At 44.3% G+C, this 68,116-nt stretch overlaps 2 protein-coding genes across 2 annotated transcripts; both read right to left on the bottom strand.

Annotated features, from left to right (window-relative positions):
* Positions 1 to 31,177: 31,177 nt before the first annotated feature.
* Positions 31,178 to 49,306, bottom strand: LOC146350600 (pulmonary surfactant-associated protein A-like). Its single transcript, XM_084845270.1, has 6 exons — positions 48,953 to 49,306; positions 48,415 to 48,436; positions 45,346 to 45,440; positions 44,003 to 44,092; positions 38,514 to 38,591; positions 31,178 to 31,728 (listed from the first exon to the last, which is right to left on the bottom strand). The coding sequence occupies exons 3-6, from the start codon at positions 45,425 to 45,427 to the stop codon at positions 31,352 to 31,354; spliced, it is 627 nt and encodes a 208-aa protein (XP_084701396.1). The 5' UTR covers positions 45,428 to 45,440; positions 48,415 to 48,436; positions 48,953 to 49,306; the 3' UTR covers positions 31,178 to 31,351.
* An 8,908-nt stretch (positions 49,307 to 58,214) lies between these two features.
* Positions 58,215 to 63,940, bottom strand: LOC146350599 (pulmonary surfactant-associated protein A-like). Its single transcript, XM_084841864.1, has 5 exons — positions 63,924 to 63,940; positions 63,367 to 63,551; positions 61,300 to 61,419; positions 60,151 to 60,228; positions 58,215 to 59,035 (listed from the first exon to the last, which is right to left on the bottom strand). Exons 2-5 carry the CDS (start codon positions 63,539 to 63,541, stop codon positions 58,659 to 58,661), a joined length of 750 nt encoding a protein of 249 aa, XP_084697990.1. The 5' UTR covers positions 63,542 to 63,551; positions 63,924 to 63,940; the 3' UTR covers positions 58,215 to 58,658.
* Positions 63,941 to 68,116: the final 4,176 nt, after the last annotated feature.

The raw sequence follows: 68,116 nt of genomic DNA, 5'->3' as shown, positions 1-68,116 counted from the left end.
ACAGAGACCCACATTTTAAAATGTGCACCTGGTGTCCAATCATCACTTTCCCATAAAGGGCCTCACCCACCAACCCATCCTGCCTCCACCATTCACCCCAATACCTTTGTGGCACCCGTGTAGTGCCCCTCATGGGCACCTGTGGTGTGACATGCTGGAGGAAGGATGAGTGATGGAGATGACGGAAGCTAAGGATCTCTTAGCAGAGAATTTTTAGCACCCTCAACAGTTTCCAGGGTTCTTTGTGGGAAAGATGTGGCAGTTTAACTGCTACAAATAAAACCAACACAAGTTTGTAGTGTAGATGCACCTGCAGGGCCCCATCAACTGTACAAGCATGTTGGTTCCAGGCTACTTTAGCTGTCATACAATCCCCCCAAGAAACCTAGGAATGGTAGTTTGGTGGGCTACTGAGTGTTCTCCATTACAGATCCTGAGTCCCTCTCCCCGCACACACCTACAGTTTTCTCTCAGGCTTCCCTAGAGAGAAGTCTAGGTTGAACTCCTGAGGCCACTTATGTGGGAGCAAGCCCTGTTAACACAGTGGGGCTTCATGAGTAAACATGCTTAGGATTGCACTGTGAGATTGCAGTCCTATACATGCTTACCTGGGAGTAAGGTTCATTGAATCCAGTGAGGCATACTTCTGACGAGATATGCATAGGGTTGTGCTGTAAATCTGTAGCGTGAACATGGTCCCTGTGTTTTGTCTTAGTGGGCGTGCGCCCATACCAATACATTAGTCACATTTTATTTCCCTTCTATTTTGTTTTTAGTCTTTTGCTGGTCTGAAGTAATGTTTTTCCATGCCTATGAGGATCCTGCTTGGAGGAAGTCAAAGGACAATGGCACTGTGACTAAAACAGTGGTATCCGTTAAGTGGGGATTTCAAACAGTGCAGCTTTCCTCGCTGTACCTGACAAGCTTCATCTGGTCAAATTCCCTCATCCATTAATATAATATAACAGCACAACAGGGGTATAGAATAGATCTTTGGTGGGGGGCCAAATTGCCCCTACCAGGTCCTCTGCAGACCAGATGATGTCAGTAGGCATGGCATTCCCCACCCCCTGCTCATTCCTCTGTGCTGAGGAGGGTCACAGCGCTCCATCCCTCTCTCAACACAGAGAAAGTGGCTTTGCTGGTGATGGGAGGAGCAGCCAGCACTGTCCGAGTCCACATGCTGCTTGCCGCCCTCCCCAGGCCCCTCTCCCCCTCCCCGTCAGAGGTGGTGCGAGGCGTGCGAAGGAAGACTTGGCTGGCCACTCTTCCCAGTGGCTGCCGAGTCCCTCGCTGCCCGCGTTCTCACTGTTGCCACTGATCGGAGATGACAACGGGGTTCCTCCAGGGGCTGGTGTCTGGACACCAAGCCCTGCCCCCTGGGGGAGCCCAAAGAGGCCAGCTTAGGCCCGGAAGGTCTGCATCCCTGCCCTCCTCATTATGTGCCATCACCAACCCCCGCCCCCACCCCACCCCAGGAAACATGCTCAAGTTGTTCATTTCTCTAAGTAAATGCTGTATTTGCACAACTGTATGTGCCCATACCTCTTTGAGCGGGTTTTACGCCATGTGTTGAATAAAATGGTGCATGGGGGCAGGGTGGGGGAGGAGGATTCTTCTTGATTAGCGAATCATGAGATGGGTTGAGAGGTAGCAGCTCCAAAAACTGGTGCATGGGAAAGCTGAACCTGACAGAATCGTGCTAACAGTGATACCTGGTTTAAGGAATTACTTCCGTATTCTCCGAAAGTTTAGATTGCCTGCACTTTTGGGTTGTTGTTTTTTTTGCAAACTGCAGAGGTGGGTGGTGCCTTAAAAAAGGAGAGTCCATTCCTCTTGTTAAGCCATTCCCAAGTACCTTCCCTTGGTTCCACCTACGCAAAGCTTCTCGCATCTGCCCTAGTTATATAGCCCTGCTATCAGCCACTATAGCTAGAGGGAACATTCATGGTCAAAGGCAGTATACCTGGATGCTAGGGCCAAACAACAGAGGAGAGCTGCTGCTCTTATGCCCTACTTTTAAGCTTCCCAGAAGTACTTGGCTGACCATGGTTGGAAACAGAAAGCTGTGCTAAGATGGAGACAAGTGATTTGTCCACAAAGTTGCCAGATCACAACGGGAATACAAAGCATTTGGGGGGGGGGGGTCTGAATCCCCAAACATTTGTTGGAGCATAACAATGCCCATTTTACAGAAGACAAATTAGTAACTTGCCCAGGATCCTGAACTGAATACAAGACAGGTGTGGTCTGAGTCCCAAACATCAACCTGCTCCTAATCGTTCCTGTTTCAACAAATGTCTTCAAAGTATTCAAATCTTACCCAGACCTTCAACATTAATTTTCCAACCAGATCCACAAATCTATTCCCCTTGAATGAATTTATCTGATTAATTCCCCATCTACATCCTGCCGAGCAATTCCGCTTTCCAAAAATGCATCCTCCCCTAGATTCCCTCAACACTTAATCATCTCCTCTGCTTCCCCCCCCCACAAAAAATAGGGGATTTTTTACCATCAGCTTTGTCTCCTTTCACTACAGATGTTTTGGACTACAACTTCCAGCATCCCCATGCTTGCTGGAGGGCACTAGGTTTGGGGAGGTGGCACTACAGTCTTCCTTAAACTCATGTAGCCTGATTCTGTCCCACTCCCAATCCCATTTTTAAATTCCATTCAGGAGAAGCTTTCCCGGCTCCAACTCCAAGTGGGAGCACAGAGGCCCAAATTTTAAAATGAGCAGTTGCTGTTTAGGGATGAACAAGAGTTTGTTTCTGTTTGCAAATCATGTAAGCATGTCCCGTTTGCAAACACAAGCAGGGGCATTTTTTTTCTGACAAATGTTTGCAAGTTCCCGAATTTGCAGTTGTGTTTGGAAAATTGTTAGCGGCGGTATTGCAACCGAAACTCTCCCCATGACCTGAGTTTGATCCCAGCGGAAGCCAGGTCTCGGGTAGCCGGCTCAGGTCAACTCAGCCCTCCATCCTTCCGAGGTCGGTAAAATGAGTACCCAGCTTGCTGGAGGAAAGGTAGTCACGACTGGGGAAGGCAATAGCAAACCACCCCACTACAGTCTGCCATGAAAACGCCAGCGCAAGCAGCGTCCCTCCAGGGATCAGTAATGACCTGGTGCTTGCACAGGAGGAACCTTTCCTTTCCTTTCTCACTTTAGTCAATGAGGGAAAACTTTCATACTTTCCCTGTTCGAACAAGCTGAAAAATGGGTTGAAAACAGAAAAAGAGGGCAAGCCAAAACAAACTTCAAAGTGATTTTCTGAGAATTTAAATGAACTCGAAAATTGCTGGTTCTCCCATCCCTACTGTTCTCCACTCAGCAGCCTCCTGCCAATGCCCACCAACCCAGATTGCCTCCACCACTCACCCCAATACCTTTCTGGCACCTTTGTAGCTCCCAACACATGGGCACCTATGGTGTGAAGTGCTGGAAGAAGGGCGAGGGATGGAGGCAGGTGGGCAACAATTGGGAGGCTGCTGATTGGGCAGCAGCTGTCTGTTTTAAAATGTGCACCTCTGCTCTCTCTCCTGGAGGTGGAGCCCAGACAACAGAAGCTTTAGGATCAGCCTCCGTGTCTGTGTAAGAAAAGGGGAGTGCTCTTCTGAACCGAAATAAGGCAGGATGATATGTGCACTGAAAAAGGAGCTGCAGTTGGCAAACAAGAATTTTTGCTATGAGAGGATTCCCATCCAGGAGAAAACAGCCTCAGACTCAGTACAAGCTGAATGCAAAAGTACAGCTCTACCCAGGAGTAGCGTGTGGGAGATTCATCAAGAAAAGGGCAGCGAATTCAGAGCTGGGCCCAAATGTTGCATGTTAAATAGAACATACTGTTCTTTCCTGTGAAGTGAAGCGATGTCCTTCTCTCAAATGTTCTGTGCAGCTTAATAGCTGAAGAGGTGTTTGCGTAATGTGATCCGATGGCTGGTGGCTACTGTAAGCCCCTGGAAATTGTGTCACACATCTTCTGCCAGGCGCTGGGGGGGGGGCAGGGGGATGGGGGGGAGAAAGAGCTAAAGGAAAGAGTTTTGCAGTTCAATTCTGCCTAAGCCTTGAGAACTCTCCCATCTTTGCAGTTCCAAAAGTAAATAAAAATATGCAACAAATTGACCTCCTTTTTGGGGGTTGGAATGTTTTGACCATGTCAAACCGGCACATCGCACTGACAGCCAGTTTGGACAAAGCCTTCTTTTCAAATAGGTTCTATATAATTGATTTGTGTTGCTGTTCTTCCCTTTGGAAGCCACCAAGCATATCGAAAATTAAACACATGATGTTTGCCAGACCACATGTGAAGCAAAAGATCTACTGTGTGTGTATTGTGCGTTGATTTGTCTTATGCTTATGTTCGCATCAGGCAGATACTGATAAGATCAGTTTTGTCCTTGTGTTCCTTTCTCAACGTTAGACAGGTGGAGGCTGTGTGGAGTCATTGGCAAATACAGTCTCAGAACCTGCCCCTCATGTATTTTGTGTTCTGACTTGAGTGGGTGGATTGAACCAACAGCAGCTCTGCCCGCATCTTGTTGCTCGCAGAGGAGGCTGTGTGAATATAGCTTTTGTGCACAGTGACAAATACGCTACTCAGTATTGTTTCTGCCCCTTCATGGATCACTGCCTTGTTGTGGCAAAGGGGCTTGCGTAACTCAATGAAGCCATAAGCTGTGCCGTGCAGGGCCACCCAAGATGGACAGGTCATGGCAGAGAGTTCTGACAAAATGTGGTCCACTGGAGAAGGAAATGGCAACCCACTCCAGTATTCTTGCCAAGAAAACCCCATGGAACGTATCACAAGGCTAAATGAAGGCAAAAGGAGAAGGGGACAGCAGAGGATGAGATGGCTAGATAGCATCACCGATGCAATGAATATGAACTTGAGCACACTCCGGGAGAGAGAGGAGGACAGGAAGGCCTGGTGTGCTATGGTCCATGGGGTCACGAAGACACGAAGAGTCGGACATGACTTAACGACTGAACAACAACAACAACAATTGTTTCTGCAACACATTTAGGTTGACATGCATGCTTTCATAAAAGTCCTGTGAAGGAAGCCACTGTTAAGATAGCAATGCCAGCTGCCAGGTGGTAAGTCCTGGGCAGAGTTTGGACTCCTGGAGGAGAAGGCTATCAGTGGCTACTAGTCTTGCTGGCTATGTGCTACCTCCAGTACCAGAGGCAGTGAGCCTATGTACACCAGTTGCTAGGGAACATGGGTGGGAGGGTGCCATTGTACTCATGTCTTGCTTGTGGGTTTCCCATTGACAGCTGGGAGAACAGCTGTGTGAACAGAATGCTGGACTAGATGGACCCTTGGTATGATCCGGCATGGCTCTTCTTATGTTCTTATGGACTTTATTATTGTTCAACACCTAAAAACACCTGACATTTCTAAGCACCATACAGAGATTTAATCCACAGGCTCACTCTAATTGGGAAGAAAGAGGAACGCGAGCATTAGAGAAGCTGCACTTCACCCTGCAGCTACTCCAGGTCTCTTGGATTTAAGTTCTACTCTCTCTCTACACACTGTCCCACACATAGAGAAGGATAAGGGGCAGTTCTTGCTCTGCAAAGTGGATGCTCCTTGGTTTATCCCTCTCCTGATTGCCAGTGTTCCCAGTGATCTTTCCTTTCTCGGGCAGGTTCCCTTCTGCTGATCCCAAAGCGTCTGTGGCTGGCCAAACGCTCCCCTCCCAGTTGAGTAAGGACCACCTGGTTCATTCAAAACTCCAGCACTTTCCAAATTACTGCACAGGTTAACTGTTGTGTCATGTTGTTGATTTTTAAAAAACAAACAAAAAAACCTCTGGTGTGTTAAGGTGGCAGCTAAGAGCTACCAATCTGCCCATCGCTCCTGCGGCTAAGACATGCCACCATTCTAGTAATCTGATCTTCTTTCTAGCTCAGTCAGTCTATCACCTCTGAACACCATCCGTGCAGTCTCAGCTGTGGGCAGTCTGCACTGTGGCTGGAGGTCTCTACTTTAATTAATAATAATAATGATGATGACGACAACGACGACGCAGACACAAAAAGGCTTGAGTTGACCGTGCTTCCATAGCTGGGGTTGGATCCAGTTTCAGTCATACTTAGAGCAACAGACCCACTGAAATCAATGGAACTAAAGTGGCACCCACTATGTGGAATAATCTTCCCTCTGGGATTAGAACTTTTAATTTTCAGTGGATGTGGAAGATCCATCTGTTTACACAAGCCTTTCCTGTGTAATGTAGCCTACCATCCTATGCAGATACAATACATTCTATGTATTTTTAAAGTTTTTATGATTTGTGTAGATTGCTTTTAAGTTCTTAGATGTAAACAGCTTATAAATACTCATAAATCAACCACCCATGACTAGCTTACATCCCATTGGCTTCAATGGTTCTTTTCTAAGTATGACTAAGTTTGGATCTGACCCCTGGTCAGTATGACCAGAGCCTTTGGGGGTGTTTTGTTTTGCTTGTAATCTCATTCCAAACATGATCTAATAGCAATTTGAACACTAATGCATTCTGTATTGGGATTAGGTAACTAGAGGCCCTGGTCCAAAACCAGTTTCCTAAGTCCCTTTCCATCTAGTTCCTGGCATAGGCCCAATCCCAAGGGTCCCTACGTGCTACTATTTATCTCAGCCACGTTCCCCCAAGGCTCCCCTTCTCCTGCAGTGCGTACAGCAACTGGAGCTCTGTCAAGCGTTTTTGTTTCATGCACCTCAGCCTCTCTCTCCCATGCACAAATTAAGATGCCAGGAAAAGGCGGGAGCAGCAAAGGTGGCAAAGGAAGGGCAAATTCAAGCCTCTGCTGCTCAGCCGGGGGGGACAGAGGGCTGAGCCCTTTGCCTGTGACTCAGCTTGACAGGGAGCAGGCGGGCGTCAAGGGTAGGCATGGTTGGGCACCAGCCGAGGGCCCACTCCCCCAGCAGGGACCCACTGACAAAAGCCCCTGGAACTGCTCCTCCTCCACCACCATTTCAACCTGCCTGTTCACCTGCCTCTCACTCTGGCCCAGACAACGGTGGTGCTGAGGAGGAGGAGCAGGAGATGCCACGGCCTCCTTGCTCCCTGGCTCTCTGCCTGACAAGCAAGCAAGAGGCAGCAATGAAGAGAAAGATGGTGAGGAGCAACAGCAGCTGGGGACAATGGCAGTGAGAAGGTGGACTTGCTGAAGGAGGGGGCCCATTGAGGGGGTCTTGCCCAAGGGCCTTCCAAAACCTGGAGCTGGCACTGCGAGGGAGTGGGCGAAGCCAACGTTGGTGGCTCAGCAGCCCTTGCTCAGCTCAAAATATGCACCCTGTTGTTTTTGTAAAGAAAATAGTTGCTGACTGGGGCTGTCTAATCACAATGATCCCTGTAAAATTTAAATTAGTGTCAGTTCTCTGCTGTAAGCTGAAACCAGCTTGTCTGATCTGCAAGGCATGAGCTTTCCACTAACCTGTTTTCCAAATTCAATTTAACAGTGTGAGAACATCTGACTTTATTTTATTTTTTTAGCAAAGTGAACAATCCCATCACATTTGATATCAGACTTTACAGAGAATTTCCAAGAGATAAACTTAACTGAAGAGAAACTGACAAATATTAAATAAATAAACAAAGAAAATAAGATTGGCTGTTATTTAACAATCTTCATTCAGCTTACACATATCGAGTCATATTCCACATGTACATTTGTACAACAGCAGTACAACATTTGATTCAGCTTTAGCATCTTAGTATTAATAAGCTATATATGATATAGCTGGCCTGTTGCCTTTGCTTGAATGCTTTTTTCTTAATACTGATTGTAAGCGACATATGCTGAGGAACAAGGTGCATTGAGTGTAGTTGAAAGGAACCATCATTCATGACTTTCCACTTGCTTCTCTTTGGTATCCCTTCATTCAGTAAACTTAAATCTTCACAAGCAGCAAGTGGAGCAAAGAAGGGAGGATAGACATTGGGTATCAAGTGGTGTTCTAGCCACAATCTTGACTATCGTTATCCATAGTTTCATGTATATCAGTTGAGACAAAGCCTCGGCATTTAAAATGGAACCTCTCAAGCAGCCGCAGAGGGGCAGGATCACAAAGCCACCCGTAATGTGGCAGGCTACACTGCTCCGTCCAAAGAGATCTGTGATAAGGTGGTCATTCTCCAGATCAGCACAATAGCAGGAGGGAGGAACATGAGAAAGCTCATGATGACCATTGCGGCAAAAATCACCAAGGCAATGGCCCACGGCGCCAGGATCATCTCCACCATGGCTTGCTTTCAGCTTGGTTTTCCTCCCTCAAAAATGAATCTATAAAAAGAACAACTCACACGAGTTTCTAAGACATCACCAGCAGCAACACCTGTGAACACATACAGAGACCAAGAAATTATTATTATGATTATTTTAAGTCTGATCTGAACATTGTTTTCAAAACATTGCCAGTTCATCTATGGCAACGGCTGTTGAACCTCTTTCAGTCTGAAGGCCCAATTTCATTTGGGAGAAGCTCTTGGAGGCCACATTCCAGTAGTGGGCAGGGCTGAAGGCAAAAGGGTGGGGCCAAAAATATAAACAAAAACAACAACAACCAGCATCTTGTAGCTTAAAGCCATTACTGCCAGTAGCTAAGCCTTAGCAGAGGCCTTTCAACCTTTTAGAATGGGGAAAAACTGTACAAAGGCTGGGGAACCACCAAATGATCAGTGACCATAGGAAAAGGCATGGAGCCAGGGGAAGGTGGTGTGGCCAGACTGGGATCCCGAGGACTGAATTTGGCACCTGGACCTGAGGTTTTGCACCCCTGCTTTAGGGCAAGGGTGCACAACCTGGGCTGCCCCTAAGGCCTTAACTGTAATCCCCCATCTGTCCTGACTGACCCGCCACTGCATTCCACACCGCCATAGACTTCCTGCCAAATATACCAGTGTTACCAGTGATCCAGATTGCTCTTTCCAGTGAGGCGACAAGGATCTGTATAGGGATCACTAGGGGAGGAAGTGGGAAGAAGATTCCCCAATCCCTCCCCAGCAATCCTCATACAGATCGCTCTTTCCTCATTGCTGCTAGCTGCAAGGAAAGAGCAATCTGCATCAGGATCACTGGGATGTATGTATGTGTGTGCAGCCCCCAAGCCAGCATCACATGCGGCTCTCAGGCCTGAAAAGGTTGTGCACCCTTGATTTAGGGCTAACAGCCCTAGTATATAAATACAAAGGACAGCATGTCCTTTGAAGGAGGATGAGAAAATGTTAAGGATAGAGGCACAATGATCAAATCCAAAGAGAGCTATAGTGGAAAAATTCTGGACTGCTAAGTTCTTCTGTTGTTAAAACCAAGGGTAGTATTCAATGTTAGTCCTACATAGATTAGACCCATTGAAATGAAATGGGACTTAAGTTAGTCACAACTAACTTAAGTCTCATTGTTTCAATGGGTCTATTCTATGTAGGACTAACACTGGATACTACTCCAAGGGCTCATATGACAGAGTGAAAAGAAAAAATGAGAAAGCTAAATAAAGCAGACCATAAATCTTTTGTCAAGCAAGATTGCTGTGAACTTTCAGAAATGCAGTGTTTCTGAAATCCCTGGTTAGCTAAGAAAGAATGACAGGGGTTTTTGGTAGTGTCGCAAGCAGGGTAATTCAAATGCATTCTCAGATTTTAAAGTGGGCTGTTATTTTGCCACAAGACAAAGAGCAAGGGAATCATTTTCCTAAATGACAAATTATGAATCTTGCACTGGGCAAAGGAGACTTAAGAATGATCATTTCCACCTTGTCAATGACTCTTGCATAGAACATTTTTGCAGCACTGCATGTCTGCAGTCCCCAAACACAGATCCCGATTGCCCTTACATAAATCGACATGAAGATCTGCTCCTTGGCACATCCTGTTCTTGGAACCCCACTTCCCTATTGTAGCGTTTCACCTATTGAGTTGTGTTCCCATGGGCTGATTGTGCAACAAGGCTATTCTTGAGAAGGAAAGAGTTCCTTTTTGGTGATCAGTTTACACCCCAAGGCATAAATGCAAACAATACCTTAGTAAGTTTGTAGCCAGGCACCCATTCACTTGCTCTGGAATGCTGCCAACCAAGCTGGGTTGCCTTTTCCGTCCCACACCACGAACTGTGTAACTTTCATCACATGAGAGAGTTTTTTTTCCTGTGTCTCAATTGAGATTTTCAGGAAATGGAATTCTGTATCCATGTTCTGGGCTATTCTGTGCTCCCTGGGAATACAGTTGACTCTGCTTTCAGGCCTCCATTCTACTAGAGGCATTGGGGCCACTGAAGTTAAAATCTGTACGCACACCACATACTGGGGCTGTGCCAAATGTTCACCCATTAGTTTTTCAGAATGGAAGTCATGTTGTTGAGGGGGGGATATTTTCCACAAACTAGGGGTGTGTGTTGTGTTTCAGGGAATGTTGACCTTTATTCCTGGCACTGTTTGTGCCATTGTTTCCTTGACCTGCTTCTGCTTCAGCACCATCCCTTCCCCACCCCCGGGTCTTATTCTTCCTGAAAACAGTCACACAGCCAATCCCAGCCAATTGGTAATTGTGTGGTGAATGGGACGATGTCACAACAATACATAGCCAATTAGAGTTGGCCACATACTGCTGTCACTGTGGGGAGAGCCGCCTTACAGGAACACAAGTGGGACCTGCAACAACACGCTGCAGTGTGAAGTGCTCTTGTTCAGGATGCCAGCCAGCCAAGTCCTTTTCCAGGATATTCTATTCCATTCCCCCCCTTTCCCAGCTTCCCCTCCATAACAATCGGCATTCCGTGGGGACCAAGCATGCTCAGTCCTCATTGAGCTGCTTTTGGATCTCTCTGTCCCCCTAGCTTTTTCCTCCTAAAGTGGTTTTGTATTTCTGCAAACCCTGGGGTTCCCCAAGCCTTCCAATACATGATGGATAGCTACATAGGAATCCACTCTCACAGAATGAGTTCAGTGTTGGGATATAGGATTGTTCTCGTTATCAGTGAGTGAACACAAATATCTTCTTTTAATGCAATACCCTCAAAAATTGCCAAAAGGAGCAGGCACTTTGTTATGCTGCCAAATTTGTTTATGAAAAGTTTTTCCCTTTCAGACAAGCCTTATATATAGTATCTTAGTATAGGCAATACTTCCATGCCTCCCTTCCTCCATTATTGCAGCACAGCTGACCCAAGGGATGTGTGTAACAAAATGAAGACAATAGGTCTAAATGCAGGATGGGAATGGAATTTGGATTCCCTCCTGCCCCCTGCTGCCACCACCACCACCACCACCATTGTGAACAGAGGGCAGGCTCCGTGAAATGTTCTGCACATGAAAACTGAAGCCTTTCCCCATGAACCAGTTTTCTTTTTAAAAGGGCAATTATGTCCTATGAACCTATCATGTTGTCCAGTTTTCAAACATCCTCAGACTTGGCCTATTTTTGAAGCCTCTAAAGGTGAGCCTCTAAAGGTGAGCCTCTAAATGATTCATTTTGCTACTGACTAAGAGCCTTGGGCTGACTGGGGACAAACATCTACCAGGGATCATCTTGTAGATGTCGAGCATACCTTTGATGAAAGGATGATTATATATAAATATGTGTTTGTGTGTATTTTATAACAGTCATAAAGAAGTGTGGCTTGCAGAATCAATTTTAGCAAATGAGCTTCGTAGAATCACTCACTGGGACATCCTTATGAGCAAATCAAACAGGTAATCTTAAACAACACCTGAAAAGTTGGGGTTAAGAGCCAACCATGTGAAAAACACAACACAGCATCTCCAAAGAAGGAGGTACAAAGCATGTTATTGTTTGTTCTTACTGATTTCAGAGCAAACCAGCGTTTCAGTTCCTTATTATGTTTCTTGTTAAGATTGATATGTATATATACATTGCTGGTTTTGCTAGAGTGTAATCACGTTACCCTTGAATAATTCCAGGAGAAATAATGCTCAAATGACAAACCATGGGTAGAAAAAGGGCAATACATCCATTATTTCACTGCTGAAAATTGTCGTCCCCCCTTGCCCCCACAGTGGCTTTTCAGTTAGAGCCAAAGACATGACATGGAAGATCTGTGAATGGATCACCCAATATCTTTTTCCTGTGGTTCTCAACAACTGCTGGGGCAGGGGTGAAACTGGATCAGGGCCATGGTGCTGGGAGGGGGGGTTAAGTCTGTTTTTTCCCTGCCTTAAATTGCCCTCTGCTATTAGCTGCAGAGGAAGAAAAGGATAGGCACCCTACAGATCTCACTTGTCATTTCTAGTTTGGCCCTAAGAAGAATGGCAGTTGGAGTCTCTCTCTCTCTCTCTCTCTCTCTCTCTCTCTCTCTCTCACACACACACACACACACAAAGCTATGGTAGCTCTTTCAATCATATTTCCCCCCCAAAAAAAATCCATGTTGCTATAATACTTTTATTAGGCTAACCAAAAGATCACAATAAAATTGTGCAAGCTTTCGAGATCCCCAGATGTCTTCAAGAGGTAAGGGTGCAATCCTATGCATGTTTAGGCAGAAAAATATCCTACAGCTCTAGACATTCCCCAGCCAGCCATGCTGGCTGGGGCATCCTGAGAATTGTAGGACTTTTCCCCATCTAAACATCCATAGGATTGTGCCCCAAGTCATTCTAAAAGTCAGGGGCTGGGGAATGGGGAGGGAAGGCAACTAGATGGTAAAGTCACATTGTCTGCAAGTTCAAACTAGCCCCAAGGTGTAGTGTGGGAGGGGGAGTCTGCAGGTCATGTGATGGCTACAGGAACATCCTTCTGCCCCTGGTTATGCTGGGAAGAAGGAGTTGGGGGGGTATTGGATTCTCCAGTCTGGGGAATATAAAGTCTAGCTATTCTCAGAAGTGTTTCCCATCCTGGTCGAAGCACACAGGCCCTTTCATTACAGATGTTTGTATATTTGCTTGGGAGTAATCTATGAAACCAGAGATACTTCCATGTGAGCAAAGAGACAGAACTGAGCTACCCAAGTGCTGAGTTTGCATAGGCCGTGTCCACTGTTAAGATTACTGATGATTTGCAAGGGAACCTGCAAATGTAAATGCACACTTCGTTGTATGTACATTTGAAAGGAAATAAAGTATTCCTTTGGCAGATCTGGTTGGCTAGCAAGGCTAGTTTACAGAGAGTATTTATTCATTTCTTTTGCAAGGTGCCCATCAGGACACTGTTATCTGGCCATTATCATTTCAATTATAAATCATTTCATTTGCTCCAAATATTTTTCTTGGAACGGCCATTCACCTTAGAAAGAAAGAAAAGTAAAGAAAAGAAATGGTATACAGAAACCCAGACAAACAGAAATAGAGATTGAATAGCCAAGCTTACTCATGTTTTAAGATATTCATCAATAATTATGCATTAGGATTTGGTTTGTTGCTTCTTTTGCAGCTAGATTCTAATGGAAATCATTTACTGCCTGTACAGAGTACACTTGTATCTGTGCTGATCATCAGAAGGAGGTAAACCTGGGCTGCCTGGCCATGATTTGGTTTCTTTCTGCCATCTGCTTCATCTCTCTCTCTCTCCCCTCTCTCCCCATTCTAACATGTTCAGAAAGAATTTGCAAACTGATGGACTAAAATTGTCCCAGATTTAAATGTGTGTCTGTGCTTGCATTTGCTCTTCTAATGAACGTATCCAACTGCACTCCTCACTCCACCTTTTGAGCCAAATGTAAATAGGTAAGGAGGATCAGACCACCAAATCCATCTAGTCCAGCTTCAGTTTCCAATAGCAGCCAAGTGGTGTGTCCCTAGGAAGAAGCAGGCTTCTATGCTGTTTATCCCCAGCATCTGGTATACTGCCTTGGCACATGGGGACTCCATTTAAAGGTATTGCCTTTTATTGCCAGTATTGCCACTGCAGTATTGCCATTGCAAAGTAGCAGGCGCAGGGCTCCTGCACCTTTAATGGTTGTGCAGAAGAGGGAATTTCAGCAGGTAAGGCTTGTCATGCAAGTTACACCTGCTGAAAATGCCTTCTTCTGCATAACTATTAAAGGTGCAGGAGCCCCATCCTCTTTTTTCACCTGGCCATCCTATAAGATAAGCCAGGCCCCAAGTTGTAGGTGCCTCAAATATGCTTGTATGCAGTGACTCAATACTACTGCTACTACTACAGTGACAGTACCCAGGTGGTAAAAAGGTCAGCCATAGGCTCCCTTAATTTAAAGGTTCTGCAGAAGAGAGAATTTCAGCAGACACAGTTTTTCTCATTCCTGAGGCCCTTCTCCGGGTCACATGAGGCGAGGTGGGTAGCTACAAAAGAGAGGGGGTTTTCAGCGGTGGTTCATCTGTGGAATGCCCTCTCCAAAGAGGCTCACCTGGCACCTACATTATGGTCTTTTTGGTGCCAGGTGAAGACCTTTTTATTTCCCACATATTTTAGGAATGGTTTTTAATGCTTTTAGATCTTTGTACTGTTTTATCCCTGCTGGTGGTTTTATTTTTGTTTTTATTATGTGCTGCTGCTGGTTGTAATTTGCTTGTAGCTGATTTGTTTTATTATTGTTCTATTGTTGCCTGTATTATATATTTTGAATTTGTACACCACCTAGAGAACCTAAGGTTACTGGGTGGCTTAAAAATGTAACAAACAAATGAATAAATACATAAATACATTGCAACCTCAGTACCTGCCCAACCCTTTTTCTATCCACTTAGTAAACATAAAAGAGTGATGCTCTGTATTACATCTGGTCACCCTAGTAAAGATTAATCTTAAATATAAACCATCCCTCTGATTACTCCTTTGTAAGAATTTGTAATTATAACAAAAATAAAAACAGAGACCTATATCCTCTCAGAGAAAAAGCATACAAGTGAGAAATTGTGTTTGTGTAACCAGAGGCGCTTGAAAAACATTTTTATGCTTCTCCATCAACTGCTTTCCCTTAATTTTCCCTCTCTGTCCTCTTGTGCAGATGGTCACAAAACAAACACAGCTGTACGTGGTGGGCAGGAAGGGTGAAATTGTGGCTACTGGCCTGCTCCCATATGTGCCAACTACAGATCAGATGATACAGTCGCCATGACCAGGTACGTTCACACAATTAAACAACCCATGGTTTGTTAAAGCACAGCAGAAGCAGGCAAACAGTCAGGAGCTCCCATGCTTGCTCACTCCTGCTCGCTTGTAAACAACCTGACTATTCACCTGCTTCTGATGCGCTAAATGGTTGTTCTCCATGATATCAGGGCCTGGAACTCTGAGTTCTTGAGAGAGAAACAACCCAGAGTTGTAACTCATGTTTAATTCTTGGATTATTACTCTGGGTTGTTTCTCCTTCAACAACCCAGAGTTCTGTGTTTGGACATCACAAAGAGCAACCGTGGGCTGGGGACTCCCAGGGTTGTTGAGCACACCAGAAGCGGGACAGCAGGTGGGAGCCAGCATGCTTGCTCACTTCTGCTCATTCCCAAACAACCCACAGGTAATAAACCATGGGTTGTTTAATTGTGCAGACTGAGTCAGTGTGTCTTCCTTTCCAGAAGACAGTCTTCTGTTTGAAGGGCTGTCAGAGGATGGTCCTCTATTTGAAGGCACCCTCTGGCTGGCTGGGGATGATGGGAGTTATAGTCCAAGCTGCCTGGAAGGCACCTGGTTGGGGAAGGCTGGTCTAAATTTGCCTGGCACCAAAAGGATATCAACGTAGGTGCCAGGTGAGCCATTCTAGTGAAGGCATTCCAAAAGCAAGGGGTCACCACTGAAAAGGCTCTCTCCACAGTCACTACCTGCCAAATCTCAGGAGGTGGGGGACCCAGAGCAGATCCTCAGATTATGATCTCAGCAAATGGGCAGACTGGTAAGGAAGAGACAGTCCAGCAGACATCTGGCTCCTAAGCCATATAGAGCTTTAAAGGTTAACAGGCTAGGCTAGCAGCTATATTTTGAACAAGCTCCAGTTTCCAAACTTTCTTGAAAGGTGGTCCTATGTACAGTGCATTGCAATAGTCCAGCCTGGAGGTTAGCAAAGCATAGATCATCATGGCCAGGCTCTCTGTCCACTACTTGAGAGTACTTGAGCCGCTGGAGACAAAGATGGATCTATGGGCACTTTCAGACTGTGTAGCTGGAGCCTTCAGGTGGAATCCAACCCCAACCAAACAGGTCAATCACCTCCTCCCTGATCAGGCCAACCACTGCGGAAGAATACCTTCACCTTTTCATGATTGCTCTTCTATTTATTGACCCTCTTCCTCTAAATTGCTGCTCCCAGATATCAGTTCCACACTTCCTCCACCACTTCTGGGCTCAGATGTAAAAGAAAGGCAGAGCTGGATGTCATCAGCATACAGATGACACCTGACTCCAAATCCTTGGATGACCTCTCAGTGGATTCATGTAGATGTTAAATAATACATCCTTATAGCCTCTTTTAAACGCGCGCACACACACACACACACACACACACACACACACGGGCTTATACAGAGCTTTCTAAATTTTCAAAGTGCTTCACATACATAATCTTGCTAATCCTTACAGTGACTAGGGATGTATAAATTTTGTTAAATCTGTTCCATCTATGTTTCGTAGATTGTCAGGCATCTTTCGTTCTGTTGCTCGCTCATTGACAGAATTGGTTTTTTTTTTTAACCATTTTGTTCTACTTCCACATTAGCATGAATTTGCATTAGCGCAAGTGTGTATTAGCGGTAATGTGTAGGGCTGTGCATGGGCTGTGCATTACTTTCAATGGGTTCAAATCTCCAGGGCCAGATGAACTGCATCCTAGAGTAATAAAGGAACTGGCAGAAGAACTCTCAGAACCACTGTCTATTCTCTTTGAGAAATCATGGAGGATGGGTGAAGTGCCAGATGACTGCAGGAGGACTAATGTTGTCCCTATCTTCAAAAAGGCTAAAAAGGAGGAACCTGGGAACTACAGACCAGTCAGTTTGACATCAATCCCTGGGAAAATTCTGGAGCAGATGATAAAGCAATCCATCTGTAAGCACCTTGAAAACAATGCAGTGATTACTCGAAGCCAACATGGATTTGCCAAGAACAAAGCCTGCCAGATGAATCTGATCTCATTTTTGATCAAATAACCTCCCTTGTGGACTGTGGGAATGCTGTGGACATAATATACTTCAACTTCAGCAAAGCTTTCGACAAAATGTCCCATGATATCCTGATGAGCAAACTAGCTCAAAGTGGGCTAGATGAAACAACGATCTGGTGGATCCACAGTTGGCTCCAGAATCGGACTCAAAGAGTGCTTATCAATGGGATCTTCTCAAACTGGGGAGAGGTAACAAGTGGGGTATCGCAAGGCTCAGGCCTGGGCCCTGGGCCCAGCAGTCTTTAATATTTTTATTAATGACTTGGAGGAGGAGGTGCAGGGAATGCTGATCAAATTTGCAGATGACACAAAATTGGGCGGGATAGCTAATACTCTGGAAGACAGAAACAAAATTCAAAGTCATCTGGATAGACTGGAGCGCTAGGCAGAAAACAACAGAATGAAATTTAATCGGGAGAAATGCCAAGTTCTGCACCTAGGAAAAAGAAACCAAATGCACAGTTACAAGATGGGGGATACGTGGCTCAACCACACTACAAGCAAGAAGGATCTTGGAATTGTTGTCGATCACAAGCTGAATATGAGCCAACAATATGATGTGGCTGCAAAAAAGGCCAATGCTATTTTGGGCTGCATTAATAGAGGCATCGCTTCCAAATCCCAGGAAGTACTAGTTCCCCTCTACTCAGCACTGGTTAGGCCTCATCTGGAGTACTGTGTCCAGTTCTGGGCGCCACACTTGAAGAAGGATGCAGACAAACTGGAGAGGGTTCAGAGGGGGGAAGCAAAGATGATTAGGGGACTGGAAACAAAGCCCTATGAAGAGAGACTGAAAGAACTGGGCATGTTTAGCCTTGAGAAGAGAAGACTGAGGGGAGATATGATAGCGCTCTTCAAGTACTTGAAAGGCTGTCACAAAGAGGAAGGCCAGGATCTCTTCTTGATCATCCCGGACTGCAGGACACGGAATAATGGGCTCAAGTTACAGGAAGCCAGATTCCGCCTGAACATCAGGAAAAACGTCCTGACTGTTAGAGCAATACGACAATGGAGCCAATTACCTAGGGAGGGGGTGGGCTCTCCCACACTGGAGGCATTCAAGACGAGGCTGGACAGCCATCTGTCAGGGATGCTCTGACTTGAGCAGGGGGTTGGACTCGATGGCCTTGTAGGCCCCTTCCAGCCCTGCTATTCTATGATTCTATGACCCCCTGATCCGACTTGGAGGCCGCTTTGGGGCTTCCAAGGTGGGCCCGATTCGGCTCAGGGGTGTTTCGGGGGGGGGGGCTGACTTGCTTCAGCTGCTGAAGCCGAAGCTGGACATCTGAATCCTGCTTCACACACACACACACACAGCCCACCCCTCAGCAACTAACCTTGGCCCTTGTTCCACGTGGGGCCCCCCACTGCCACTGCCAGGGGAGCCACTGCCAGGGAAGCTGCTGCTGCCGCCAGTTCCTGTGCCCTCTGGATGCATGCCAGCAGCTGTCTTGTTGTTCCGGGGAATGGGGGGGGGGCATTTTTAAAATGGCGACTCCCTGTATTTCCGGAAATACAGTGAATCACTGTTTTAAAAATGCCCCCCGCCCCCGGGACAACAGGATGACTGCTGGTGCATGTCCATAGGACCCGACTAAGTTGCTGGGGGCTGGGTGGCGGTGGCTGGGCCTCCGGATCGTGCTGAAACACACCGGCGTGACCTGCTTCACTTCGTGCCCCCTCTGCCTCGCTTTGGAGGCAGTCCACTGCAGCCCGAAGCAGTGCACAGCCCTAGTAACGTGCAAAAGTGCTAATGCACATTAGTTAATGTGAATTAGTGCAAATCTGCCCCCAAAGCAAAAAAAACCAAAAACAGTCCACGGAATCTGTGTGACTCAGAAAAAGCTGGTCTACTGTGGAATCTGCAGGTCAGATCCATAGAAATCCGAACGCATTTGAAACCGTTGTGGATTTCTCTGACATCCCTAACAATGACCAGCATTTTTGAACCATGTATTGCAGATAGGGAACTGAGAGATAGTTGTTTTTCATTATATGTTGTCTCTGTGCATAGTGTCTGTTGTACATTTTTAATGTTTTTAAATTTTGCATATTTTATTTTTAATGTTTTTAATCTTTGTAAACCGCCCAGACAGCTTCAGTTATGGGATGGTATAGAAATGTAACAAATAAAATAATAACAGTAAAAATAACAACAGCAACAACAATAAATCCTTCCCAAAGGCCCTCTGGTGAAGCCACACCAAATGCAAGATTACCTCTGAGATCTTTCTGGTTCATAGATCATGCTTTTACACTACAGTCCTTTATGTCCTCTCCTCTCTAGACTCATTTTTTAATAGTCCCCTTTCCATCAGAGAAAGTGTACTGGGTGAAATGGTCAGCTTCAACCACTACTGTCTTTTTCCACAGCCTTCCCCAACCTGGTGCCTTCCAGATGCACTGGACTACAGCGCCATCATCCTCAAGCACCAAACCATGCTGCTTGAGGATGGTGGGCATTGTAGTCCAATATAGCTGGAGGGCACCAAGTTGTGGAAGGTTGGCATAAATGGCATGCCCGAGGTTCACCAAATCTCATTTGAAAAGTACACAAACATCTGTGGAGCTGTGATTCGGGTTCGGAGGAACCAGTGTGGTCCAAAAGAGCCATGCACGTTGTGGCGATATGGAACATGGGCCAGCATTTTAACATCAGCAAGGAAAGAACAGGGTAATCTTCTCCCACTACTATGCCTGCACAACAGGAATGGATCAGCCATGCAGTAGGGTTTCAGATGGCACTGGAGGGGGAATAGATGAAGGCAGGAATTGGTGTCTGGATGGTGCAGTGATTATTGGCCCTAGCAGGGGTTGCAGGCACCATTTGGGCTCCACTTCATGTGACAAAATGTCTTGGGCTGGCACTACTATAGAAGTAGCTTCTGTTTTATTTAATTTATTTTTATTATTACATATATGTCCCAACTTTTTTCCTCTGGCAAGGAACCCAAGGCAGCTTAGATGGTCCTTCTCCTCTCTATTTTAGCCTCACAACAACCATGTGAGGTAGGTCAGGTCGAGAATCAGTGACTGGTCCAAAGTCACCCAGGGAGCTTCAAGGCTGAGTGGGGACTAGAACCTGGATCTCCCAAGTCCCAGTCCAACACTCCAACCACTGCACCACAACAGTAATCCAGTTAGAGAGAGGGAGCAGGAGAAAGGCTGGCTATACCCATTGCTCTTTTCAAGTCAGGAACAGGATGACTTGGTTTCCAGTCTCCAGTGGCAACTTTCCCAATGGGTAGAGTAGTAGGGGGAGAAGGAAGGACCAGGACATGATAAAATGCCCTTCGATTCTAGGCTGCGGGTGATCAGATATATTAAAACACTATTTGTTTATTACAGTACTCCAGACAACAGACATTTGGCCAATCTGGACATCTTTCTGTCAAAAACTCAAGAGCACACAGTGATTTTCAGTCTGCCTGGAGTAACTACAACTCTCTGATTCCATATAGTTACTAGCAGGGATAAGAATCATCATTTCACCATAAGCACACATACAAAGAGAGGGGGATATACACTTTTTAAAGATCCTACTTGTCAGTACTATAAAGTGGTTAAAGGATGTTAAAGGGAGACCTGCCTTGTTATATTAAAAGAACTTTTAAACTGCTTATTTTATTTTTCATGGTATATGTTTAATGCTGTGTTTTAAAAAAGCAGAGAGCTTCGGCTATTGGGCGGTATAGAAATGAAATAAATAAATAAATAAATAAATAAATAAATAAAATGGTCTTTTCCCATGTTAGAGCTGCTGAGATATTTGCTGCTTCTTTTAAAATTATTTTAAATCACTGTTGCTGCTTTTAAAACTTCTTCAAAACTCATTTTGATGTGTTTTGTCATTGGTTTTGTTGTATTTGTTTTTGTTGTGTATGTCACCAGAAAGGTTCGGCTATAATGTGATGATGATAGTAGCAACTGCAACAACGAGGTGATCTTGAATATGGAGCATGAAATGCATGTCATCTATTTCCAAGGAAGATTCCCACCAAACTACTAGTCTTTCTTGGATTACACATCAAACCTGTACCTGTTCTCGTTTTTAAGGGTTTTGGAAACAGGAGTGACTTTCAAGGTATGAAACTGCAATGTAAAGATGGGAACTGTAACCCAATCAGTCACTGTTCTCTTACACTTCTAGCTACTGAGATGATGATGGTGATGATGGCAACAACAACATAGCACATTTCAAATATTCCAAGTATTTGTCACTTCACATTGTGCTTATAACAGCCCTGCAAGGTGAGGACGTACTTTTATCCCCATGTTATAGATGGAGCAGGGGCTGAGGCTGAGAGAATAGCAGCTTGCCTAAGGACATCCTACTGTATGTCCGAAGATGAGAAATCTTCACCCAGAACATTCCTAGCTCACATCTCACACCCTTAGCCATTACGTGACACCATCAAGGCCATCTAACTTAATGGCTTTGAAATGCTGCATCAGGAAATGTGACCACTGTTTCACAGCATAGAAGAATCAATGCCTAAGCAATCTTTTAAAAGTAAGGATGACAAATGGCAGGATCATTTTGGCCAGTTGACCATTAATGACCTATTTTTAAAAGCTGAATTGTTCACGCACTGTTAGGGTGATCAGATGCAGAGGAGAAGGTTCCCATTCTTGTAATAGTTGTGTTTTAATAGAGGGAATTTCAGCAGGGACAATTTTGCTCCTGCCAAATGTCCGTCATCTGCACTGTCGTTAAAGGCACAGGAGTCCTATTCTCTGTCACATCCATCCAGTTATCATGTGTTTCTTCTAAACCTGACATTTTGGAAAAGATAAGGTCCCCCGCCCCATATCACCACCACATCTGGCTAAATTTCTCACACTTTTAGTAAAAAGAGACAGCTTACTACGCTGGGCACACACACAGTATAATTTACAAGTCTGGTCTTTCTAGTCATACCTGCTTTTATACAATTGTTTCTGTTCCAAATGCTGTTGATCGCAACTCAAATTGCTCTTTGTAGGTTTCCATTCGGGGTTGTCAAGCTCAAAAGGATCCGTGTTCCAGCTATTTAATAATGCTGTCAAAAAGCAAGGGGAGACTAATAATCTCTAGGCCACAGGGATCGGGAAATAGCTGACATAACAGTACAAACAGGTAACTATTTGTGTAGGGTGCCAGTATCACCTCCCATCTGGTTGTTCTTAAAGTGACATGATCCTTTTAAGGAAATTTCCATGCATTTAAATCTGGTTTCGCTCTATTTGCTTCCCACAGCTTGCGAGGAATAACAATGACAGACTGGACAACTGGTCTTTGCACCCCTCAGAGGCTTTACAAGAAAGACAAATGAGTCATTTGTACTTCCCCCGTTAAAGCCTATTTGTCTTGGAAATGGTTTGGATGTTTCAGAAATAATTATTGCTGCTATGATTAATGTTGTGCTGTGTGTTCTGCTCCAATTACTTTTCAGGAGATTGGGGGGAGAGGGCTAAAAAAGACAACCATAGAATTCACTGGACTTTAGAGCGCCCTGTGTTTTGTGTTAGCTTTCTATCAGTGAATGGTATCTATCAGTAGGGTTGCCAACTTCTCAGCTGCCTACTGTTGCTGTGACTTTAACTGCAGCTTGATGTGTAGACATTAGCAGGTGATCATTTATTTTATTATTATAGATTTGAATATATCCATTTCAATACATACATATAAAATGTATAGTGTGTGTGTGTTTTGCTTTCTTTCTTTCCCTTTTCTTTTGTTGAAATTTTACAATAAAAAATAAATGTGAAAAATACTTATGATTATACCGTAAAAAGTTTCATCTACTGATTTCTGTAACCCATACTGCTCGTAAAGGCATCAGCAATTCAAATTACTTACACCAGGAGCTCTTGCAAGCACCAGACAAGTCTCCACTTTCCAAGGGGAATCTCCTTTGTTATCTCTGATCATATGTTGGCGATAACAAGGTGATTCCTTTCCCTGCCTCCTCCCAAAGCTCCCAATATCCCCCGGGCCAGAGGGGCGCTGGGGCAGGCACTGAATGGGCACCCTCATCTGGCCAGATAAGGCTTGAAGACTGAAGGCTGCCCACCTATGATCTACATATCTGTTTGGCTGTCCAAGACAAATACATGCAGCGGCAGTATTCAGCAGGACACCTAGAATTCACAGAGGTAGTAACGGAAGGTGGGACAGAATACACCATATTATTGAGTGGCCTGAATTGGCAGGCTTATACAGAGATCCCAGGCATTTATACAAGTGGATTTTATGGTATCAAGATGCCGCTTTTCCGGGGTGCCTTTTGTTATCCAACCTTAAACATGTTCGTTGGGTGGACTGGCCTACCAATGTCTGTCATCCATGATGGCCAAGTGGGACCTCCAGCTTCAGAGGTGATAAGCCTCTGCCCCCCAGTTGCTCGGGGGCAAACAGCATAGGAGGGTTAACGTTAGAAGCAGGAGACTGCACTAGCAGTGCAATCCTATACACAGGTCTTCTCAAAAGTAAGTCCCACTGACTTCAATGGAGCTCACGCCCAGCTAAGTGTAAGTGTGCAACCACAATGGCCCTGTGGTCTGATCCTTCAGGGCTCCTCTGATGCATAAATCCTATTGAAATTGGGCAGCAGAGGTTCAGGTCATACGTGGTTATTCCTTGGGAGGACGTACAGCTCTTGCCAACTCAGTGGTTCTGCACATTGAGTGTGAACTGTTGTAACAATTAAGTGGGTTTAGCTCTGTATGCCAAAGGCATGAATTCTTCTGCTTATCAATCAGGTGTGTGTGTGTGATTGTTTGACCTCCGCTAATAACACCTAGGGATGTTTGAGGAATTCATTCTTTACGAATTCCGATACAAATTAATCTGATCCACATATCCCAGAACATGCACAGATCAAGACATAGCTGTCCTTCAGATTTTGTACTTCTCTGAATTTTATGATGCAGTTTATGGGTTGAAAAAACATCTCAAAATGCAAATAAAAATGTATTTTGGGATAAAATGCATGTAGGACTGTTTTAAGAGAAAATACCTTGAAAAATGCTTCTTTTCTGAGAAGGTACATTAAAAATACATAGTTAAATATACATTTAAATACATATTTTTGTGCAGATTTTTTTTTAAAAATTGCAAATTGATGCAGAAATGGGACAGAACAGACTTATGAAGGAACACAGGCAAAAGTGACACAAACCAGAAAAAGACTGATCCATCAGTCTAAATAACATGGCTGTGCTTATGAAGAGGTTTAGGAAGTAACCACAAATGCTCTTTTCAAAATGCACTGCTTTTTTTCTCTTCCCTTTCTTGCAATTTAATCTTGGATATATACACCTAAGGAAGCGTTTGAATCCTCCCCATACTAATTGGGGATCCAGATGACAACATCTTCCATTCGTAATTCTTCTCACCACTTCTTCCATCTTTTTTCATCAAGAGAAAAAAAAAAAAGACAGAATAGTTGTACAGTGCTGTTTCATTGGTCAGCTTACAAACCAGCAGAGAATTTAAATCTGATGGGTCGGATATTATCAGTCACTGTCACAGAATGAGCAGATATTATAAAGGAGGACAAAGATCCTCTCCTTTTCATAGTTGTGTAAAAAAGGACATTTTGGAGGAGCAATTTTTTTTTGTTGCTTTAAACATTTTTGGTTAAAAGATGGAAAACAGGGTTCAAAGGCTTAGGCTTACAGAATTCTGTGGTCAGGTTCTCTTACACATTTACAGAGATGGCATCTGAGTTTAAAATGTGGCAGTTTTAAAGATGAAGGGATGCATTGCCCCATTGCCTAGATGACATTCCAAGAATGAGGCTGGCTGGAAGAAAGGAAAAACTCATTATCTTCTGACTCAGAGAAAGGGTGTTTTTCTCTTTAAGATTCTAGTTGTGTAGCTGCTGCAGAAATGCATTATCCTTCTCCCCCTGCTGCAGCTGGGGGAGATGGTGGGGAGGGGAGGCAAGAAAGAAGAGCCTGGTTCTTCTCTTGGCCTGTCTGAACATAAGAACTGTGCTGGATCAGGCCAAAGGCCTATCTACCACAGCATACATTCCCATAGCAACCAGCCAGTGTGGGCATGAACATCCTTGGTGCATGATACGTGATAAACTGTATCAGTGATACATGATAGAAAGCAAATTTATAGGCACAAACAGGGCAGTGGCACATTAACAATAATAGTATTGTTAATGTTAATAATCTGAAAATCTGTGTAAATACCAACACAGACGCCAGTGTCTCCAAACAGGAAAGTGTACTATTCAATAACGTGGCAACTACCTTGAACAAACAGCTGTAAATCGAAGTCAACAATTCAAGCTCAAGCAAAATGGAAGGAATGGGGTGACTGGAATGTTTTGAAAACAGTATTGAATCAGCCTCAGCAGAAATGTGATGCCCCAGCAGCAAACTACACACATCGGCTGCACAGGTGGAAAACACCTGCCATGCCATCTGGCTTGAAGAGAAACAGATGACATTAAGATAAACTCTCCACAATGTTCTCCCTCATGTTCATTTTCCCCCTCACCTTGACTTGCCTGTGGTTGTGAGGTGTGAACTTAGAAATGCGCTTCTCACCTGCAACAGCATTTTTACCATTTTTGTTTTCATTTTGAAGTAAGGTTGCCAAGTGGACAAAAAAGTAGCCTAGTTTGCTCCTGTGCTTTAAAAAAAACAACAAAAACAAAAGTGTGAGCTGCACAAATCAGCAAGTGAGGCTTGCTGTGGCACAGAGATAAGCATGGTCATGGCTCATACCTGCAGATCATCCTGCTGTTAAAGGCACAAGAGCAGGGGCTAGTAAAAACCCTTGTCCACCTTATTTGGAAGGAGGAATGGACACCATTCCTCTGGCTCTTTATTTCAGGATCAGAATAGGATATTAACATGGATGCTGCATAGCAGGCAGAAATGCAACAAATAATGCTAACGGGAAAACATGGCTAGGGCTTTCTTCACATGGAGCTTTTATCCTGCAGTTGTGATTGCTCCCTCACGGACGTTTGCTGACTTGTTACATGATGCTGTGAACCTCCAGGGCATCTCCTGCACTAAATGCCCTTTGTTCTATTCATTCATTCATTCATTTCATTTCTATACCGCCCAGTAGCCGAAGCTCTCTGGGCGGTTCACAAAAATTAAAACCAAAGAGCACACAATAAAACAATACAAAATATATAAAACATTAAACCCACAGTAAGCAATACAACCCTCCAGCAAAGGAGATTGTTACCTTGTCGTGGTGCTGGAGCTTGAGCACCTCAATGACGTCATGAGCTAAACCGTGAAGGAACACCCAAGACTGGAAGGTCATGGCAGAGAGGTCAGACTAAATACGATCCTTGGGGAAGGAAACGGCAACCCACCCCAGTATTCTCGCCATGAAAACTAAATGGATCAGTACAACCAGAGATATACCATTGGAAGATGGGACTCCCAGGTTGGAAAATGGGAACAGAGGATAAGTTCAACTAGCCCCAGATGTGATGACGCAGCTAGCTCAAAGCCGAAAGGATGGCAAGCAGCCAATGGTGCTGGTGGTGAATGACGAATCCGATGTTCTAAAGATCAACACACCATAGGAACCTGGAATGTAAGATCTATGAGCCAGGGCAAATTGGATGTGGTTATTGGGGAGATGTACGCCCCAACCACAGATGCTGAAGAAGCAGAAGTAGATCAGTTCTATGAGGATCTGCAGCACCTACTGGATAGTACGCCAAACAAAGATGTTATTTTCATTACAGGAGACTGGAATGCTAAGGTGGGTAGTCAAATGACACCTGGAATTACAGGCAAGCATGGTCTGGGAGAACAAAATGAAGCAGGACATAGGCTGATAAAAGTTTGCCAAGACAACTCACTGTGCATAACAAACACTCTCTTCCAATAACCTAAGAGACGACTTTATACATGGACTTCACCAGACGGTCGACACCGAAATCAGATTGACTACAACTTTTGTAGCCAAAGGTGGCGGACATCTATGCAGTTGGAAAAACAAGACCTGGAGCTGATTGTAGTTCAGATCATGAACTTCTTATTGCACAATTTAGAATCAGACTAAGGAGAATAGGGAAGACCCACAGATCAGCTAGATATGAGCTCACTAATATTCCTAATGAATATGCAGTGGAGGTGAAGAATAGATTTAAGGGACTAGATTTAGTAGATAGGGTCCTGGAAGAACTATGGACAGAAGTTCGCAACATTGTTCAGGAGGCGGCAACAAAAAACATCCCAAAGAAAAAGAAAACGAAGAAGGCAAGATGGCTGTCTGCTGAGACACTGGAAGCAGCCCAAGAAAGAAGGAAAGCAAAAGGCAACAATGATAGGGGGAGATACACCCAATTAAATGCGAAATTTCAGAGGTTAGCCAGAAGAGATAAGGAATTATTTTTAAACAAGCAATGCGTGGTAGCGGAAGAAGATAATAGAATAGGAAGGACAAGAGACCTCTTCCAGAAAATTAGAAACATGGGAGGTAAATTCCAGGCAAAAATGGGTATGATCAAAAACAAAGATGGCAAGGACCTAACAGAAGCAGAAGAGATCAAGAAAAGGTGGCAAGAATATACGGAGTATCTGTATAGGAAGGATAATAATATCGGGGATAGATTTGACGGTGTGGTCAGCGAGCTAGAGACAGACATCCTGAAGAGTGAGGTTGAATGGGCCTTAAGAAGCATTGCTAATAACAAGGCAGCAGGAGATGACGGTATCCCAGCTAAACTGTTTAAAATCTTGCAAGATGATGCTGTCAAGGTGATGCATGCCATATACCAGCAAATTTGGAAAACACAAGAATGGCCAACAGATTGGAAAAGATCAACTTATATCCCCATACCAAAGAAGGGAAGCACCAAAGAATGTTCAAACTATCGAACAGTGGCACTTATTTCACATGCCAGTAAAGTAATGCTCAAGATCTTGCAAGGTAGACTCCAGCAATTCATGGAACGAGAATTGCCAGATGTACAAGCTGGGTTTAGAAAAGGCAGAGGAACTAGAGACCAAATTACCAATATCCGCTGGATAATGGAGAAAGCAAGGGAGTTTCAGAAAAACATCTATTTCTGTTTTATTGACTATTCTAAAGCCTTTGACTGTGTGGATCATAACAAACTGTGGCAAGTTCTTGGTGGTATGGGGATACCAAGTCATCTTGTCTGCCTCCTGAGGAATCTGTATAACGACCAAGTATAAACGGTAAGAACAGACCACAGAACAACGGACTGGTTTAAGATTGGGAAAGGAGTACAGCAGGGTAGTATACTTTCACCCTACCTATTCAACCTGTATGCAGAACACATCATGCGACGTGCTAGGCTTGATGAAGCCAAGGCTGGAGTTAAAATCGCTGGAAGAAACATTAACAATCTCCGATATGCAGATGATACCACTTTGATGGCTGAAAGCGAGGAGGAGCTGAGGAACCTTATGACGAAGGTGAAAGAAGGAAGTGCAAAAGCTGGGTTGCAGTTAAACCTCAAAAAAACCAAGATTATGGCAACCAGCTTGATTGATAACTGGCAAATAGAGGGAGAAAACATGGAGGCAGTGACAGACTTTGTCTTTCTAGGCGCAAAGATTACTGCAGATGCTGACTGCAGCCAGGAAATCAGGAGACGTTTACTTCTTGGGAGGACAGCAATGACAAATCTTGATAAAATAGTGAAGAGCAGAGACATCACACTGACAACAAAGGTCCGCATAGCTAAAGCACTGGTATTCCCCGTAGTAACCTATGGCTGCGAGAGCTGGACCATAAGGAAGGCTGAGCGAAGGAAGATAGATGCTTTTGAACTGTGGTGCTGGAAGAAAATTCTGAGAGTGCCTTGGACTGCAAGAAGATCAAACCAGTCCATACTCCAGGAAATAAAGCCAGACTGCTCACTTGAGGGAAGGATATTAAAGGCAAAACTGAAGTACTTTGGCCACATCATGAGAAGACAGGATACCTAGGAGAAGATGCTGATGCTAGGGAAAGTGGAAGGCAAAAGGAAGAGGGGCCGACCAAGGGCAAGATGGATGGATGATATTCTGGAGGTGACAGACTCGAGCTTGGGGAAGCTGGGGGTGGTGACGGCCGACAGGAAGCTCTGGTGTGGGCTGGTCCATGAAGTCACAAAGAGTCGGAGGCGACTGACCGAATAAACAACAACAACAACAAGCAATACAACCAGAATAAAACCTAGCAGCAGTGCAGGGATTTCAAATGCAGATTTAAAACAGCAAAGCTAAAAGTCTAAAGAGCTAAAATGGTAAAATGCCTGGGAAAATAAAAAGGTCTTCACTTGGCGCCAGAAAGAATGCAATGTAGGTGCCAGGCGAACCTCACTAGGGAGCTCATTCCACAGCCGGGGCGCCACAGCAGAAAATGCCACCCTCCTGGTAGCCACCCGCCTCACTTCCTTTGGCAGGGGCTCACGAAGAAGGGCCGCTGAGGATGATCGTAAGGTCCCGGCAGGCACATATGGGAGGAGGCAATCCTCCAGATAACCTGGCTCCAAGCTGTTAAGGGTTTTGAATGTTAATACCAGCACTTTGAATCGGGCCGGAAACTGAACTGTTCCATTTTTAAATAGATCGCAGATAATGAGCTATCAAATTACCCCTTTGTGTTCTGCTTGAGTTCCCTCTGTGAAAAGAGGAAAAGCAGCAAGACGAGGAAGGAGATAAATGAAAGACAATGGAAGACTCAGATACGGGGAGAAGGAGGGGCAAAGGGGAGGGGGCAAAGGAAGCGGGTGAGAAAGGGAGTCGTCATGATCCTGCATTTAAAACAGAAGCAGAAAGCCCTGCTTTAAATGCAGGATTTTAGGCTGGTGCAGAGATGCCCTTAAGAGGCAAACCTAAAGTGTGGTGACGCTACTGCATAGCCTGGCTCCAGTTTTGGGCTTTTACCACAGTGGCTATATGAAAGCTTCTAAAGGAACAGGGTTTCCACCTTTGTCCTGATAGAAGCTTGGGGCCATTAACAGACAGAAACCAATTGGTGCTGTTTTCACCATGACTGCATATCTGTGCTGGCGAAAGCTGCACCTTCAGACTTTCTGCCTGTCATGCATGTTTTAAAGACACAGAGCCTGCCTTTTCCAGGAGTGAATTTGGCAAATTTACTATTTTGCTGCATTTTGTTTACAAATATTTCACCACCAAGTTATTTTTCAGAGTAATAGCTCATGAATGAGAGAAAGGGGAAAATATCTATATACAAATAGATACTTGAGCCACACTGATACAGGCTGGCCCTATCATTAGACAGAGTGAGGCAGCCACCTCAGGCAACTGATTTGGGTGTCATGAAAGGGCAGCAAATTGTTAGTTGTCTAATTTATTATTGTTTTATTTTTTAGCCCCGGGGAGAGGCGCTTGTGGGATTTTCTTCCTCAGATGCCAAAATAACACAGATAGCCTTGGGTATTATGCCTTTTGATGAGGGGTGTACAGTCATTTGCTGTTCTGCCTCATGCAGAAAATGTCTTGGGCTGGCCCTGGAGGGCTATCAAAACCGGTGAAAGTACTACTCCAATAAACAGGATTGAATATTTTGTAAAACTGCTTCTTTGCCTTTACCAGTAGCCTACTACACTGACATGGAACAGGTAAAGTTTTTTTCCAACATGTAAAAAAAAACATTTCTGGCTGTTGTTTGGTACAGGAGTAGGAGCCAGTGAAAAGAAAAAGGAGGCAACTATGCGAACAGGTATATTGGCACACATTCACAAAACCCTTTGCTTCAAAATAAAATGTCTACAGGTCAGGCTTCCCCTTCTGTCAGCACTCTACTGGAGTCAGCTGCCAACCATTACCTGAGAATATCTTTGAACCTTCTTAAATCCTCTCTCTCTCAACCCCCCCTCCCTTATCTAAATAGGACCCTAGCCTCTCTCCCCCTGCCAGAACATATACACTTATCTCTGTCCTCCTGGCCAAACTATTTTTATGCCAGTTGTGACACTAACAACAAACTCCTAATTCTTAATTATCATTGTATTTATTCTTGTGTTTTTAAACACCCCCCCCCCCCGAAATTCCATTTCTGTTTCTGAACAAAGTGATATTGACACAAACGGTTTAGAAGTAGCTGAGGCTTTGTACATAGGCAACAAAAGGAAAGCAGAGTGAAATGCATTGTGTTTTATTGGCTTTCTTTTTCTGACGCAGAATAATCACAGATGTATCAAGTTACACTGCAAAGAATGTTCAATTATTCTGATTCACATATGTAAGCCTAAATTATGTGGACCCTAAAAATACGCCCCCCCATCCCATTATTAAGGGCTGTGGTGTTTAGTTTTAAAACTCACAGACTACGAGGCGGTACTTACTACACAGTTTGTCATTCCAGGTGCCATCACTGTACATTTCCACACATTTCTCTGCTCCTTTCCCCTTGGGTTCATCCACATACCAGTTAGTAAAATTCAGGGATGCTCCATTCAGGAACTGGAATTCCCCAGGAACATGCCCCTCTGTAATGCCCAGATAAGCATAAGTATTACATTCTTTCACAAAGCTCATAATCGCATCATTCTCTTTCTTGTTCACTGGAGATGCAATGCTGCCATGAGCAGTGTTGCATATTCTTACTGTGCTGTCAAAATCAGCTGTCTTCTCCGTGGTGGCAAACAGTTTATCACCAGCTACTGCAATCTTTCTGTTCAAAGCTAAAGCTGCAAAACAAAATGGAGGACCTCGTTACTTAGTCCCATTAAACATTCTCCTCCTTGGTCTTGTACAATCCAAGAAGTAGAAGAGATTCAGGACAGGCTTTTCTGAATATGCAGGAAAACACAGCTGTTACGTATTCGTGTGTGCGTGTGTGTTGTTAGTGTGGCTTATTGTTTTGAACCTTGGCAGCTCCTCTAAAGTTGGGAGCAGCAGCAGTGGGATGAGCTTCTGCTAAGTTCTGCACTTTTGTGTGTGATAAATAAAGGGAGTTGTGTTTAAGACCTGCTGATTCTCCAGTCATTCCTTCTACCTATACAAGAATTTGTGGCAACAAAGGTGGGATAATGAGACCTATACAGGCAGCAAGGACTGTGAATCCAATGAATACAGCGAACTGGTAAACAGTCAGCTAGGCCTACTTAAGAACTTGAAATGAAAATGGCTGCTATTGGACATATGGAAGAGTTTGATGTTAGTCAGCCTGGTGCCTGGTTCTTATGCTGAATGGCTTTCATTCTATGTGGGAGCAAATAAGATAGCTAATGCTGAACAAAAGTGAGCTGTGCCCTTAACTGTTTGTGGGCCACAGACATTTGCCATAATAAGATCGCTCACTGCTCCTGCCTCACCCAAAACAAAGACATTTGATAAACTTTTAGGATTACTGAAGATATATTTGTCACCAAATCTTTTAGTTATTGTGCAGACATTTAAATTTCACAAATGAATGCAGCAACCTGGAGAGGACATTGCCACTTATAGTGCAGAAGCTCCCCCCACTGCTGCGACTCCCCACTCTACAGGAGCTGCCAACCAAAGTTCAAAGCAATAACTAAGCCAAAGCCCCCCCGCCCCAACATAACAGCAGTTCTTCTGTAGATCTCATTCCTTTGAATAGGGCTTGCTCAGGTGAAGTTCTTGGTAGACTGGGCCTGTGCAACTTGTGACTTACCCAGCTGAATATAAACTACCTAGGGCTTGAAACACCGCCCTTCTTTTTGCCAATTCCTAGTAGGTAAATTCCCAAAGAGCAAGAGCTTTATTGAACCCTTGGTGTGCCACCATATATGATTGCTGGGCTGTGTTTAGCTTGGTGGGTCACAAGTGGTGCAATATCACGGATTTTAAGTTTTAAAGATATGAAATATTAAGTCAAACATGGGGAACCTGTAGCCTCAGCCTATTTCATGTGCGTGTGGTGGGGGGAGCCCAGACTGTGAGGAGAAGGACAGGAGGGGAAAAAATGGGAGGGGGGAGCTGTAAGGGATAGAGTGATGGAAGAGGGGGAGCCCTCTACAAGTGGTCAGTTCAGACCTCTGGAAAGAGCAATTTGTCCCTCCAATGGGTGGAGAGAGAGAGAGGGAGAGAGAGAGCAGAAAGGGGTGGCAGAGACAGAGAAAGGTGGTGGCCCCACGCACTTTTGACTCTGGTTGTGCCCATCACTGGCTTCAGTTCTACCCACTACTAGCATGCGGAACCTCGCAGTTTATCCCTGAGGGAATGTAGCTCTCAGCAGAAAAATGTTTCCCCACCCCTTAAGTGAACAGGTAGACAAAAATGAAATTGGAAACACTCCCTAGGGCAGAGATAGCCCAACTGGATTTTATCCACCTCCTGATTTTATTCATCTCTTTATCCAGCTCCTTATCTGGGCCTTACTCCAGATAAGGTAAATATTTTGCCTTCCCTTTTATTTGCAGGGAAAAGGGAAAAAAATGTTTCCATCTTGTAAGTAGTAGAGATACTCCACAGTAAAATGTTCCAGCTCTCTTTTGGTTACATTACACAACATGTAAGTATACATAATCAACCAGGCACCCTACACGATTGGACTGGTGAGAGAGATTTATTCCACCACGTTGCAGCTCCTTGCCATGGCTCCCCCATAACTTTGCCTTGCCTCAGCCTGACAATGATTGTGGAGTGAAGCCACCTGCCGACGATCTCCAGCCAATCAGAACAGAGTGCTATCTCTTCGCCCTTTTGAGACCTTCCGGCATCACAGAGATCTAAGCTGCCCTGCCACAAGGTGGTGGGCCACTCCAGCAGGGGTGTCCCCGAAGGGGGTGACCCCAAAGGGATCACGCCCCTTTGGTTTGCCCCTTCAGGATGCCACAAGGGTGAGGGTACCTCCTCCTCCTCCACTATTGGCTCCCTGTTCTGTGTGAGTGGGGCATCCCTCAGCTAGAGCAGGGATTCCCTGACAACAATTGCACCTATATCTCATCGTTTGCCTACCCTGGGTGAGAGGCAGGGGATTGGGGCTTCATGTAACAGAGTAGCTTCTTCTGTCCAGGGTGGGAGCCTGTGGCAGTTAGAAGTGGGGCCTCTTCTGGGTGAGAACTGGGGGGAGAACTGCTTGCCACACTCCAGGTGAGAGATGGAATGAGCATGAGCTAATGGAAGTAGGTTGAACGACTAGGAAATAAGCACTTTACTTGTTCTTTATATTGCTTGGTTGGATGGCAGTCCTGATGTCTTAGTTGTGACCAATGGCTGGTTATAACCGCAAGCTACAAACTGCAGTTGTGTTCGTTTGGCTGGGAGTGATTGTTGGATGAGTGGAGTGTATGTGTTGAATGGTTGAGAGTAGGTTTGAATGGTGGGTGGGTGTTGAGAGTGTGTGGGTAGTTCTGGTATGGTAAAGATGTGCTTGGGAAACTCTGACACAGGGACCCATGAAGGGAGCACCACTATCCCAGTGACTTGGGGCAGGAGATATGGCAGGAGGAGGGGATTGGTACATCAAAGTGGAATGGGCTACAGATGTTTATACATGGTTCCCCTTCCTCTAGTTCTCATGTGCCTGGTAGCTCATCCACTGAGCCCTCCTGTCTTGCGGTGCTGCCATTTAATGCCAGGTCAGTCCACAATACGACTGGACTTGTTCATGATTTAATTGTGGATGAGAAGGCTGACCTGGTGTGTATTGCTGAGACTTGGGTGGGTGAGCTGGGTGGGGTTGACCTGACTCAGCTCTGCCCACCTGGGTACTTGGTGCAGCACCAACATAGGTTGGAGGTCTGGGCAGCGGGGTGGAGGAGTCACTGTGGTTCATAGAACCTCCATCTCCATCACCAAGAAACTACTCCACTTTGGAGCAACCCTTGAGGGGCTGCACCTGCTGTTGGGCCATAGAGCCAGATTAGGGATGCTGCTGGTGTACTGCCCACCCTGCTGCCCAGCATCCTCCCTGACTGAGCAGGCAATGGCAGTCTCGAGTGTGGTGTTGGAGGAACCTAGGATGGTGTTTCTGGGTGACTTCAACTACCATGCTGAGGCTGTCTCTGGAGTTCCAGGTTGGGACTTTATGGCCTCCATGACAACCTTGGGGCTGTCTCAGTTTGTCATTGGCCCAACACATGACGCAGGGCATACCCTTGATTTGTTTTTTGCTCCAAGTTGTGAGTTGAGTGGTCTGAAGATTGGGGGGGGGGTGTCCAAGTAATGTCATGGTCAGACTATTTCATGTTGAGATTTGAACTCATGGTGTTACTTCCCTCCTGCAGGGGTGGGGGACCCATTCAGATGATCTGCCTCAGGAGATTGATGGAATCCAATGGATTTCTGAATGCTCTTGAGGATTTTCCAGTGGAGAGAGCTGGTGATCCAGCCGAGGCCCTAGCCACACTGTGGAACAGTGAGATGCAGAGGGCCATTGACTTGATTGCACCTGAGTGCCCTCTCCAGCACTGTAGAGCCCACTCTGCTCCTTGGTTTACTGGGGAGCTGCAGTCAGTGAAACAGGCTGGACGTCGGCTAGAGTGCAAATGGCATAAGACTCGAAGCAAAGATGACCGAGCATGCTCTAGAGCACATAATTATACGTACTGCGTGGTGGTGCTGGCAGCAAAGAAGGCTTATTTTGCTGCCTCCATTGCATCCTCATGTAGCTGTCCAGCGGAATTCTTCCAGGTGGTCCAGGGGTTGTTAACACCCTCCCCAGCAAATGGGGCCCTGGCCCCATCAAGGACCCACTCTGACCATTTTGCATCGTACTTGGAGGACAAAATCGCTTGTCTCCACAGTGAACTTGATGCTGTTCTTATCACAGTTCCAGTTGAGGTGTCTGATGCCACCATCTGCCTGATTTTGTGGGATCAGTTCCACTTGCTGTGGACAAGGTGCTTGCAGCAATGCAACCAACCACATGCCCTCTTGATCCCTGACCCTCTTGGCTAAGAAAAGCTAGCTGAGGAGGTATGACTGGGTGGGTCCAGGGAGTGATAAATTCTCCCCTGTGGGAAGGGGTAGTCCCTGCTGTCCTTAAGGAGGCAGTAGTGCAGCCACTCCTGAAGAAGCCCACTCTAGACCCAACGGTATTAGACAACTACGGCCCAGTCGCAAATGGTAGGTATTTGAGAGGGTTTCGGCAGAGCAACTGCAGGCACTCTTGGAGAATACAGATTATCTAGACCCATTCCAGTCTGGGTTTTGATCTGGTTGTGGGACTGAATCAGCCTTTGTTGCCCTGATGGATGACCTTTATCGAGAGAGGGACAGGGGGAGTTCAGCCCTGTTAATTCTGCTTGACCTCTCATCGGCTTTTGATACCATCAACTGTGGTATCCTTCTGGATCAACTCCGGATGGGTACTGGAGGCACTGTGTTACAGTGGCTCCATTCCTACCTACGGGGCCGATTTCAGAGAGTAACACTGGGTGACTATTCCTCAGCCCCTTGGCAATTGAACTACGGGGTGCCACAGGGTACCATCTTCTCCCCAATGTTGTTTAACATCTATATGAAGCTGCTGGGAGCTGTCATTAGGGGATATGGAGCCAAGTGCCATCAGTATGCTGATGACACAGAGCTCTATTTCCTTGTGACATCTGAATCAGGAGAGGCAGTGCAAGTCCTGGACCACTGCCTGAACTCAGTAATGGGCTGGATGAGGACCAATAAACTGAAACTGAATCCTGGCGAGATGGAAGCCCTCTGGGTGAGTGGTTCCTGAATCTGGGAGATAGGCTCATAGACTGTTCTGGATGGAGTTGCACTCCCTCTGAAAGATCAGGTCTGTAGTTTGGGGGCACTCCTAGATCCATCACTGTCACAGGAAGTCCAAGTGGCCTTTTACCATCTTCGGCTGGTGGCCTCTCCTGGACAGGAATAGCTTGGCCACAGTGGTACAGGCATTGGTAACCTCAAGACTGGATTACTGCAACGTGCCCTATGTGGGGCTGCCCTTGAGGCTGGTCCAGAAGCTGGAGCTAGTGCAGAATGCAGCAGCTTGGCTGTTGTCAGGAGCTGCCCCTTTTCAGCATGCAACTCGTTTGCTGAGGGAACTGCACTGGCTGCTTATTCACTACCAGGCCAGGTTTAAGGTATTAGTACCAGTGTACAAAGCCCTAAACAAGTTTTGACCAGGATGCCTGAGAGAGTGCCTTCTTCTTTACCAACCTGCCTGGTCACTGAGGTCATTGGAGGGCTTGCTCCTGATGGTTCCACATGGATCTATGGCCTGGTTGGAGTCCACCAGGAAGGAGCCTTCAGCGTAGTGGCCCCCTTCCTGTGGAATTCCCTGCCTCTGGAGGTCAGGCAGGTGCCAATGTTGTGCAGTTTTCAGCACCTCCTGAAGACATTGCTATTTCAAGAGGCCTTCCCTGAGTGACCAGCTGCAGTTTATTAAGTTCAGAATCTGTTCTTTTAAAATCTTTTAATTGTTTTAATTATGGGGTTTTATTCTTTTATCTTGTTGTTCACCACTCCGAAATCTTTGATGTGGAGTAGTATATAAATATTGTAAAGTATATGCAGTGCTGTGTTTGAGAACCACAACTGTGAAACTGTTAATGCTAGAGAACTGCCAACATTATTATTATAGAGTGAGGGGACTGCTTTGTGCAGCAAAATACATTTCCAAAAGTAGTGACCCTCCTGAAAACAGAAGTTGACCATTCCTATACTTGAGTGACCGAATTCAAAGGAGGGTGGGTGTAGGAATGGTGTCATTATATGGTTTAGTCACTAGATGGCAGTGGATTTAGTTGTATTTTGGTGGAGTCAGGACTTTCCTGTTTCTTTTCTGTTCTTGTTTGAGTGACACAATAAAGTTCTTGTCTAGCGTCCTGACTAGTGTGTCCTCTAAGCCTCCCATGTCAGTTGGGTTGCCCTATCTTTATAATGGTGCAATAGAGGGCATTCTAGGTGGTAAAGGTTTTGTCATGTCTGTACCAAAAGCTGTACCTGCTGAAATTCTTCTTCCATAGACCTCTTAAAGGTGCAGTACTGTTTCTCTTTGCATCTGCTCGCCATTACCTAGTTATATTGAGGTGGAGACTGCAGGTCAGACTGCGGGTGGAGGCTCACATACACAAAAATTCCTTCCACAGAGAAAGTCAGAGTTCTGGGAGGCTCAACTTCTCTCGGACCTGCTAGTTTTCTATGTGTAAGGATAGTGTGTGTGTGTGTGTGTGTGTGTGTGTAGGTATAGGAGTAGGAGTAGTCCACCATTTTAGTCTCCATCTGCCATCTGAAGTGGTACAACTCAGACCTAGGTTTGCCATCTCAGTAAGAATTAGGCCCTTGCACCAAATCTAAAACTGAACTAAAGGTTGGAAATTCTGAAAAAAATAATTTAATTCAACTTTGAATGGTAACTTGAATGGTACATAGTTTTGAAAAATGTTGGAGAAAACTTAGTTTTATTATATAACCTCTTCTCCAGTCCTTCTTAAAAAGAAAAGAAAAGAAAGAGTGCTTGGCTGGTAATTGAATAAGAATCTAAACAAATCACCCAACTTTTAAATCGGCATGGAATAAAGCAATTATGTTTTAAGTGTACCTCTTTCCAATCTGGTGATTCTGTGTTTGAGTTCCTTGAGGTTGTTTTGTAATTTAACATCCTGCGATGCCGGCAGACCTGTGAACAACAATAACAGTTGTTGATTCATTTCATTGTAATTGTTATTTGGTTCTATGATACTGTGACATTCACTACATGACATAGTTATTTACCTTAATAGCCACCTTGAATATAAACCGATTATAGAAAAGCAGGGTATAAATTAATTAATACAATTAAAATAAAATAAAATAACTAGTTCTGTATGTCAAGCATATTTAGTTTTCCATTTGAAATAAATTGATTTTGCTGTATTAAATGGACTTGTAGTATATTGTTATTCTGATTATGAATAGTGCTGAAAGAAATTTGAAAGGAAAAGACAAGTGCATCCAACACATACTGGATGCACATCCAACACAACCTGGGAGTAAGCCCCGCTGAATATACTGGGACTTACTTCTGAATAAATATGCATAGCATTCCACTCTAAATGCAATACTGTAAATGCAAACCAGGAGTTTTCAGATTCTATTCCTACTATCTTTATCAGATGCCCTTAACATCGATGATGACAGAGCAGCTTCCCTGAAAGACAGCTTGTCCTCCATTCCCACCATGGGTATTGCAGAGGATCCTGGGATGCACTGTGATACATATGCTCAGTTAATACAGATCAGCACTGAGGCCTCGGAAGTCTGCTGCCTGCTGCCTACACCAGGGGTGGGAACCTTTTTATTATTATCAGGGGCCATTGGCCCATAGGGAGAAAATCCACAGTGGTCTGTTATGATCGTGCAAACCAGGTCACTGTGCAGTGCAGAGATTGGCAATCTGTGGCCCTCCAGATGTTTTGGCCTACCACTCCCATTGGCCCTAGCCACCATAGCCAGTGGTGAAGGATGATGGGAGTTGTAGGCCCAAATGTCTGGAGGGCCAGAGGTGGCCACCCCTGGTGTAGTGGCTGCAACCTTCAGCCAACTCACAGTGGCACCTCTACCACCCTACCATTTCTCTCTTTCTCTCTCTCTTTCTGCTACCCTATGGATTGCTTGCTTGCTTTCTGCCACCCTACAGCTTTCTCCTCTCCCCCCACATCTCCCCTACAGCTTGCTTGCTTGCTTGCTTGCTTGCTTTCTTTCTTTCTTTCTTTCTTTCTTTCTTTCTTTCTTTCTTCCTTTCTCTCTCTCTCTCTCCCACCCTATGCTTTCTTTTCTTTCTCTCTGCCACCCTGCCACTTTCTCTCTTTCTGCCACCCTATGACTTTCTTTCCTTCTCTCTCTCTCTCTCTCTCTCTCTCTCTCTCTCTGCCACTTCACCTCTCTCAGGGGTGGGTGTTGGCTACTGCTGCCGAAAGGTGCTCAGCACAACTTCCAGTAGTGGTACCCAAACTACTTACCAGCTTCTTCTGTTCATTGCCCAGAAGGAGGACTGATGGAGATAGCAATAGATGTAATTTTAATTTTAAAATCAATAGAGATTTTAAAATTAAAGGACACTATATTCTTGTGACACAAAAAGCAAAGACGTTGGCCATTGGGGGGGGGATCCAAAATTCATATAGTGTAATAATACCTTTATGAGGCCAACTCAATGATCAGAAAAATGTGCAAACTTTTGAGATATACAGATCTTTTCATCAGGCAAGATATTAGAAAAGCAGATGGGGAAAACAGTAGGGAGGAAAGCTGGCAGTGGTGAAGCCATGATGTCTGCAGCATGGTCAGAGTCTTAAGATGAAATGGTAGAAATTTTTTTGCAGACATTCAAATCTGGCACTACTACATAATGTGGTGCTTTCAGGTTTCCTTTGGAACTGCCCCTGGGACCACTGGAAACAAGAAGCAAACGATAGTTAACATTTTTGAAAATATACAGGTGGATTTTATATTTTCAAAAATTAGAGCTCAACCATTGTTTGCCTCTTTCTTGTTCTTGGAATGTATTCTTGTGATGCCTGGACTCTGGAGAGTTTATTTGATTTGAGCAGAAAAGTTCGTTTTCTTCAAGTGTTACAAATAGCTAAACCCTTGAAGCTTTTTGTGGAAACAAGTGTACACAATTTTAAGCAAGTGTATATACTTCCCTCTAGTGGTTTGACTATATTATAGAGGCCTGTGGAGTTTGATGCTGGGAATATGTATTTCACGCATGACTAAGACACTGAGCAAGAATTATCTTTCATTCACAAGCTTTTCTGCAGGGGCAACAAAAAAATAATTAATATTCTGCACTTCTAGCCTGATTCATGACTTTGTATTGAACAGCACGCTTGTGGTTTAGAATTTATGGCCTCGTTCAATCCAAGATTACATGTGCTTTTCCCTTTAGAGATAAATTTTTATTGTGGGCTACAAAATTCAGCATGGCTGTGGTTTCTAAACTCTTTTTCTTGGATATACTCTGTGGGATTCCCCTCAACAGACATTTGTTACATTTTCAGAACACTTATTTAGAGACGCTTAAATGGATAAGGAACACTGTGCACATTAGGTGTCCTGAAAGAAAGCTCTAATTTTGATAATTCCTTAAATTGCTGCAATAGGTTGAAAACTAAAGTGCTGCATCTACCAGAAGGTGCAAAAGAAAGGGGAGGGGAAGAAGTGCAAGAAATAACAAATGAATTAAACTGAACAAATCCAGTGTGACATGTTTCAAGTTGCACTCTTCTTTTGAGATACTTGTACAGACAAAATAACTATTTAAACCGAACAGAATTGAGGGTGCAATCCCATGATCCCTGGAGAGCATCCCAGGGACCACAGGATCTTTTGGATTTCCCCTTGAAGCCATCGACATTGCCGCAACTTCAGGAGGGGAACTGCAAGTTCTGCTCCCTCTCCATAGCATCTGCTTTCCCATGTTACAAAAGCACCCTTGGATGACCTCAGAGAGGTCAAAAAGGGGACGTTCCAGTTGGCAGGAGGGGAGAGGCTGATATATGCAAAATCCTATGGCCTCTCCAGCCCCACCCCTGGCAGCACGACTCTTGCTAGAGGCCTGAGACTCTTGCTCAGAGGCCTCTCTAGAGGAAAATATTTAAAAATGGAAGATGGAGAGGTGAAAATCGCCTTTGTCACTCCTCTTGCCCTGCCGGTCTGCACTCATGCAGGGCATAGGATACTTGGAAGCCTCTGAGATTGGAGGCTTCCTTCTAATGGGCAGTGACCCGGTAGGGTTGCACCCTGCAACATATTATAATATTACCTAGCAAGTACTGATTTTAGTCTTAGCCAGTCTCTTGAAGACAGGAGTGGGTAGCATGTGGCCCCTGTGTCCCCGAGCTAATGTCATGTTGCCCCTAGCCTAATTTCAAAAGCCCTCTGCATGCAATAAGTCCAGATCTCCTGCAAGAGCAATCTGTCCCTTCCCTGGCTGCCCACTGGATAGGTAGGAAGAGGTAGAGAGAAAAGGGGGTTCAGAAAAGAAGGAAGGAAGGAAGAAAAGAGAGTGGGAAAAAGAAGAAAAGGTGATCCAATCCATGTTTGGCTCTGGCTCTGCCCCCTGCTGGCTTCAGCCCTGTTCACCACTGACATGCAGCCCTGACAGTGAATGTGACCCTTGAAAGAAAAAAAGTTGCCCACATCTGCTTTAAGGTGTGCAAATTTACAAAAACCATGTTAACAACATTAAAAAAAATACATTGTTAAGATTCCTGTACAAATTGCTTCATAAGGAAAATCTACTTGTTATAGAAATAAAGGTTTTTTTCCAAGAAAATAATAAGCTATTTGTAAGTTGTGGACAAGAGCTCTTTGAGACGGACATTTTGGTAAACTCAGTCGATATACTTCTTCTTGACCAGGGATGGCTACCTGACAGCCTCGGGGCTGAAGGTGGTGTGCCTTATTCAGGCGAACCACGTATGTATCCTAGCAGTGTGTGAATGGCACCGTGCCAACTAGCCCTGCCCCTGAGGTTGCACACCAGCCAGTCCCACCCCCTTGCATCTGTGAATACAGAAAGAATGCCTGCAGAGAGGGAGCCTTTGTGCATAGCACATACAAGCTTTCATGTGACCTGGTACCACCAGTGGCCCTATTAAATTTGACTCAAATTTAGGCAGTATTTGTGTGTGTGCCTAGCTAGCTTCACTTGTAAAGAAATACATTGTTTGCGAAGGTGGTATGTAAAGAAGATGGTATTTGTTCATATTCCATCTCTCTTTGGTAATGCCCTGAGCACTGGCCAGGAGTTATTTAAAGAATGATGAGACACCATAGGGCTCTATCCAGTCTACCACGGTGCAACACCCACCCATGGAAGGATCACCATAGGGCATAACTGAGCTCTGTTCTCACCATCCCTCCCTCCGTAGTGCACGTATACACATGGCGCTTGTCATTTGGGGGGAGGAGTGGTATGACTGCCTCCTATATCCTTGTCCCCCCCCCCGATTGTTCAGTCAAGCTTATGTTTCTTACTGATTGGAGGAGGGAAGGCTCCTCCTTTGGGGGGAGGTAAAAGGAGCACAGAAACCCTTCCTACTCCCTGTAATGGCTTGGCACAGTGCCTGCGAACACCCCCATGCATATGCTTCAGAGTGGAAGAGTGGAAACAGGAATCTATTAGGCCCGATGGCAAGGATGGGGAATCATGGGGCCCTGGGCCAGATTCAGTCCATGGTGCCTTTCCTCAGGACCTTCCCTTCTTGGCTCCACCCCTCCTTGATGGTCTTCTCTGCCTGAGCAGGGAGAACAGATCACTTTGGAACTGTGAACGTGGCCAGATTCCCACTTTCAAAAGGCATCCCTTCTCATAGAGAGCAAGGCTCCAAAATCAAAATATAGAGGTGGTACCAAGGACTTGTCCTCATCACATTGTCATCAGAACAAACCCAAGTTAGGAGGCAGGTTATGACATCTTTCTTGAACTTCAGTTGCTGTTGTTGAAGAGATGAAAATGATAAGAATAGGGCCTTACACAAGTAGAACTCTGTTCAACTGTTCACTTGATGCCTTAATTAATACCTATTCACTACAGAGATAATTAATTTCTTCAGGAGGATCCCACCACCACCACTCATTGTGTTTGGCCAGTGAGGAAGATTTCTAGAAGACTTTATTTATCTAATCTCCTTTTAAAGCCATCCATATTGGTGGCCATCACTAAGTGTTGTGGTAGGGAATTTCATAGTTTAACTCTGTGCTATGTGAAGAAGTACATCCTTTTCTCTGTCCTGAATCTCCCACCAATCAGCTTCACAGGATGACCCTGGGTTCTAGTATTTTGAGAGAGGAAGGAAATGTCCCCCTAGCCACTTCCTCCACACCATGCATAATCTGCATAATTATGTACACCTCTGCATAGGCTCCCCTTTTCAGACATTGCATCAAATGTGCAGAAGTTGAGGGGCAGGCCTGGCAGGACACATGATGTCAGGGGCAAGCCCTATAGGCACAGTCTCACTCTCCCCTCCACCACACCTTTAGTATACACACAGAGGAAAACATCTGGCTAAAATGCCACTTTAAAGATGATGCTGTCACCTGCTTGCCCAGGAGCTCCCTTCTCGCCTTGTTTGCCCCGTGCCCCTGGTAGACCGGGGAGTCCATTTATTCCAGGAGGACCTTGGATACCTGTTGGAGGGAAACACATGGATGAAAACCTTCTTTAAGATTTCATGCCATTATTCCAGACTTTAGAAGAGCACCTGAATTTCCATGGAATAGTCCATTGCTCTGTAGAAGACGAACAAATGCACGTGCGAGAGCCAATAATGTGAACTCAAGAATGTCCGTGCATAAAACATCCAAAGTTGTTCTTTGATTAATAATATCCTTCACTGATAACAGCAAATGTTCAATGTCAGTGCATTTCCCCCACTAAAATGGTATTTATGAGGTGTTACTAATCATTCCCATGTTCATGCCTTTCACGTAGATCAGGGGTGGGCAAATTCAGCAGGTCTGGGTGCCAATTTACTCACACAGAACCACTGCGGGCTACCCCCCCTTCCCAAAGTTGCTGCTGTCACCCTGCTTCCGATTTTGTTGTTGAAATGTGCTGGCGCAGCAGCCAGCCCCTGCAACTTTCCTTTAAATCAATGTGTTCAGGGAGCATGCGCCTAGTATTCAAGCAAAATTGCACTCCTGGGAGGCTTCCTGGAGCATGATTTGTTTGAAAACGAGGCATGCACTCCCCACGTACCTTTGTTTTAAAACAAAACAGCCCCTGTTTTGTTGCTGCCACACCCCAAATCACAGCAGCAAACCACTGCTTCTTTTGCCACTGCCACCACACCACCAAATTTCAGTGGTGCCGGCAGGGCCAGGGGGGCTGCAAACAAATGAACAAACAGGGATGTGATTTGCCCGCAGCATGTTGCCCACCCCTGACATAGATAATGTAGTAAGATCATTCAGTAAAGCTCTTTCTAAAATTATTTAGTCCACTGTGGTGCTGCTGTGAATGGCACACTGTTTTTATTTCCTGTGGATACAGAAAGAAGTGTTTCTGTATCCCCACTTCAGCAGCCTATTGGGTCAGGTTCTTACTTAAAATAGCAGCTTATGACATTTTGGGTTGTTACACGAAATGCTGAGAAAAGACACACAAGTTACTTCTGTATTCTCCTCTTGTCTCAATGCACGTGCCTTGTGGAAAGATTACAAGCAGTCAGCCTCTAGCCGCCCTGAGTGTGTTGCTATTAATAATGTTTGCCCATTCTAATAAGTGAAAGGTATACATTTCAGGGGCTGCATTTTTTTTTAAAACGTGGATATCATTTCTTTAGAAGGTTTTCTTGCAACAGTGAAACCTAGACATTAGTAGCCCCCCTGCACATCCTCTTGCTGATCCAATCCAGACAGTGGGTTATTTCCAGGCTTACCTGCACAGGTTTCCCGAGCATGGCCTGTTACCAGCAAGGCAGCTGCGGCTGCAAGGATATGAACCACGTGGGACAGCAACATCCTTTTCGATCAGCTGAACAAAGAGAGACATTCGTGCCAGGTGGGCTTGCATCAAATAATCTTATCGTGTTCTTTCGTATCCCACCTCGTCATATCAAAATATACCCCAAGGGGGTAACAGCCATATAAAAGACTTTTTAGAAAAGCATATCAAATACTGTTAAAAAAACATCGGTTAAGTATGGGAAAAAAGTGGCAGTGAGATAAATACACATTAAGGGAGGCCATCGCTTAAAAGTATCAACAGGAAAACAACTGCTTTCAGAGCCCCTTTAAAAGCAGACAGTGAAGGAGCCGGGGGTACGTAAACAAATGAATCATCATCATTGTGATCATCATCACAGTCCCTTGGGAGCCTGTTCCACATTGTGGGTGCCACAATAACATGGGCCTCTGATATCCACCTGCTACATATAGAAAGAATGGCCTCAGAAGTACAGTGACTGTATGGTAGTAGGCAGTTCCTGAGACACCCTGGTGCATGCTATCAAAATCAAAATCAGGGAGGGACCATAGCTCAGTGGCAGAGCACATGTTTTGCATGCAGAAGATTCCAGGTTTGACCCCTGGCATCTCTAGGTGGGGCTGGGAAAACTCCTGCCTGAAACCCTGGAGAGCCAGTGCCAGTCAATGCCAACAATACTAGGCTAGATGGACCAAGGTCTGACTTGGTATAAGTCAGCTTCTTGTGTCCCTGTGTACCTTAAACTGAGCCCAGTAACAGGCTGGCAGCCAGTTCAAATGCTGTAGGACCAGCATGACACGATCCAGCATGCTGGACCCCAACAAAACCCTAGTGACTACATTCGGGGCCAATGCAAGTTTCTGGACTGTCTTCAAGGGCAGCCCCATGCTAAACCGCATAATAGTGATCCTTCCTGGAAGTGCCTAGAGACCATGACTAAAACCCAACGTGAGTCTTACTTAGAGTAGACCCATTGAAATGAATGGGATTTAAGTTAGCTTGGAGATGTGCTTAGGAGGATGGAGTGATTGGGGAGGAGGGCAGGGATGTGCCACTATTGAAGTAATTATGGGGAGGGGGAGATATGGTGTTTGGGGGTCAAGAGGCCAGCTAAGGAGATGTAGGAGATGCCAGTGCTATTAATGAATGTCAGTTCAGTTCACAATAAGATCTCTATCATCCATTATTTGATTGTGAGTTTAAATGTGGGTTCTCAGGGTGGTTTGTTTATGCAAAACTAAATGGTGGAGGTGTCCAGTGCACTGTCTTGTCTAGATTTTGGGGATGAGTTTCAATTGTTGAGGCCTGATGACCTTGACAGAGGGCCTGGTTCTGTCAATTCAGCTACCTGTGCTCTTGACCCTTGCCCTCCTTGGCTGACTACAGCCAGTACATCTGGCCTGAGGACCTGGATTCCAGAAGTGATCAATGCTTCCTTGAGGCATGGCAGATCATCCAACTTTTTAAAAGAGACAGTGGTTCAGCCTCCCCTCAAGAAGCCATGGTTAGATCCATAGGACCTTAAAATGTAGATTAGTAGCCAATCTTTCATTTCTAGCCAAAGTTATTGAGTGGATGGTTGCTAGTCCACCTCAGGCACTTCTGGATGACACTGATTATCTGGACACATTTCAATCAGGTTTTAGGCCTGGTTTCAGAGTGGAGACTGCCTTAGTTGCCCTGTGGGATGACCTTTGCCAGGAGAAAGATGGGAGGAGTGTGTCCCTGTTGGTTCTCCTACACATTTCAGTGACTTTCAATACCATCGACCATGGTGTCCTTCTGGAGAGGCTCTCTGAATTGGGAGTTAGAGACACCATTTTACAATGGTGCTGCTCCTACTTGGATGACTGCTTCCAGTTGGCAGTGCTGGGGGAACTATTTCTGCCTTGTGGAGACTCTGTTGTGATGTCTCTCAGGGCTCTATTTGTCCCCCATACTTTTTAACATCTACATGAAATCTCTGTGAGAGATTGTTCAGAGGATGAAGTGAAATGTCATCAATATGTGGCTGACATTGAACTCCACCTCTCCTTTGCATCCAATGCAGGTGAGACCGTGACTATCCTGAACCAGTGCTTGGATTCAGTAATGGGCTGGATGAGGGCCAATAAACTGGAACTCAATCCAGACAAGATGGAAGTTCTGTTAGTAGGTGGTTCATCTGTCCCGTGAAGTGGCACTCAACCTGCTCTAAATATGGTTGCACTCACCCTGAAGGTGAATTCATAATCTGGTGATGCTCACGGGTCCAGCTTTGTCATCTGAGGCTCAAGTATCCTCAGTAGCATGAAGTGCCTTTTATAGCTTCAGGTGATATACTAGCTATGGCCCTACCTGGACAGAGATAGCCTGACTACAGTTATCCATGCACAGGTAACCTCCCACCTGGATTACTGCAAGGCATTATACATGGGGCTACCTCTGAAGACAGTTTGGAAACTTCAGTTAGCGTAGAATAGAGCAGCAAGGCTGCTTCCTGGGACTAGCCATTTCGAACATATTACTCCAATGCTGTGTCAACAGCACTGGTTGCCAATCAGTTTCTAGGTCTGATTCAAAGTGTTGGTGCTGACCTTTAAATCCTTAAGGGTGCAATCCTATGCGTGTTTAGACAGAAAAAAATCCTACAACTCCCAGCAATCCCCAGCCAGCACAGCTTTTATATTTTATATTGTATTATCCTGTGTTTTGGGGTTTTAATTGTTGTGAACCACCCAGAAAGCTTTGTCTATGGAGCGGTATAGAAATGAAATAAATAAAACATTTTTATACTGCCCTTCTTCCTTTCTGGATTTCAAGGTGGTGTACAATAAACAACATAACAAAAATACAATAACAAAACAGTAAAAATTATAAAAATGTAATTGAGTTCAATATGCCAAAAGAAGTTTAAATCCACACTTACAACACAATCCTATACATATCAACTCAAAAGTAAGTCCCATTCAATTCAATAGAACAAACTCCCAGGAAACTGGGTATTGGATTGCAGACTTCTAAACAGAGGAGTTTGTCTTACCGTCTTGCTCCAATGTAGAATACTGAGGAAACAAGAAAAGAGTCAATTTATAGTGTGTGTTTATATATATATATATATATATATATATATATATATATATATATATATGTTCATGTTATATAGTTGCTGGCTTAACTTGATTTCTCCTCTTCCTCCCACCAATTGTATTTACATAGTTGCTTCATTATGTAAAAAGATTTAGCAAAGGCAGAATGGTCAACAGACAATATTGATTCCTTGTCTTTTAGAAATAAGATCTAGCACAATAAGAAAAACTGTCCTGTCTGGGAATGGGGCAATAGACGTTTGAAAAAATATTTCTGCTAAGAATTGTTTGCAAGTATAAGGTTTCCACAGAACTTAATCTAATTCATAAATAATGATATGTCTCTTGTGATTTTTAATGCCACAGGGGAAAAACATACCTAAACGTAGACATAGGTCACATAAGCTGAAGCTACAAGCTGTTCTCTCTACATCTCTATATAAAATACACATCCTTTGTATATATTATTTACCCATATGCCATAGTACGTACACAGACAGCTGGGACAAAAAGATGATTAGTAATCTGAGACATTGACCGAGAACATACAATGCAGGAGGATGTACTGTTCCTTGAAGCCTACGGCAGAGTACAGATAAAAACTTCGGTGTCCTTCTTGGTCAAATGTGCCGTCTTTTGCATTGACATCAGGACTCTGGACACAATCTGCCTTGAGGGCCCTTTGTATGCCCTGGCCGTGGGCTTCCAAGATTTAGAGGTGCCGAGAAACTGATAAGTCAGATCCAGGTTTGCTTACAAGGAGACGTTTATTGAGTACTTAAAGCGCACAGGCATACTCAGTGGTTGGATCACACAACAGCTGTGCTGCAAGATGATTTTTATATCATACATATTGTTCAGGCATAGCAGTGAGGCAATATGGCAGGTACTAGCATTAATCATGTGTGTTAGAGTTTATGGGTGCAACTTTCCCAGCATAGCCTAGCAGTGCTTAGTCACATATTTGGCAGAAGCAAGACTATTACCATATTCTCAGCATGGACACCTGTGGCTTAAGATAAACATAGCTTTACTAACAGGCACATCCTAGGCTCTGATAAGATAAACAGTACCAGATCTCATTATCATGGAATGTGCTGAGGGGGCATTACACTGGCCTTTGACTCATCTTATGAGCCTAGAGGCCCAACTGCAAGAAATAGCAATTAATAAGCAAAAGCAGAGAGCATTATGGATCTAGAACAACTGTTAATTTGCGTACAGCCCTGGGGGCCTACACCCTTCTGGTGGTAAAGTGTGTTAATGTGTTGACTGATCAATCAGTCATCATGTTCTGCAATGAAATGAAGGTTTTATCACATAAAATCCAAAATCCAACAGGGCCCCAGTTCAGACATGCAGCCTAAGGATGGATGAATCAGTCTATTTCTGGTCCAAGGCAGCTTTGCATGTGTTAATTCATAAATCCATTCTGATGCTCTGGTTTCTCTTCAGATCGTATAAATCTTTCTTTAAAACATCTATTCTGTCCCATCTCCACATTAATCTTCAATCTTAAAAACAAAAAATCTACATGAAAATTTCTATTTAAACATCCATTTTTGAATGCATTTTCTCACAAAATATGCATTCCTAAATGTATTTTTTCTCAAAGTATACAATTCTAAATGTTTTAAATCCTAAAAAACACATTTTTATACCTGTCTTGGGTATATTTTTTGAGCTCAAACTGCTTTGAAAATTTTGGAGATGTGTGAAACCTGAAAGATAACTTTGTTTCGATCTGCACATTAGGCTGGGAATTGTGTATTAGTGTGCTTTAAAATGCAGACTGAACAAAATCCTTTAGCATTCTTATGGCATACTTCCGTGTAGTGGGGGAAAGGCATGCCTTCCTCCCTTCCAACACACACATATGACCAAGGAAGTCTGGGTTGTTCAAATCTTCAAATTTTTGAATCTTCGAAGATCATGCCTGAATTAGAAAAAAAAAAATCGCGGAGAAGCCACGATTCTTCGAAGATAATAACGCCTTAATTAAAAAACAAACAAACAGCGGGGGATAGAAGGGGGTAAAACTTAGTCTTATTTGAAGGTATAGAACAACCCCTGCTCAATGCAGGAAGCCTGATTCCCAGGCAGTCTTGCATCCAACTACTGACCGGGGCCGACCCTGCTTAGCTTCTGAGATCAGACAAGCGCATGCACATCCAGCCCTTTGCTTGTTGCTGAGGAAACATTGAGTGCTGAGGAAGCTATGCGATCAGTAGCTGGAAGACGACATGGGGCTCTCAAGAGCTGTGATTGGACAGGAGGGAAATACAAACACCACCATATATGGACAGGCAGGGGAGGGGACTACGACCAGATACGGTAGCAAAGGCAGAAAATCAGAGCACATTAAGGGGAAATACCAGGATATCAGGGTATTGAAAGCGGGAGCACGGAAGTGGGAAATTCCGGTTCCAATTCGAGGCGGGTACTGTGCAGTGTGAAAGACGGGCGGTGAAACCACATTGGAAGCGAAAAAACCCGTAAGTGTAGATCGGCCCCAAGTTGTTTCTGTGCATAATTTTGGCTGGTTGTTAGAAAGCAAAGGAGACATTTTTCTCTGTCTCTCATAATACTAGAACCCAGGGTCATCCCATGAAGCTGACTGGTGGGAGGTTCAGGACAGATAAAGGGAAGTACTTCTTCACACAGTGCATAGTTAAACTATGGAATTCACTACCACAACATGTAGTGTTGGCTATGAATTTGGATGGCTTTAAAAGGGGATTGGACAAATTGATGGAGGATATCAATGGCTACTAGTCCTGATGGCTATATATTACTTCCAGTATCAGAGGCAGTATGCCTATGTACACGAGTTGCTGGGGACATGGGTGGGAGGGTGCTGTTGCACTCATGTCCTGCTTGTGGGTTTCTCACAGGCAGCTAGTTGGCCACTGTGTGAATGGAATGATGGACTAGATGGACCTTTGGTCCAATCCAGCATGGCTCTTCTTATGTTCCATGTACCTTTAAAGTCCTAAATGGCTTGGGCCCAGGTTACCTAGGATCACCTCCTCCCAAACTGGCCTGCCCCCTTTCTCCCAAAGGCTCCCTAGGACAGTCTTCCCCAACCTGGTGCCCTCCAGATATTTTGGACTGCAACTCTCAGCATTCCTGAACATTGGTCATGCTGGCTGCCTTCTTTGTAGCCAGAAGCTGCATGTAAACTGTGGAATTCTCTTCTGCAGGAGGACCAGTTGACCTACTTTGTGCTGTCTTAATTTGTGATAATTCTACAGTCTAACCAGTTCCTTACTTTTTCCTCAGGTTTGATGATCTCATTTCACAAGATAGCATTCCAAAACATGATTAACAGTGCAATCCTATACATGTCTACTCAGAAGTAGGCCCTGCTGAGTTCAGTGAATCTTACTCCCAGGTAAAGTGCATAGGATTGTGCCCTTAGCCTCTCAGGTTTTATCTATCAGGATCTGGTTTCAAAACCAGTTTTGGATCCCTCAGAAAAGGCACTTCTGTGGATGGGAAGAGCCCCTCATAAGTGAGCCCTCCAGGCCTAGAGCTATCTACAGTAAGGTACTTTGTTAAAATAAAAAGATAAAAAGCTCTGTACTATGCAGTGTGGAATTAAGCTTTTTAACAATGATGTCTCATAATGGAATGTCTCTCACAAATTGCAACAATATCTGGATGAATTCCCAGACACTCTTCAAATGCTGTGAACATCTTGATTCTCAAACATTCCACGGGGAATGGTTTCTGTCAGCAAATACTTGATGACTGTTTAAATATTACAGGAATAATCAGTAATTAGTGCAATGCAGCCTAGACCTGATGCAGAGTGTTCAAGGCCGTGCACTTTTTTGCCTGAACAATGCTGTGTTACAATGGCCATGCTAACTGGGGGACAATGGGTTTTGTAGTCCAGCAGATCTGGAAGGCACCAGGTTGGGGAAGGCTGCTGTATTGTGTGGCAAATATCATACAGAGGTCATTATTAATTCTCGTTGAAGTAAGCCAGCTGATGTGAAAGCTGCTGTTTAGGAAATGTTCATATCTTTCTCAGGGTTACCTGAACTGAAATTACTTGTTCATGTCATTTTTGTGAGTGTCATAAAGTGTCACCCCTGCCGATTGGGGTTGATTTTTGGCAGTTCTTGCCAATACCTTAGCTTTGTTTCAATGTTGTTTTCTCAGCGTCATGAAGTATTTTTTATTCTTTTTATTTGTTCAGCTCCATCAAATGTGTTACTTCTGAAGTGCACATTGGAATTACAGAATATTCTGTGCACATTGGAATTATAGGATGACCCTACATACATGTCATCACAATTTTATCAGACCTGGGATGACTCCTTGTATTCTTGTGAGCAATTCGATTCTCCAAAGAGAGGTTTGGGAGCCATATGTGTTTTTTGAGGTACAAACTGACACCCTCATGGTTAACTGAAACCCAGAGGAGGGTATAGCACTAAAGTATGGAATATTTCTATCTCAAAAATGTTTCCAAAACATTTTCTTTTCCATACAACTGAAACTGTGATGTTTTACCGCACATTGATTACATTTGATGGAGTTTCCAGTGTCAAATAAAATTGATTCATGGGATGACATGACCAAGGCCTTCCAGTTGGCTGCTAATCCTAATTTAGAATAACTGGCACCTGTAGCTCGATTCCCACTCACTAATGTAGACAAGAATTACTGCTGCATTGAATCCATTGAAATACTGGGCAAAATACTATTTGATTATTCCCGCCCCCCCCAAGTCATACCCAGTGACCCATATTTCAATGTAAGGACTTGTTTATGTGATCATAAACACTGCAGGGGTGTTCACCTTGATGCACTATTCATTCAGAGGCACTGCAGGGGTGTTTACTTTCATCCACCATTCATTCAGTGAATGCATGGAGGGAGGATCAGGACTGCCCCAGTTAGCCCTGCTGCCCCTACCATTGCATGTTTCACCAGGCCTGACTCTGATGTTCAAGGTGACATCTAGGCATGGCGGAGAATTCCGCCACGGATCTCGGTGAGGCCGAATGCCAGCGCATTCGACCCCCCGAAATCCATGGCGGAACGAAACCCCCTGCCCCGCCCTCACGAAATGGGCCCGGAATGGAGCCTACCTTTGTTGGCCGTTCCGGTGCTCCTCGAATGGCAGCTGCATCTGCAGCCGCCATTCGCATCTTTTGAATGGCCATGATAGGCTACGTAAATACTTACGTAGCCTATCATGCCGTAGCCGCCACCATTTGCGTTCCCTTTTTTTGCCATAAATACTTACGTAGCCTATCACGGCAAAAAAAGGGAACGCAAATGGCGGCTATGGCAGCCGCCATTTGCGTTCCCTTTTTTTTTGCCGTGATAGGCTACGTAAATATTTATGTAGCCTATCACAGCTAAAGCAGGAACGCAAATGGCGTAGGGGACGCCATTTGCGTCCCTGCTTTAGCCGTGATAGGCTACGTAAATATTTACGTAGCCATCATGGGCCAGTGTAGGGATGCAAATGGCGTCCCCTACACAGGACGCCATTTGCGTCCGCAGCAGCCCGGTAGCGGCTGGAGGCCCCACTGCGGGTTGGCCTGGCCAGCGGCTTTGTGGCCTGGCCACAGAGCGGAGCCAGCCAGGCAGGATTCTGGGGGGGAGGAACGGTTCGCCTCCCCCCTGTCGAGGATTCCGGGGGGAGGAACGGATCGCCTCCCCCCACCTGCGGAACTCGTTGGAGCCAGGTAAGCGGGGTTTCGTACACCCCTAGACTGAAAAGGAGAGGCTACGTGATCAGGAACCTTGTGTAATCAGGGTTGCTGATCACATGAAGGGGCTACACGTTTACTGCTGTGTGCGTGTGGGCTCTTCTTCTCAGACATTGTGCTGAATGTGTAGATTTGGGGGTGGGGCCAGCAGGGTGCACGAAACTGTGGGTGGGGCAGCAGGCATGCTCCCACTCCCCCCACTACTATTAGGGATTCCAAGCCCTCCTGCTGAGTAGTGAGACAACAGAGACTCTCTGTGCAATCCACAAACTCTTTTATTCAGTTAATAGTACCTCTTCACACCTGAAGTGACCGCAAAGGCTGGGAGCTGTCCCCTGGGCCTAATTAGCTAAACAGAGCTTTTGTTAAGGGAGCTACTGAAAGCAGGGCAGTTGCCTTTCAGCTAATGGATGGGTTTGCCACTGTGCTCAGCAGGCTTTTTCTGGGCTCCTCCCTTCAGGGAGGATCTTCCTGACCCAACTGCTGAAGGGCAGCCAATCTGATGGGACACGTCCCACCTCTCAGCTCTGCCCTCTTAGCTCAGCAGCAGGCTCTGGCATCTGTCAATTCTGCTGCTCTCTCCTCCTCCAACAGAGGCTGGGTTCCGACGGGGAGGGGGGAAGATGGTCCCTGAGCCTGGCCATCCAGCTCGATAAGTCCCTGGGAAGGTTCTTCGCTGACTCCTGGAGAGTCTTGGGGAATTTCCTCCCCCGCTGCCTATCTCGGCTGGGCTTCTTCTTCCTCCGAATAGAGTCAGAAACTAAACGAGGGAGCCTGGGCCCAATCCTGACAACTATGTTCACTGAACAGATGATGGGGGTCATGTGTAAAAGCCTTGTGATGCCCTTTGGCACCTCTGGCTCCACTCTTCAGTCTTTGTCACCATAAGAGCCCTGCCACAGAACCCTGTTTATATGTTACCTAGAGTCAGTGGTGGAGCTAGGGCTGGATCTCGGGGCCAAAGTCCAGGGCCCTCACAGCTGGGAGGTGGGGGGGGGAATCCAAGGGGCAGGTGATGGGGCCAGCACTAAACAGGCTGAGCATCTGCACCTGAGCTGGCACGGGGGCGCTGGGACACACTAGGGCTGACCCTGCTCACTGCAGCATCTTTTCTCTCTTATTTTTTAAAAATACATTTTATAGTCAGGGACGGCTGGCTGCGCACGTACATGGCTGCAGATCTCACTGTATTATTTTTACTTTTAAAATATATTATCCTTTTCTACAACAAAATGGTGCTTATTCCCAAGTCCCAAAATCAGGGCAGGAGAAGCAAATTCCATTTTATTCCTGTAGTCATGATGGTGCTGATATAAGTAAATTTAAAATGGGAAACTGCACATACTCAGAGTATTTCTTCTATTATCAGGGTTGTCCAAGAGGGTTGTTTTGTTTTTTGTTTTGCTAATGCAACAGGAATGTAGAAGCAGCTGTAAAGAATGGAATGGCATGAGTTGAAGGGAGGGGAAAGAGAAGTGTTACTTGTGGGCTTCACAACTGAAGTAATACGTATGGCCGTCTAAAGCCCCCCTGGCCAGTAAGACCATTTAGTCTTACTTACCAAAATTACCTAGCTGCACCACTGCCTAGAGTGTCATGGTTGTCACTTCTCCACAGTTGCCCCCCCCCCCACTACTCCCAGTCATGTCTGTAACTTTCCATTATGTGATTAGGGCACATCATGTGATTATGTACCATGCTAGCAACACCAGCCCTTACTGGGTGTGGTGTGGGAGCAACCATGGAAGCACAGCAATCATACTTACTCAGTGACTATTTTCAATTATTGAGACAGATACAGGGGGGCAAACCTTTTCCCATTAGAATCATTCTTCTTTTTTTAATCCAATATTTCTTATGAAGTGTATCACTTTTTTCTTTTGCTAAAGCTGCAGTGAAAATGTCTGGCCTACAGAAAGTTTTTCAAAAAGTAAAAAGTAAACCAGCAGCATATCCGCACAGAGTAACTGAAAACTGAATGCTATTTTTCTTTTAGGATGATACTGAAAGAAGAGGCCCAGAAGAAACAGTGGTCTGTATCCTGGTAACATCAACTATTACTCTTTTCACAACAGGTCTTGGGGAATGTGCTTGCTTAGATCTGTTTTTACCATTATTATTTGATTTCAGATAGCCTAGACAGTAAGGAAGGAGGGAAATCCTATGTGCAGCAATATTCTGTAAGGAAACATTCAGCACTCTGTTCACTGAATGAGTGAACCTCTTGACATTTATAGGCTGTTTATGGTACTGTACTGTGCTTTAGTGTGTTGCAGTGTCTAAGCATGTGAGTTGTGAGCCAAAGAGCCTTCACTTCAAATCTTGCCTCAGCTATGAACTCACTAGATGGCCTTAGGCAAGTCACTCTCTCTCAACCGTAGCCACGTGGAGAGAGAGTAGCACTGGCCTGCCATACAGGGTTGTGAGGATGACCAAGATAATGCATGCATAATGGTTTGAACACTGAAATGCTATATAAATCCTATGTATTATTATTATCATCATCATTATTTGTAGAAGAAAGACTCTTGCCTTTCATTGGGCTCATATGCACGGTATTTAAAGGCTGGCACTGGTAGTCAAGTCCTCAAAGCAAATCCCATTACAGTGAATGAAGCTAATGTCAGCTGTCCATTAATTGGCTAATGTAATCATAAAAAAGACCATATTGTATCAGACATCTGCTATTATTAGCTGCAGTCTAAGACAGTAATAGGCATGTGTATTAGAGAAGTGTACATACAACCAGAGCATTTTGATTAAAAAAAAAAAAAAAGTAAACAGTCTTCCTGCTGCTCAGTCAGGCCTGTTCTAAATGAAAAAAGCAGCTGGTTCGTACTGCTGGGTGATCAGCTGCAGGAAAATCTTTCAAAACATCTCCAGCTGAATCTGCATATCCTTCTTTCCCACTTGTGCACATAGCTATCTAAGATTAGGGCCACCATCTTCCGTGGTGTCAGTATGCACAGAGTGAAAAACACCCTTTACCCAGTAGGCTCAGGGCCACTTTAATCCAGTCAGCAGAATCAAGTGTGATAAAGCTTTTTCCTTGATTTTACCACTTCAGAATGCAGGTGGGGGAATCACATAACTGAATGCTTTCCTCATGATAAAAGAAAACCTCCCAGTGTGTAGAAAATTAGCATGTTAGGGGAAAGGATCCACCCTAGCCTACTGCCTGACATGCTATCTCTTTGGGCTTCTCCACACCAGGCTTTTTATCCTGCAATTTACTGGGGCTTCTGCTTCTGGATTCTTTGCGGGAATAAGATCAGCTCCTTACACGGACAGGGATGGGCCTTTTTTCTTGGACTTCCTTTGTCTGCAAGTTCTACATGTTTAATTATACAGCCATTAGATGGCGCTGTGTTATATCGGAACTGCACAATTTCACACGGCCATTAAAGCAGATTAACATTTATTACTACATTATCCCCAATCTTTAAAAAAAAAATGGAATAAAGGCCAAAAAGTATGGGGGAGGCTCTGGAGGTTGACGACATCGTGTAAAGGGCCCACAAACTTATGGGAGTGACCAATTGCAAGCTTTCAATAAAAGCCTCGTGTAGAAATCCTCTCTCTCTCAGCTCCAACCTGGAGTCCAGAGATTACATGGCTTGGCTCTCTACCTCTTCTAACAATGCTGTTGCCCCTGCCCACTTGGTTAGGAGCTTCAGGCCTCTAACGCCCTGTTTGCTGGCTAAAGGCTCTTGTGACTAGAATGGGGAATCCCTGAGGTAGTTCGATGCCTGCAGTCTCTGGTTCCCAGGTGTACCATGCTTTGCTGGAGCTCAGCTGACTGTGCTAGGTTAAGAGTACCAGAACCAGCACATGGGGATAACTCTGAGTCATGCTCAGTGATTCTTTTGTCTAGTTGAGATGGTATGCTTTGTTAAAAACGTTGGCATTTATATTCAGAGATCCATTTCTTTGTGATTGACATTGGAATATTGCCAAACACACCATTCTACTGAAAGCCAAATTCATGCAAGAATCACAAAGGGCCACCCGTAGCTTCACACTCGCTTTCAAAATATTTGAATATTCATTTGAGATTCATGTTTCTGCTTTGTTTTCGTGCCAATTTTGAACAGATTTAATCATATCTGAGATTGATTAATTTTAATCCAGCAGTCCGATGTAGCTCTAATAATCTATAAAACATTATTGAAATTCATTATAACCATTCAGAAGCCTGGAAATTATAATTTTCTTCATTCTATATGCCAGATCTAGGTAAACATCTGTCTATTACATTACAAGAGACAGCAAACAGATTCTACAGCTTTGTACCAGTTAAGGTAATCACTGCTTCCATAAGGCACCCTGGGAATTGTAGTCTTGAGAGGGCTGATGAGACTTTTTTTTAACAAATATCTTGAATGCCTTCACAGAAACACAATTCCCAGAACACATGACAGTTACACTGGTTTCAGTCTTGTAGTGTAGATGGAGCACTGTGTTTAATATTCACATACAATGAGACGATACTGGTTGCATTTTTTGTCATTCCAGCCTCCATCGGTGTGCATCTCAACACAATTTTCGGCTCCCTTGCCATTTGGTTCATAGCGACGCCAGTTTGTATAATTCACAGCCATCCCATCTAAATACTCAAATTGTCCTGGAACAGAACTCTCCTTAATTCCCAGGTAAGCATACTGGTTGTTCTTTTTCACAATATCCCAAATAGCGTCATTCTCCTTTTTGTTCATGGGCTTTGCAATGGAACCACCGGAAAGTTGACATGTTTGGTTTGCAGTTTCAAAATCAGCTACTTCAGCATTGGTAGCAAGTATTTTGTTTTCCACTTTATTTATCATTCCTTTCAAAGTGAGGACTGCCAAAACAAGAAAACACATTGTTATCCATTTGTTTTGGATATTGATTTTATCCAAACACTATTACAACTAAAATTAATACATGGAAGTCATCACTCGATTTCAAAGGCATCAAGTGATGGACGTGCATATAAGAACTAGAGAGGGGTGAATCAATTTCTGGTCCATGTCATTTTCATATGTGTTTACCCATAAATCTGTTCCATCCCATTAATGCATTAATCTGCAGGGGGCTTTCTAAAACGTATTTTCTCTCAAAATATGGATTTTAAAACACATTTTGATATGTTTTTTGAGCTGAGAACTGTGTGAAAACAGTCAGAAAATGTGAATTTTGGTGGTAACTAAATTCTGATTCATACATTAGTCCAACAGGTGAAGATCAGGTCAGTTCTCATCAGAATGTGCAAAGATCAAATTCCTCACATATCCCTAGTATGTATCAGCTCTTACTGTTGCTATCTCGTTGTACTGCCAGAAACCTTTTATCTATTTATTACAAATAAAATATGACAACTCTACAAACATGGGGGATGTTCCTTTTTTCAGAAAGATAAATGGTCTTTGGAATGTTTTACATTTCAAATATTATTGTTTTAAAATACCAGTTTGTAATGTTTCCTTTTTTTTAGAATGTATCATGGAAACTGGCAATAGTTGTTTGTTTTAGAGAGTTGCAGATGCTCATCTTACTTTCACATTTGCTAAACAGGCTTTTGTATTGTTTCAGAAGCCTGCAAAGCCTGCTTGGCAACAGAGAGGCCAAAATATGTGGCCACTATGGGAAGTGAAGCTTCTTTCACACCACTTCCGACACACTTAAATGCTACTACTTGTCTGCAGCCCAAGCTACTTCCAGATAAGGTTTTTATCTCGCCATCACCCCGCCTCATTCATGGAGTTTTACAGGGGGTCCAGACATCATCTTCAACTCATAGCCCTCTCATGTTTTCCTGTGCTTCTTCCATCCTTTTTTCCTACCATGGAAAATCTGATAAGACTGGATTGCTTCTGATTACTAGGAGCTTTTCACCTGGAAACACCCAGGATTTCACATGTTATTCTGTGCATACAGTTGCAACAGTATTAGGAAGGGTAAAATCAGAGAGTTTACCTCCTTCAAGAGTCATGATTCTTTGCTTCAGATGTCTGAGGGCCTCCTGCACTTCAGGATCAAGAAAAGCAGGATGTCCTGCACATATAATAAGAAAACAATTGAGCTGAACAGTACTTCATCGTCTTTGGCGTAAATTGTTTTATATTATGTTTTCAGTACAGGTTTCTTTATTTATTTTCTCTATATCCCACCTTTCTACTAAAAATAGTTACACATTGGTTATTCTTCAATATTGACCACTGAAAGATCACTTCTGGAGTAGTATTTGTTACTAATATTACTATTATTTATTTCATTTCTACATTACCGCACAATAGCCGAGGCTCTCTGGGCAGTTCAAAATAATTCAGCACAGAAAGAAAATACAAACTGCAACATCAAAACATTATATAACCATTTAACATTAAATAAAAAATAGTCTAAAAATTGTTGGAACATTCAAAATTTTAAAACAATTTAAATAGCTAAAAACAATTTCAATAAATTTCAATAACAGACCTGTTCAAGACAGCTGACATAAATACCCCATCATATGGCATTAAATGCCTGGGAGTAGAGGGAGGTCTTAACCTGGCGTTGAAAAGGTGACAGTATTGGTGCCAGGTGGGCCTCAGTGCGGAGCTCATTCCATAGTCGGGGGGCCACTTCTGAGCCAGCCCTCTCCCTTGTTACCACCTTCTAAGCCTCCCTCAGAGGAAGCACTCAGAGGAAGGCCTCAGATATTGATCGTAGTGGTTTATTCCTAGAGCATCAAAATAAAAACAACAACTCGCCTCCCTTTTTTGTTTAGTTTCACACTAGAAGAAACACTAGTTCATACTATTCATACTAGAAACACTAGTACATACTAAAAGTTCATACTATTTCTTTTATCCAATGTTAAGTGTGTGAATGAGTGTTGAGTTCACTGGTAACATATATCCTTGATCAAGTGTAAAGCCATTGATGCTAGTGACCATTAATTACCACATTTTTCAGAATTCCAAGTGAAAAAAATGACACCAATTTACATGGTGAAAATGGTGTATGAACGAAGCTGGTCTTCATGATATGCTGCTTGCATATTTTCCTTCTTGGTGGTGTAAACAGACAAAGAAGCAGCTATCCTGGCTGCCTCTAAATTACATGGATGCTAACTATTTTTACCTTCTGGTCCAGGCTGTCCCCTCTCTCCCTTCTCTCCAGGTTCACCTCTGGGCCCTTCTGGTCCGGGAAGCCCATCTCTTCCACGTTCACCTGGTAGGCCATTAGGGGGACCCATAGGACCTATAAGGAGACAAAAGAATAAAGAATTGCAAGACACTCTTTTCAATGGTACGCTATAGGAGAAGTTCAGCGTGACCTTCGAGGAAGCAGATTGCATTACAAGCCTGAATAACTCATATTGTATACATATCTGCTTGGAATCATGAGCCGGAAACCAACATCAGAGTGTATGCTAGGCCCTGAGGCTGCAGAAAACGCCTTTCTTGAACTCTAAAACAAGATTGCACAACAGCCAATGGGTTTAGCATGTGGGCACCACTGGGCACCTCACCATTTCTCACCCTCTTATTTTGAGCACAGATGACGATTTCCAAAGCATCTTCCTATTGTTGCTTATCAAGACCAGTTCTTTATTTTTACAAAATATTTTAAAAATATATCTGAGAAAAATTCAGTGAAATTTCTTTCTATGACAAAAATGGATCCTGGTAACAGACTAAGGGTGCTTCTAGACAAGGAAGCCTCATTCATGGAATTTTACAGACGGTCCAAATTTTGTCGTCTTTAATTTTCAACCTTCCTGTGTTTTCCCACAGCTTCTCCCATCTTTTTTTTTTTTCTTACAAGAAAATAGCAATCAAGGAGGAAAAGACAGAATACCTGCACAATGCCATTTGACTGGTAGTGCTAGGAGCCATCTGTCTGGAAGCACCCTGAGAAATCGGTTAATAAAGCTTTTATGAATGTATTGTTCATTTATGCAGTGTCCTCCCCTTGCCCTTTTTTTCTAGGTACTTTGAACCATTCAACCCATTTTCTCTGGGCTCATAAATTTCAGCCACCATTCTACCTAAAGTTTATAGCCAAGCGTACTACTGGTCTGAACTAAAACAGACACACACTCTAGCATTCCTTCTCACATTCACATATGGGGCTGTGTATATGTATAAAGATTTTCTTCTGGAGATTGCATAGTGTGTAGCTGAGTCTTACCTTTTTTTAAAACTCTAGAGTAAGTGTGCATGGGCCTGATTCATATCAGGATCACTGCACACCAGGAGAGGAGAATTAAACCTTCAGCCCCTCCGATTGCCTCTAGAAATCCACCCCCACCCCCCTCAAGGAGGGTTAAAGAAAAAGCCTCCATTGACACCACGGATAATTTTTTTCTTTTCTTTTTTTAGCCCCCATGTGCGTATGGGGAGTGGGAGGTTTGATCTTTCCCTCCAAGTGTGCAGTAGTCCCAATCCAAATTCGGGCTACACACACTTCCTCTAGAGTAAAGTAAAACGTAAGCCTTAGCTACATGATACATACATTATATGTAGTTTGACCCTCAGTAAAAGATATCTACCTGTGAACAAAGTGGTGTAGTTACAACTCATCCAACCATATTGTACTTCACCAAGGAACACAGCCTTACTGGCAGTTGCATGTACTAATGATGTCCAGCATGAGACAACTTATGACCCACAAATCCAAAGAAAGATCATCAGCTATGCAATATGGCCTGGCAAGCGTTTGGCAACCTTCCTATTTTCCCAGTCCTGGGCAAGCAGCAAGCTCAGGAAATGTATCAAGCCTGTAGTGGGCTGAATTCATCTTGGTGAGTTACACACAATGAATTAGACGGGCCTAATCTAGATTTTACTGGAGCGGTATGGGATTCCACCATGTGGAAGGTGTTCTCATGCTACTGCAATAATGTATGAATTACCACTTGAATTGGTGGGTGGGGATAGAGGGGTCCTTAATGAAATCCACAAGCCCCGCGTCCCAAATCACACCCCAGTTGTAGCTAAATCATGTCCCTCATAGCTTTCTAACAATGGTAGCCAAGGGAACCATCCCAAAAGGGAAAGGGGCTTCCTTTCCTCTGACTCTCTAATTCAAGCCCTGGTGTGAACCAGTCCCCAGGCAGGTGTCTCTATAACACTGGTTTGTTACCAGCAATTCTTGATATCAGAGTTTATTATAAATATATAACACCGTATATTAAACAAATACCTGGTGGTCCTGGATCTCCTTTCATGCCATCCCGTCCATCTCTTCCAGGCAACCCATTAGTCCCCGGGGTCCCTGGGATTCCAGGAACTCCGGCACATGTGTCCTGCCCAAGACACGGCAGGGAAAAAACAGCTACGATGACTGCCACATGAAGCAACTGGCACAAGAGCCTCATTTCTGACCCTCTAAAGCAAGCAAATGTATTTAAAATGGACATCATTACTTTTAGAATGGAACGAATCATATTACCCATTAAAATATATTGAAAACTGTTGGTTCTTAATAGTGAAATTTCAAATGCTAAATATTGTTTTGTTTTGCTGTTCAAGGGTAGTTATTCTCATTATGCTCATCTTGGGTATTATGCTCATGGGCAAAGAAAGAGAGGAAGAATACATCATAATCTCTAGAATTCAGTAGTACCAACTGGAATAATGTCAATATAAGAAATGCCGAAAAGGAATACCTCAGCAAAAACAGCAACAAAAGTTTCAGCTGGTAAGGCTGACAGCTAAATGGTAATTGAAGTCATGTTGTAATTTCTGAGCTCAACTTACCCTTCTGTTCCTCTATGACAGGAAAGAAGGGCTTCAGATCATCTTCTTTATATAGTGCTAGTGCATAGGTAGATTCAGTTAAGTGGAAATTTGATAAACGCTTCTGAACATAGATGGAAGTTTGGTAAGGGTGGGTTTGAATACGTTTTTGTTTTCTGTATGCACACCAGTTACTTGGCAAATACTTCAGATGGGTGAAGGACCCTTTGATGCTGGGATTTCTGCTTAGAGCACACACACACACACACGCATGCACACACACTTTCTGATGGCGAAAGAGTTCTTCAAGAAAAATGTGGAAGAAAATCCACGTGAATAAAGTTGAAGAGAGTAGATTCCAAAGAACTGAATTCTTGTTCAAGAGATATAAAGGTTTACACATGATAAAAGATACACTACTCAAAAGGCTGACACAGAACTCTTTGCTTGTGCACAGCACACTGGTCCTCATCTCCAGGGACACTGAGATAGAGTGAAGGTACCTGTGATGACGTTTTATGGGGTGGCGGGGGGGGGGGAGATACAAACATTTATTTGTAGTGGAAGAGTTCTTCAAAAATGTAGACAAAACCCCACATTAATAAAGTAATGGAGAACAGATTCCAAAGAACTGGATTCTCATTAAAAAGATATAAAGGTTTGCACATGTTAAAAGATGCATTGTTCAAAAGATACAAGGGCCTACATTGAACTCTCTGTACTGTTTGCATGACATTCTGGTTTTTATGTCCTGGGACAGGTTTCCTGTCATGCTCTGCATCAACTTCAGTCTTCTAGAGAATCTAGACCAGGGGTGGGCAACCTGCGGCACCAGGGCCACATGAGGCCCTCAGCCTAATTTCATGCGGCCTTCAGCCTAATTTCATGTGGCCCTCAGCCTAATTTCAAAAGCTCTCTGCACGCGATCAGTTCAGACCACTGGCAAAAGCAATTTTTCCCTTCCCTGGTGTCTGCTGGGTGGGAAGGAAGAGGGGGAGAGAGGAAAAAGGGTGGCAGGAAGAGAGAGAAAAGGGAGAAGGAGAAAAGGGGAGACCTACTCACTTTTGGCTTTAGCCCTGCTGACATGTGCCCCTGACAGATTACCCATGAGAGAATGTGGCCCTTGACAGAAAAAAGGTTAGCTACCCCTGAGCTAGTCTAATGGTTTTCAAACCTTTCAACTGGAGGGAACTCTTTCTATGCTGAGTTTAACCTGAGGGTCCTTTGTCTACCTGCCAGGGAATCCCTGTTCATTGCAGAGGGATATTCTATGGTACATACTCAATTAAGATAAGGCACTGGTCTTAAGAGTCACACTAGAAAACACACAACAATCCTTTGCACTGAAATATCATTGAAACAATGTTTGGGTAAGGTAAGCAGTCACCCAGGGAACAAGTTTCCCTAGAACGTTGGTGGTACCATACAATATACTGGGCCGCTGCCAAGGTCCCAATGCCTGATGATGCCCCGGAGCCGATTTTATATTTTGCCTGATGGCCATAATTTTCATTTCTGACAATGCTTTAACGTAGCGTCACCGAGGAGCATTGTGGGAAATTAAAATGGCTGCCATCCACTTCTGATCACAGAAGCGCCACCGCTTCTTAATTGTAGGAGTGCTTCTGCTAGGTAAGCTTGTGTATGTGTGTGTGCATGTGTGGCATTGGAGGGCCCTGTTCCGAGGGCCCTCTCAAGCCTGGAGCTGACCCTGCAGGTTTGCTGAGATTGAATGCTGGAGCTGGAGCTGACAGATGGTACTGCTCTGTGACTAGACAGAGGCAGAAGATCAATCTCACAGTATTTACACCTGGCCAGGCCAATCCAGAAAGTTAATATGGCCTGCCAGTTGGAATAGTAAAATGTTGACAACACCATTCTGTGCCTGAAGAAAGCTCTGAGCCCTAAGCACAGATAGCCTCTAGATAGCTCACTACTGTAGGTCCCAGCCTCAGCCCACAAGATTCCTGGATCAAGATTCAGGCATGGTCTACACATGCATAGGATGGTAGAATCCTGAGGGGGTTAAAGTCAACTGTACCACTTCAGGCTACAGGTGGGGGAATGCATTTTTAAATACTCCCCCATATAAAAAGCTTCCTGCAAATAGAAAACAAAAAACAAAACAAAACACACACACACATCAGTTTCTATCCTAGCCTACTGGGTCTTGTGATAGTTTTCTGAAGGCAGAGAGGATTTTTAGGTATAGGAAAGTATTAAAAATGTTATTTACCCTCCTGACGAACTCCATTCTACCACTTTAGGACTATTGCCACCTCATTACCACCTCATTCTGCTGAATGTGAAGACCAGGGGTAAAATCCTACTTAGAAGTCCTACTTAGAGTAGACCCATTAAAATGAATGGGAACTAAGTGAGTCATGACTAACTTAAGTCCTATTCATTTCAGTGAGTCCTCTCTAAGTAAGAACATATGTTGGTCCCAGGCCTTTTATCCCAGATAAGTCCATTCTACAAATCCGACCAGAATGGCATGAAACCAGACCATGGTGAAGCAGCTCCCATAATGCTCCAACCCCAAATGAATTGGGTGGATAATCAGCCTCAGAACAAGTGGTTAACTTCATAGAATCATAGAATCATAGAATAGTGGGGTCGGAAGGGGCCTACAAGGCCATCGAGTCCAACCCCCTGCTCAATGCTGGAATCCAAGTCAGAGCATCCCTGACATATGGCTGTCCAGCCTCGTCTTGAAGGCCTCCAGTGTGGGAGAGCCCACCACCTCCCCAGGTAATTGGTTCCATTGTCGTATTGCTCTTACAGTCAGGAAGTTTTTCCTGAGCTTCAGCCGGAATCTGGCTTCCTGTAACTTGAGCCCATTATTCCGTGTCCTGCACTCTGGGATGATCAAGAAGAGATCCTGGCCTTCTTCTCTGTGACAACCTTTCAAGTACTTGAAGAGTGCTATCATATCTCCCCTCAGTCTTCTCTTCTCAAGGCTAAACATGCCCAGTTCTTTCAGTCTCTTTTCATAGGGCTTTGTTTCCAGTCCCCTGATCATCTTTGTTGCCCTCCTCTGAACCCTCTCCAGTTTGTCTGCATCCTTCTTAAAGTGTGGTGCCCAGAACTGGACACAGTACTCCAGATGAGGCCTAACCAGTGCTGAGTAGAGGGGAACTAGTACTTCCCGGGATTTGGAAGCTACGCTTCTATTAATGCAGCCCAAAATAGCATTTGCCTTTTTTGCAGCCACATCACATTGTTGGCTCATATTCAGCTTGTGATCGACAACAATTCCAAGATGGCAATGGGAAGAAAACAAAGGGTTTGGTTTTGTACTGACAGAGCTGGTATATGCACATGTTTTCCTAAGGGAGTTAGTGTAACCATGTTACTACTATGGACAATTAACATTTAAAAGCATCTCACACAGTGAGAAGATATAAAAATTCAAATGTACCCTCAGTTTTCAGGGAACCAATACCCTCAGCAATGTTGTGAACGAAAAGAACACACTGTTCACCTGTGCAGAGGACTGTACACAGCTCCCGGTGATTCAAGCACAAAGGGAACACTTGACTGACCTTTAGCTGCTGAAGCTCAGGTTCTCTTGGCACAGAAGATTAAATGGAATGGGCCCAGGCACTTACAGAACCCGCTAGATTCTGGTCAGATGCTAATCTATTTCAGGGACAAGTCTGCCTCAATCAAAAGGGGCACATCTAGCAGATTTTGGATGACTTCCATATAGTACCAAGTCATTTTAGATCAATATACTAGTTCAGTATTGACACTGGGATTTTATTACTGTTTTTGTTTTTTTGTTTTTACTACTGCAGGGGTGGCCAACCTGTGCTCCGCAGCCTAATTTCATGCAGCCCTCTGAATGTGATCATTTCAGACCTCTTGCAAGAGCAATGTATCCCTTCTCTGGCAGCCTGCTGTGTGGGAAGGAAGAAGGAGAAAAAGAAAGGGGAGGGGGCAGAAAGAGAGAGAAAAGAGAGTGGCAGAAAGAGAAAAAGGGGTGGCCCACCCACTTTTGGGTCTGGCTGCTGACTTCAGCCCCACTCACTGTCAATGTGCAGTCCCCAACAAATTACTCTCAAGAGAATGTGGCCCTCAGAAAAAAGTGTTATCCATCCCTGGACAATTGTGTTAGTGTTAACCATCCCAAGTTCTTGAGATGATGCAGGCTAGAAATTGTAATGGAGAGCACAGTCCAGAGTCCTCAGTGCCATCACCATATTGGG

This window comes from Heloderma suspectum, chromosome 3 (genome assembly GCF_057233095.1).
Source record: "Heloderma suspectum isolate Gila_16-S chromosome 3, 16-S_ref, whole genome shotgun sequence".
Classification (NCBI taxonomy): domain Eukaryota; kingdom Metazoa; phylum Chordata; class Lepidosauria; order Squamata; family Helodermatidae; genus Heloderma; species Heloderma suspectum.
The sequence above is the reverse complement of the archived record's forward strand: the minus strand, read 5'-3'. Positions and strand labels throughout refer to the sequence as shown.

Bases quoted from the DNA above. Each gene is read 5' to 3' on its own strand.
- LOC146350600 (XM_084845270.1), bottom strand. From the start codon at position 45,427: ATGTTGCTGTCCCACGTGGTTCATATCCTTGCAGCCGCAGCTGCCTTG. The intron at 38,592-44,002 runs GTGACAGCATCA...TGTTGTTCACAG, and splicing joins GGGAGCTCCTGGGCAAGCAG to GTCTGCCGGCATCGCAGGAT. The intron at 31,729-38,513 runs GTACACTTAAAA...TTTGTTTTGCAG, and splicing joins AATCACCAGATTGGAAAGAG to CTTTAGCTTTGAACAGAAAG.
- LOC146350599 (XM_084841864.1), bottom strand. From the start codon at position 63,541: ATGAGGCTCTTGTGCCAGTTGCTTCATGTGGCAGTCATCGTAGCTGTT. The intron at 61,420-63,366 runs GTATTTGTTTAA...GTCTCCTTATAG, and splicing joins AGGAGATCCAGGACCACCAG to GTCCTATGGGTCCCCCTAAT. The intron at 59,036-60,150 runs GTAAACTCTCTG...TTGTTTTGGCAG, and splicing joins AATCATGACTCTTGAAGGAG to TCCTCACTTTGAAAGGAATG.